This window comes from Ranitomeya imitator, chromosome 2, assembly GCF_032444005.1.
Source record: "Ranitomeya imitator isolate aRanImi1 chromosome 2, aRanImi1.pri, whole genome shotgun sequence".
Taxonomy (NCBI): Eukaryota; Metazoa; Chordata; class Amphibia; order Anura; family Dendrobatidae; genus Ranitomeya; species Ranitomeya imitator.
The window spans coordinates 298,626,658-298,698,746 of NC_091283.1; the positions used below are offsets into that span (position 1 = coordinate 298,626,658).

Genomic DNA, 72,089 nt, shown 5'->3' on the forward strand with positions numbered 1-72,089 from the left:
TTAGTCCATTCAGGACCGGAACAGACCGCTATGAAAGAATATCTTAATGAAAGTTTACGGAAGGGTCATATGCTTCCCTCCTCATTGCCTCGAGTGGCTGGATTCTTCTTTGTGAAAAAGGATGGGAGGAGCCGCCCTTGCCTCAATTTCTGTGACCTAAACAAAATTACTGTTAAAAATACTTACCCACTTCCACTCATCCCCGACCTATATAATCAGTTTACTGGGGCCAAATGGTTTTCTAAGCTTGGCCTTAGAGGGGCATATAATCTAATAGGGATCCTGGAGGTTGATGAGAGGAAGACAGCGTTTTTAACATCTGAGGGTTTATTCGAGAACCTGATCATGCCTTTTGGTTTAACCAACAGGGCCGCCATGAGGACATTACTGCCCTGATAGGAGTATGGGGCCCGGTGGGCAGAGGGGGCTGACATCGGGCCCCGTCTCTTCTGCTCATCAGGCCCAGGCCCCAGCGGTAGGGTTCTCCAGATGCAGTAACTGAACCTACTTCCGAGACTCTGGTTCAGTCACTCTATTGCCATGCAATGGCAATAGATAAAGCCGCCAGCCATTCGCCGTCGAGTGCGAGCTTGAAATGCCGGCAGGGATCTTTGCCGCAGAAGCGCGGCGAGGTAAGGAGAGATTTAATGGAGACACGGGCGCAGAATGGAGACAGGGGGAAGGATAGGAGACAAGGGGCAGAATGGAGACAATGGGCAGGATGGGAGACAAGGGGGAGGATGGGAGACGGGGGCAGAATGGAGACAAGGGGGCAGGATAGAGCCATGGGGAAGAATGGAGACAAAGGGGTAGGATGGAGACACGGGGGCAGAATGGAGACACAGGGGCAGAATGAAGACATGGGACAGGATGGAGACACGTGGGCAGGATGGAGACACAGGAGCAGGATTGAGACACTGGGTAAGAATGGAGACATGGGGAAGAATGGATACACGGGGTAGAATGGAGACATGGGGCAGAATGGAGACAAGGGGGCAGGATGGGAGACACGGGGGCAGGATTGGAGACACGGGGGCAGGATTGGAGACACGGGGGCAGGATTGGAGACACGGGGCAGGAATGGAGACATGGGACCGGACTGGAGAAACAGGGCAGGATGGAGACATGGTGCAGGATGGAGACAGATGGGGCAGGATGGATACAATGGAGACAGATGGGGCAGGAAGGATACGATGGAGACAGATGGGGCAGGATCATGTGGCAAGATCATGGAAAAGATGGGGCAGGATCATGGAGCAGGATGGGACATCACATGAGGGCAAAATGTATACTCATGAAGGCAGGATAGAAGAACATATGGCTGGAGCCAGGAATGAGACACAAAGGGGCCAGGATGGGAATATTATTACCATAGGGGCTAATTAAGGGATATTAGTACTGCAGTGATGTACTTATTTTATTTTTTGAGGATACTATTTTAAATAGGGGAGGCGGCCTGTTACTGTGCAGAGCGACACTGTCGCCTTTTTTTCTTCATCTGATGTAGTTTAGAATTTGGGAAAAAAAATAAGTAATGTGTTCTACAAGCGGAGCTCTAGATAACTGTGTTATTTCCTGCAGAAACTAGCCCTGGCTGGAAGAAGTGATGGTGGCTTGTGCTGGATGAAAATAAAAAGCAAAGATGAAGGACTTCACCTAGAGACATCACTTGTGAGTCAGTGTGTTACCTGTACACTGACATTATATACTGTATGCTATATACAGCGGTCCTGTGTATAATGTCACCAGTTGTCACTGTATTACCTTTACACTGAAACTATATACAGAGCTCCTGTGTATAATGTCATTGATCACTGTATAACATGTACAATATATACAATTCTCATGTGTATAATGTCACCGGTAATCACTGTATTAACTGTACACAGACACTGCATACCAAGTACAGATCTCCTGTACATAATTTCACTTATAGTGATATTAGTATTGTGTTTTTTTATTAATGATCAGTATTGTAGTATTCAGTCACTATGTGGTGGTAATATGTCGTCCGGCCATGGTGTGGCGGTATTTATTCCTTGTATGTGCTATTATTTGGTCTCTATGTGGTGGTAGTATGTGGTCTGGTCAGGGTGTGGTGATATTTGTTCCTTTTATGTGGTATTATTGATCACCATGTGGTGGTAATATGTGGTCTGGACATGGTGCGGTGGTATTTGTTCCTTGTATGTGGTATTATTCGGGCACTGTGGTGAAAGTACATGGTCTGGACATGATGTGGCGGTCTTTGTTACGTGTATGTGGTATTTATAGGTCTCTATGTGTTGGTAATATGGTGTCTGGTCATAGTGCGGTGGTATTTGTCATTTGTATGTGATATTATTGGTCATTTTAAAAATTAAAAAATAAATAAAAATATACCTAAACTGTATTGGACATTTTAACAAATGTTTAATAGGTTAGAGTAGGGCACGGCCAAAAGAGTCTCCCTTGTCATGGTGGCAGATTTAAAAAAATCTTTGGCTAAAACAAAAGCTGCTGGCTATATGTGTGATCTGGTGATGGGAACTGTTAGGGTATGTGTCTACGTGCAGGAAACGCTGCGTGTCTGACGCTGCATAGAGCCGCAGCGTCAGACACGCAGCGTCCAGATGTTACAGCATATTGGAGGGGATTTAATGAAATCCCGTCTCCACTATGCGTGGTAACACGGACGCGGCGGCCCTGCGACTCCGGACATGCTGCGCGTCTTTTCAGATCGCAGCATGTCCGTATATCTTGCGGTGACGCTGCGTCGCCGCAAGATATAGCACAGGGCCCTATGGTGGGGAGCGATGATGCCGGATGTGTGCTGTGAACACATCCGGCATCATCGCGTCCCAGAAAGGGGGCAGGGCTTACCGCAGAGCGGCTAAGCCGCTCCGGCGATACCGCCGGCCGTCCTGAAAGTGGACACATACCCTCAATGTGTGATTGGTGAGAAGTGGAGTTTTTCCAAAAGAGAGAGGTGGGACTGTGGACAGATCAAGGGGTGGAGTCGGGGCTGGGGTGGAGCCTGGGCGGAGTCTCAAGGGGGTCCTGAAAATTTAGCCAGTATGGGGCCGCGAAATTACATTTTTTCTGATATCATTGGATGGTTTATTGTGGTAATTTTTTCATCTGATCTGGATTCGCACTATGAGCATGTTTGTTATGCTTTACAAAGACTCAGTAAAAATTCTTTGTTTGCTAAATTAGAAAAACATACTTTCTGTGTTCAGGAAATATCATTTCTGCGGTTAATCATATCAGCTGGAGGGTTTAAGATGATCCTGGGAAGGTGCAAGCTATAATTGATTGGGTTCAACCTCACGATCTTAAAGCACTACAGCTTTTTTTAGGATTCACCAATTATTATAGAAAATGTATTAGGGTTTTTCACAGATCGTTAAACCTCTTACTGATCTCACATGTAAGGGGTGGATCTAAAGGTTTGGTTCTCAGATGCGATTGAGGTCTTTAATAGACTCAGGGCTCCTACTCACTTGCGCGAGACTCGGATGAGTCTCGCATGTTAAAACCCGGTGCTGCTGCCGGCACTCAGATCGGAGCGTGTGGCCGCTTAGGAATACATGCAGCCGCACACTCTGCTCCTCTGTGCCAGGTGCAGTGCCGGGTATTGCCGTGCGAGACTCATCCGAGTCTTGCACAAGTGAGTTGGAGCCCTTAAAGAGTGCTTCATGTCTGCTCCATTTTTGATTCAACCTGATCTTCAGAAACCGTTAATCATAGAGGTGGGTGCCTCGGAGGCTGGGGTGGGAGCTGTTTTGTCTCAAGGTCCTAAAACCCTGACAAACCTAAGGCCATGTGTTTTTTTTCCCAGGAAATTTTCATCTGCTGAGGGAAACTATGATGTTGTAAATCGTGAACTGCTTGCTGTCAAGTTTGCGTTTGAGGAGTGGAGGCATTTTTTGGAGGGAGCTACTCATCAGGTAATGGTTGTGACTGATCATAAAAATTTAGCTTATATTGAATCTGCTAAACGTTTAACTCCTAGACAGACCAGGTGGTCCTTGTTTTTTTTCTAGATTCAATTTTTTCTTCACGTTCAGGCTGGGGTCTAAGAATGTTAGGGCTAAGATAGGGCAGTTATAGAGGCGTTGGAGAGGGCAGAAATGGACATAGTGACAGACCCATAAGTAGAACATGATAAAAAGGCTTAGGGGAGCCCAGGAAGTAGTTAATAAGTCACATTTGAAAAATGCGGAGAGAAGGAGAGCTTTCCAGAAAGCACAATTTTATGAAGATGGGGAAAGAGTGTGTCATTTACTCTCGGTGGTGTCGGCGGCACAGAAAGACTCCTCATATGTGTACAAACTAAAGATGGAGAAGGGGTAGTGTTGGGAACTACAGAAGGCATTTTGTGGGAATTCTATAAGCAGTTGTATACATCTGGGTTGGAGGCTTATTCAGAAAATATAAAGGATTTTCTTTTTAGGGCGAAACTTCCTAGCATCAAGGATAGTGATAGAAATAGGTTGGAGGAGCCCATAACGGAAGAGGAGATTGAGACCACTATCATGTCAATTTCGAATAATAAGGCCCCTGGGGCGGATGGTCTCCGGGCAAAATTTATAAGCACTTAAGGAAGGGGAATTACCGATGTCCATGAGGGAGGAGGTGGTGCTTATTCTAAAGGAGGGTAAGGATCCAGAACTGGCAGAATCCTATAGGCCCATTTCGTTGCTTCCGGCGGATGTTAAGGTGCTTGCTAAGATTCTAGCTAACTGATTAACAAGTGTGGTTCAGGACCTTGTTCATCCTGATCAGTCTAGCTTTATGCGATAAATCTGCGTAGACTATTTTTGAATCTGCAGCTACCGTCAGACAACAGGGGTTGTAGGGTGGTGGTGTCGTTGGATGCGCGTAAAGCGTTTAATAGTGTTGAATGGGACTATCTTTGGGTAGTCTTTAGGAGTTTTGGGTTTGGGCCAACTTTTATATCATGGGTACAGTTACTGTATACATTCCCGACTGCTAGGATTAAGGTTAATGGGCAATTGTCTGACAGCTTTAGTCTTCACAGACGGACCAGACAGCGTTGACCACTGTTGCCGCTACTTTTTGCACTGGCTGTGGAACCCCTGGCACAGACAATCAGTAATGCAGCCTCGGTCAAAGGGTTCAGATATGGAATGATAGAGGAGAAAATAGCTCTTTGTGCGGATAACATGCTGCCTTTTTTGGAAGATTCTGGAGAGTCATTGTTGGGAGTGATGAATATCCTTAAGTTGTTCGGGAATCTATCGGGCCTAGTAATCAATTGGGAGAAATCCAATATTCTGGCAGTGGATGGTAAGGAGGATGAGCTCCTGCTAACGGGGGAGGGAAGTAGGCTAGCTGTGGTTCAACAGTTTAAATATTTGGGTATTCGGGTGTCACCTCCGCTCTCAAGCTACATAGATCTGAATTTAATCCCGCTGTTAGGTAAATTTAGGAATAAAATAGGGGCATGGGGTAGACTATGTCTCTCAGTGGTGGGGAGAATAAATCTGATCAAGATTATTCTGATGCCCCAATTACTGTATGTGTTGCACAATACCCCTGTATGGTTATCCAAAAGGTAGTTTTGAACCATCAGTTCTATTTTTAGAGCTCTTGTTTGGGGGAAAAAACAGTCGAGGCTTCGACTGGAAATGCTGCAGAGGCCTAAGGATGGGGGGGACTGGCACTTCCGAACCCTTGGATTTATTATTTAGCTGCGCAGGGTCAACATATGAGGGGTTGGAGTAAGTAGATTTAGGTTTATATTTTGGGCAGGGATCCAGTGGTTCAGGGTTTTGAAGCACATAATTTTAGGAAGTTTGGGTTGACTTACTAATAATAATAGTAATCTTTATTTTTATATAGCGCTAACATATTCCGCAGCACTTTACAGTTTTGCACACATTATCATCGCTGTCCCCGTTAGGGCTCACAATCTAAATTCCCTATCAGTATGTCTTTGGAATGTGTGAGAAAACTGGAGTACCCGGAGGGAACCCACGCAAACACACAGAGAACATACAAACTCTTTGCAGATGTTGTCCTTGGGGGGGGGGGGGGGGGGTTTGAACCCAAGAGTCCAGCGCTGCAAGGCTGAGGATTAGGGATGTGGAGCACTTGAATAATTTCTCCCCGATATTGCAGAATGATAATTTACCAGAGTTTGATAAATTGGGGGACTTTAAAACTTGAAAGAGATTGGGAATACATTACATTAGCCAGGTATGGGATGGGCAAGGTCTGTTAGCTTTTGAGAAATTACAGGAGACCTATGGGTTACCGGAGGTCTGTAGGTTTCAGTATAGACAGTTTCATCATGCTTACATGGCACAGAGTAGGATGGTTTAATATGTCGGTCCAGACAGATATCCTTGTGGAATATGTATGTGTAAAAGGGGGGACAAGAGGAGTTGTGTCAAATATTTACAGGGACCCACTGTATACCTTCTTATAAAGTTACCCAATCAAAGCAAAAGAGAAATGGGAAGTAGAGGTGGGAAGAATAGAGGAGGATAAATGGGAGGAAATATTTTAATATATACCCAAACTGTCACTAAGTGAGCCGGACAGACTTTCACAAATAAAGGTACTCCATAGAGTGTATAGGACGCCAGACAGATTGTACAAAGCTGGTTTGAAACAGACTTCGGAATATCCTAGGTGTCAGGCTGAGGGGGCAGGGATTCTACGTATGCTATGGCAATGTCCAAAACTGAATACCTTTTGGTTGGAAGTGGGTGCTGCAATTGGAAGGGTATATAACTGTAGAATTGAGAGGGATCCTGTGGTGTGTATTTTGGGATACGTGGAGGAGATCCGGCTACTTAATTGTCATAAGCTGGTAATAGCCAGGTTATTATATATTGCAAGAAAACTGATCGCTAAATACTGGATAAATAAAGAATCGCCGACGGTGCGGGAATTTTATAGACAGTCTGACATTATTGTAGGAATAGAAAAATGTATTTATGCCAAAAGTAAAAAATGTAATACTTTTGAAATATTGTGGAAATCCTGGGTGGAGAGATGATGAACCCAGAAAATCTGTGTTATATTAAAGTATATTACTGTTAAAATGCTGTTTGTGTACATTAATAGGGGTGTGGGGGAGGTGTAGGGAGATATTTGGGGCAGCACGGTGGCTCAATGGTTAGCACAGCAGCCTTACAGCGCTGGAGTCCTGGGTTCAAACAAGGACAACATCTGCAAAGAGTTTATATGTTCTCTCCGTGCTTGCGTGGGTTTCCTCCGGGTACTCCGGTTTCCTACCACATTCCAAAGACCTACTGATAGGGAATTCAGATTGTGAGCCCCATCGGGGACAGTAATGATAATGTGTGTAAAGCGCTGCGGAATATGTTAGCGCTATATAAAAATAAAGATTATTATTATATTTTGATCTGTACTTGTTCACTTTTGACAAATTGACTTAGTCTGATGTTTTGTATTTATTAATTAATAAAAATTTGATAAAAAAAAAAAAGAATGTTAGGGCTGACGCTTTGTCACGCAGCTTCAATTCAATTTCACCTCCAGAAAAGCCTTCCTCCATTCTTCCTCAGGGTATAGTAATTTCTATGGTATCCTCAGAATTAGAAGCTGAGAGTGGCCAAGTGCAGTCTTTGGCTCCTTCCGGTACTCCTGGAGCAAAATTATTGTGCTTGTGTATCTCAGATTGTCTGTTGCAAGAGATTCATTATTCTATCTTGACTGGTCACCTTGAGGGTCACGGTTGCACAGAAAGCTATATGTAGATTGTTTTGGTGGCCATCTGTGCTTAACGACATTATCCGCTTGTGAGGTTTGTGCACACGCTAAAGTTTGTCATAACCAGCCAGCTGAGGAATTGGCTCCATTGCCTATTCCAGAAAGACTGTGGACTCATTTGCCCATGGATTTCATCACTAATTTGCCTTTGTATATCGGGAAACCCGTTATTTGGGTAGTGATTGACCGATTCAGTAAACAAGCTCACTTTGTTCCGTTATCAGGTTTGCCTAATGCTGAGATGCTTTCCTGGTTATTCAGCAATCATGTGGTTTGATTGCATGGCATTCCTTTGGACATTGTATCTGATAGGGGGTGCAGTTTGTCTCTCAATTCTGGAGAGCATTTTGTAAGAGATTGGGGATTGACCTGTCGTTTTCCACTGCTTACCATCCTCAAACTAATGGTCATTGAAGCAAATTCTAAGGTGTTTTGTTACGACTCAGCAGGAGGACTGGTCCTCATTCTTACCTCTTTCTGAATTCGCCTTTAACAGTCGGGTTAACCAGTCTACTGGAACCTCGCCTTTTTTTGTAATTATGGTTTTCATCCTTATTTTGGTGAATTCTCGAGGATGATTTCTGATTGTCCGGGAGTAGAGATTGCTATACAAAAACTGGGGGATGTCTGGAGAGAGGCTTAGAGGAATATTGAGGTGGCCCAGTGTTGCCAGAAGCAGAAGGCCAATACGAAACATTCAGGGGGTCCCATATTCAAGGTTGATGATAAGGTCTGGCTTTTTTCCAAAAATATTAAATTGAAAGTGCCATCAGTCAAGTTGGGTCCTAAGTTTATTAGTCCATATGAGATTTTGGAGGTTGTTAACCCAGTGGCTTTCACATTAAAACTCCCTCCATCTTTTTGCATTCCAAATGTTTTCATAAATCACTGCTGAAAATGTTTATCCCTTCCGTTTTGGCTTCTTCATCTCCATCTCCATGGGTTTCTGTCAATGACAGTTTTGAGTTTGAAGTTCAAAGGATTGTTGATTCCCGGAAAGTCCGTAATTCCCTCAGTTCCTCATTCATTGGAGAGGTTACGGAAGAGTGTAATACTATTTTAGGAACTCTAGGATTCTGGTAGCGTTGGGCAATGAACAGACAGAGACGGGTTTCTTTAGTGAAAATAGTGTATTTGTACCACAGCAATAACACCCAAAACAATATACTGATAAACCGCAATGAAACAAGTCCCTTAACCATATACAGCAAATCGGAAGAGTTCTTAGGGCAGAGTCCTCGGCAAGGTGAGTGTGACAGGTGACGTGGTGCATATCCAAAACACTGTTGGTGCAGAAAGAGTCAAATCCAGGTATGTAGTAAGCACAGGGAAGTCGAGAACAAGACCTCAGGTTAATCCCAGGTGTGGCATAAACACGGGTAAGTCCAGAACAAGTTCACATTAAAGTAATATACTGGTGTAAATTCCAGTAACTCCCACCGGGGGGAGTAAATGAAAGATTAAGTAGCAAAAACACAGTCCAGCAACATAGTTCCAAAACAGAGTTCTTACCAGGAGGAGTGAACCAAGGGTTAAGTTCCAAAGCCAACAGACTGAGAGTGTAGCTTACATAGGCAGAGAATGTCCAGAGCCACGGGTAGAAGCACAATAGAACAAGCAGCTGAGCTGAAGGGGAAACGGAAGCAGAATACTCCAGCAAAGAGGCTGACACTTGACCCAGGTTTTAAACAAACGAACAGGACGTAGGGCAGACAAAAACAGCAAACTCCATCTTAACAAAGGCCAAAATTATTCACAAGGTGACTTGGCAACCCGGAATACTTGCAAAGAGAGATCTTGGGTCCCTGCTCGAGTTGTCAATGCCAATTGTCTGGTTAGGGCCTTCCATCATAGTTTTCCTGGGAAACCTGGGGGTCCGGTGGCCTCCATAGAAGAGGGGGTACTGTCACGATTTCTCTGCTCAGTGAATGATTGCTATGCTGTTCCTGGTGCTTTTATTCTGTGTGGTGCTTTGCAGCAGAGGAAATTGTAAAGCTAAGTTGAGTTATTACCGGTGGGGAGAATGACCCACTTTGGACGTTAGAGGAGTGCAAGGTCAGGCTCATGTTTGAGAAGGAGGTGACTAGTCCTCCCTCCTACCGTTGGGTTGCTATATATATATCATGACATTATCAACAACCAATACTTTTTTTTTTAAGTGAACCAATGGCTTAATCATAGGCTTTTACCCAGCTGATCCAGACTCTCACTGAGGAGGATAAGGAGCTGTGGGGTGTCAGGTGGTGCAGTAGCTTCAGCAGGTATCAAGGGTTCTGGGTCTCGACTCATGTGCAGGCTCTACCAGAACCCACGATATCGCTCCTTGACAGGTTCTCTGGAGGGAGAGATATATTTTTGTTTTTTCAAGAGGCCTGTATGTTATATTTCAGACCCTGCCCTCGTTCTTCGGGCAGTGAGGAACAGCGTGTGGGGATTATAGCCTTCCTATTCAAGGGTGATCCCCAATCCTGGGCCTTCTCCCTGCTGACCGATTCACCATCTCGGCGGTTAGTGGGCAAGTTTTTTGCAGCATTGGTGCTGGTGTATGGGGAACTTGATGGCGTCTCCATTACTGAGTCTAGACTCCGAAGATCAAGCCAGGGGGCCGGCCAGCTGAAGAGTACTACTCAGAGTTTAGGAGGAGGGCCACTGACACTGCACTTAGGAGTCATTTTTGTCAGGGTCTGTCACTTAGGCTGCAGGATACTCTGGTGCAGTATGCTACTCCTGGGTTGTTGAAGGCCGCCATGGACCTTGCCATCCAGGTGGATAGATTCCTCAGGGAGAAACATACACTGAATCTTCCGCATGTTGTTCCTTCTGGGGAGGAGGACACACCGGTGCAGATGGACAAACCTATGCAGGTGGGAGCAGTATCTTCTCAAACTGAACTGGGTTGCCTGCGGTTTCACTGTGGTGTGGGGGCATGTTTCTACTGTGGACTTACGGGTCACAACATCAATGTCTGCCCAGCTCTTGCCAAAGTATGTTCTCCATCTCATAAGCCGAGTCCCCCTGGTTGTGTGGAGGGAGGCAACCAGGGTGTGTATATTTCCTCCATCTTTATGTCTCAGTGTACCATTCATGTTGAAGTGGTAGTTGGCGGGGTTACTGAGACAGTTCCTGTGCTTATGGATATTGGAGCAGGAGTCAATTTGGTGAACTCTCGCTTTGTCCAGACACATGGTCTGTTGAGTAAGATGCTGGCAAGACCCCTAAGCGTTCAGGCAATTGACTCTGTACCACTTAGCCAGGGGAGGGTAACCCAAGTTGTAGATAATATTAACCTGCATATAGGGACTTATCACGAAGAGTCCCTGTCATGCTATATCTTGGAAAGTAGGCCAACTCCCATCATCTTAGGCCTCCCTTGGTTGAAGAAACACAACCCGGTCATAAATTGGCGGTCCCGGAAAGTAGTCAGCTGGGACGAGTTGTGCAAGGACTGATGCCTGGGAGCTACGATATCTGACGTCCTCCTTAAACCTACCCCTTCTTCTCCGGAGGCAGAGCAGAGATGCTGCCAGGGAGTATGGGCAAGACTCAACTCTAACCACAAGTAAACCCTGAGTCTCGGAATCCTTTTAGGAGGAGGGGTCAGGGGAGGATGGTGGTTCCCTCTGTATGTAGTGAGGGTAAGAGTTTGGCGACACAGGGGGATGGCTCTGCTGTCGGTTGGTCAAAGAGTTCACCATCTCTTGGCAAATGTATGCGTGGAAATAAACATTCAGATCCAGACCTGTGTGTGAATGAATACGTGTGGGTGTGCACCAAAAACATCAGGTGGAAGTATGCTTCTGGGACCTGGAGTTCTAGGGTGATCGGACCATATCGAGTATTGGCTATTCCCAGCATGGGGACTTTACAGCTGGAGTTACCCCCAGAAATGCATATACACAACGTATTCTACAGATCAGTGCTCTGGAGATTTGTGGTGCTTCCGGAGCCTACGTTATTGCCATCTTCACTGGCCTGCGTTTGGCATAAACCTGAGGTTCAGGTGACTGCAGAGGTGAACTCTGGTGGATCGAGGTGTCCTCACTGTACGTCATTTCCGATGTTGAAGGTCCAGGGGCCCCTCATTGAAAGAGGGGGTACTGTCATGATCCATTTTTGGATTCGTGGCAGCTCTGGTTCCACTCTGTTTTAAATGTAGGTTTTTCCTTTCAGGACCAGCGGGGGTGAATGTCAGTTTTCCCTCGCTGGCAATTTGCTGTAACTGCAGAGGTGCTAGGTCAGCTGATGTGGGTGATGACCACTCCCTCTGTCCTTTAAATGGTCACCTGATCCATTACCTGACTGTCGGAGATAGAGCAATCTACAGTGACCAAGCCTGGAGTAAGAAGCTTCCTGGCTGCTTAGGTGTATCAGCTGGTTTTGTGAGTTCAGGATCCTGGTGCCTTTATTCTGCTGTGCGGTGCTTTGCAGCAGAGGAAATTGTAAAGCTAAGTTGTGTTATTACCCCTGTCAGTCTCATGTTTGTCACTGTCCCCTGTGTTGTACTATCTGCAGTGGGGAGGCTAGCGCCCTTGCCGGCCAGTGTGCTAGACAGGACAGTGTAAGGTGACAGCGAGGAATGAGGTTCCCGACATCGGTGGGGGGAAGGACCCACTTAGGGTGTTGGGGAGTGCAGGGTCAGGCTCAGGTTTGAGCAGGAGGTAACCAGTCCTCATTTCCCTTCCTCACCCCTTTACCATCCCGTTGTGTGTCGTGCCATCCGCTGACCGAACCCCCCCCCCCTCCCCTTGGGTCGCTACATACATTGTGACACTCTTGTTATTGACCCTGGACTGTGGCCTGATTTATGCCTTTGTCTTTTCCCTTGGTTATCTACCTACTCTCTCGGTATTGACCCCGGAACATCTGACTCTTCTGCCTCATAGCCTGTCTGTGAGTAGTGACTAGCGTCACACTCTGGCAAAATATGTTTCTAGAGCCGCAGTAAAAGAAGATGTTGTCCTCATCATGAAGTAGTTATTTCTCATGTCATGTGTAATAAATATCTCCTGCAGTATTGCTAATGCTGATTCCAATGTCTGTAAATGAGACGACAATTAGCATTATGGAAGATGAGTCTATGAAGAACGTATTCAGCTGCCGACTCCGAGGAAGAAACTGCTTGTTGTCTGTGGCCTAAAATATATAGGTTTTATTAGTAGATGGAAAGAAGAAAACTACTGTAAAGTAATAAAAACACCTTTGCTGCTTGAGTCCCTGCCAATCTCTGTATTTCCTGGCCATTCCCAATGAACTCGGGATTCCTATAGCCAATCAGTTGCCTAAGCAGTGAGTAGCATAGCTAGTGATTGGGAGCATGGTGGAGATGTCTTAGCAATTTAGTTTCTTTGAGTCTATAGAAGACTAGAGAGTACAACATCTACACCTTCTAACTCCAGATATGTTTCCCCTTATTATCTCCAGTAATTGTATTATTACACTGAATTCTTTATAATGCTCAATCTGCTCATCTTCTCATTCAGATCTCTACAATATAAAATCCTCTCAGTGGACATCTAACTATCCATCAAGGAGAGATATGGACAGATACAAGATGGCAGAGAGAATATTACACCTCACCCTAGAGATCCTATTCTGGCTCACTGGAGAGGTGAGAGATTCTGATGACAGCATGTTACATTATTCTTATCTATGGGAATAACAGATGGACAGAACTGGAGAGGTGAGGAGTCTGGAAAGGTCTGCAGTGAGATTTATTAATGTGTTTCTCCATAACCAGGATTACACAGTAGTGAAGAAGACCACTAGTGGACGCTATCAGGACCCTGTGTCAGATGGATGGGGAAGACCTTTGAGCCCAATCAAAGGGCCTCCATCTCACCCCCTGATGCATGAGGACATCAATGACCAGAAGATACTAGAACTCATCTACAAGATGATTGAGCTGCTGACTGGAGAGGTGACACTGCTGGGAATGCTGGGACATTGTACAGTAACGTTATGAAGGGATTGGGGGATGATGGTATCATTGTATGTGTCAGGTTCCTATAAGGTGTCAGGATATCTCAGTCTATTTCTCCATGGATGAGTGGGAGTATTTAGAAGGACACAAAGATGTATACAAGGATGTCATGATGGAGGTTCCCCAGCCCCTCACATCACTAGGTAATAGACAGGACTAAATACACACGGCCTATAATTATCTGTATGTAAGGAATGAATTCAGTCCCTGTATGTGTTTCCTCCAGATCTATCCAGTAGGAGGACAACACCAGAGAGATGTCCCCATCCTCTTCTTCCACAGGACTGTAAAGAAGAAGATCCCAATGTTCCTCAGGAGCATCAGGTAGATGGAGAGAAGGTGTCATGAGATCTCTCCTATGATGTGTAGACAGCTGTGAAGGTCTGGTGCTCAGTATTGTTTTATCTACCAGTATTATATGTGTAGTGAGAACAGTGGAGATGGCAGGATTAAAGCTTATTATAGATGTGACTTCTTCTTCTATGACTTTTACAATATTTGTTTTAGGGTGAAGATCTAACCCAGGTTGATATTACAGAGACATATGTGAGGGATGATGGGCGGTGTAAAAAGAAGATTCTTACATATGACTACACAGGTGAGTAGTAACTATGCATGAGCTAATTTGTTTGGAAAACGATCACCAAACAAATTCAACATGAATATGGCACATTCGGATTCGTGATCAGAAATACGAGTATAGCATTCTAAATCTTATTTTTTTTCACTAGCTAAATGTGAAACAGAATGTCATATCCCACTTTGTCATTTAGTGCTGTGTTGACATTGTTCTTTGATTTGAGCAGTTGTGTATAAAGAAATATTTTAGGGGGGCAGTTGCTAGCCTGATTCACAATGCCATATCTCACCTTGTTATTTAGTGGCGGTGAAATTTAACAGTGTCCATAGCTCATGCACATTAAAAAAATATATAATTTCTCAGTCCCCCATGACAGCACCACGGAGAGAGGGGATCCGCCCTTCAGGGACAGGAAACCTACAGATAAAATTGCGGTACCTCTCCCTCGCATCAGTTGGTTTCCTGTCCCTGATGGGTAAACTTTCAGTGTGCGGTACCTGGGAAGAAGAGGCAGGAGCCGAAGATCTGGGGCCCGCCAGACCAGGTATTGGCAGCGGGGAGGCCCCTGCCATGGCTGGTGTAGTCCCCGAAGCCGCCTCCGCTAGGACCGACTTGTCTGTGGGGTGAGCAGGGGAAACGGGGGCTGCCGCTCCGTAGAGGAGGCAGGGGCTACCAGGGTCCGGTCAGAGGCACATGAGAACGGTGCCAGAGGATGCAGGTAGAGCAAGATGTCCGCCGATCTAGAAACTGAGTACTCCTTCCGGGTCCCCGGGCGGACACATGCGCAGAGACGCTCCCCAAGTAACACGGTGCAGGAGGTGACTGGAAGTGACGTCACACGCGTGGCAGATATAAAAACTGCTGCAATAGAATATTCCTGGCTGAAGGTAGTCCCTCTTAAAATGGAGGACAGCGATCAGCAGCAGCCACAGTCTAGGCAGCAGCAGCACCGCCGCCACAGACAGATGGGCAGAAGGATCGAGGGAAAAAGCCGGTCCAGTAGCCACTCTACGCAGCGCAGCAGATCTGCTGTGATGAGCAAGTCACCTTCCGTGGATGATCCCCTACAGGATCCTATCCCTCCTCCAGAACCGGTACCTGCGACCGCATCCACCTTCAAGATAGTTCACCATTGTAATGTGGGCTCCTTATCTTCCCCTTATTAGGGAAGGAAGAGACCGGGGAAAATGAAAAACAGGAGTTGTCCCACCTGTAACAGAGCGTTGCCGGAATCCTGGAACAAGAAGCTCTGCGACTCTTATACACAACAAATACTTTGTGAGGAAACACCGGATTTTGCTTCGTAACTTAGATCTGTAATCAGATCAGAGGTCCAGAGTGCCCGTTCATCCCCAAAACAAGGGAATAAAGCTTAAAAAAGGGATACTGTAATTTCCCTCCAATCTGACCCCTCTTCTTTGGGGGAAATAGACTCGGATATGTCAGACCCCTCCTCATCCTCGGATGAGGGAATGGGGGCAGCATTGTTTTCCCCTGGATGAGGTAGACATGCTAGTAAAGGCAGTTAGATCCACTATGGGGGTGATGGACCCTCGTCCTAATAAAACTGTCCCAGATATTATGTTTGGAGGATTGGGCCAAAAGAAACGCAGGGTGTTTCCACGCAATGAGAATATCCAGGCCTTAATTAAAAAAGAATGGGGGAGGCCAGATAGGAAGAATTCTTTGGTACCTTCCCTTAAAAGGAAATATCCCTTTGAAGAGGAAGCATCCACAACTTGGGACAAGGCCCCTAAACTGGACGTTGCTGTTGCTAAAGCCTCTAAGAAATTTGCCCTCCCCTTCGAGGACATGGGTAGACCTAAAGACCCCTTGGACAAAAAAGCCGATACCTTTCTTAAAGGTGCTTGGGAGTCAGCAGAGGGAAACCTTAGGCCAGCTATAGCGGCAACATGTACCTCCAGATCCCTATTGATATGGGTGGATCAGCTGGAGAAACAACTGAGGGAAGGGGCACCTAGGAATAAAATCTTAGAATCCATTCCCATGATAAGAGGTGCAGCGGCCTTTCTGGCAGATTCGTCGGCTGACTCTGTCCGATTAACATCCAAATCCGCAGCCCTCTCAAATGCAGACCGGAGAGCTTTATAGCTTATATGTTGGCCAAGGGACTTAACAAAACTTAAATTATACTCGATCCCATCTGAGGGTCAATATTTATTTGGAGAAACACTAGATGATATCCTCCAAAAAGCCAGGAATAAGAAAAAGGGATTCCTGAACCTAGGACCTGTGTCATTTAAATAGTCCTTTCGGAGCAAAAAGTTTTTTCATAAAAAAAACCCCCGAGAGAGCAAAACAGATGGGATGAGGAGGAGAAGAAAAAAAGAGGGTTCCTCATTGGCAATTCTTCCCAAGACAAAAAATCCTCAAAGTGAAAGTTTCCCCAAGGTTGGGGGAAAATTAACCCCTTTCCTTCTGGCCTGGGAAAAAATCTCTAACAGCCCTTGGATCTTAAATCTAATCAGGTCAGGCATGCGGATAGACTTTTACTCTCTCCCCCCTCAAAATTACGTGATGACTCACCTAAGATCTTCTATACGGGAACAAAAGGCCTTCGAAAGTGAGGTCATGAACCTGGTAGAAAAATCAGTTCTTCAGGAAGTCCTTCCTCAAGAGATGGGAAAGGTTTTCTACTCCCCATTATTTCTAGTCTCAAAACCAGATGGCACTTATCGGACAATAATAAACTTACAGAAACTGAATGGATACTTCAAAGATCAAAGATTCAAGATGGAATCAATAAACTCCATCAAAATACTATTCCCAAACTGTTTTATGACCGTCTTGGATCTTAGCGACACGTACTATCACGTCCCTATGCACGAACAGTCCTGGAAATTCCTCAGAATAGCAGTTCCCATATGAGAAGAAATAAGGGAATTCCAATACAGGGCCCTTCCCTTCGGAATATCTATAGCCCCCCGCGTATTCTCAAAGCTGATAGCAGAAATGATGGCGCATCTGAGGGAGCAGGACATTCTTATAATTCCCTATTTGGACTTTTTTTTAATAGCGAGCGACTTCGCCCAACAATGCAGAGAGCAGAGGGACAGAGTAATGAGAACCCTAGGGAACCTTGGCTGGCTTCTAAATTTGAAGAAATCAAGGCTAGAGCCCAGCAGAGTACAAAAATTCCGTTGGACTCCCAAAAACAAGAGAGTCGCCTCCCAGTTCACAAAAAAGAGAAAATTATCCATGTAGTTACAAAAGCCTTACGGAACCCCTCCATGACACTGAGGGAAGCCATGTCACTACTGGGATCCCTTTCTGCCTGTCTACCGGCAGTCCAGTGGGCACAACTACACACAAGGGATCTCCAATGGGATATATTGGAAAATCAGCGAGCACTAAAAGGTCACTTAGAGGGTCACATAACTTTAAATTCTTCTTCTATTCATTCCCTACTGTGGTGGAAGGATATCAACAACCTATCCAGAGGGATCCCTTGGGTAACAAGAGTGACCCACATAATTACTACCGATGCAAGCCCCACGGGTTACTCAGGGAGAGTGGGGGAGCCAGGAACTAGGAGCTTCCTTGAACCAGAAAGAACTCAGGGCTGTAGGTCACGCTCTGTCAACATTTCTACCTTTTCTGCAAGGACATCATGTCCGCATATTCTCGGACAATCAAGTAATGGTGTCTTCTATAAACCATCAGGGGGAACCCAGGTACCAAGATCTGATGGACACCTCCGCTGGGATGCTCAGATTCACGGAGGAAAACCTTCAGTCCCTTTCTGCATTACACATTCAGGGGGTAGCTTAATTTCCTTCTATGACAGAATCACTGACTAGGTGGCTCAGGGAAATGCTGTAGATATAATATATCTTGACTTCAGCAAAGCATTTGACAAAGTATCTCACACAATCTTGATTGAAAAAATGACTAAGTATGGAATGGACAAGGCAACTGTTAGGTGGATTCATAACTGGCTTAGTGATCGGACCCAAAGAGTGGTCGTAAATGGCTGCACATCCAGTTGGAAGAATGTCTCAAGTGGGGTACCACAGGGCTGTATCTTGGGCCCTGTATTGTACAACATCTTTATCAGTGATTTAGATGAAGGAATTGAGGGTAAACTGATTAAATTTGCTGATGACACAAAGCTAGGAGGGATAGCTAATACTCGAGAAGAGAGAGAGAGAATTCAAAAAGATATAAATAAACTGGAGCAGTGGGCAGCAACTAACAGAATGATTTTTAACAGGGAAAAATGCAAAGTACTACATCTGGGAAATAAAAATGAAAAAAGCATATACAGAATGGGAGGAATAGGGCTAAGCAACAGCACATGTGAAAAAGACTTGGGTATACTAATAGATCACAGACTGAACATGAGTTGACAGTGTGATGCAGCAGCAAAAAGGGCAAATACAATTCTGGGATATTATCCAAAAATAAGAAAAAACAGCCGCAGAACTCTAATCTTCCGTGGAAAAAAAAAATCTATGTCCTTTATTTCATTTGCACAATATGGACAAGGTTACAAAGGAGGGACGTTGACAGGACATGCAGAAAAACAGAAAAGGATTATGGCCGTTTTGCGTATTGCACGCTTCAACGGGTCCGTGGTCTTTTTCTGTCTTTCTGCATGTCCTGTCAACGTCCCTCCTTAGTAACCTTGTCCATATTGTGAAAATGAAACAAAGGACATAGGTTTTTTTTTTCCATGGAATATTAGAATTGTGCGGCTGTTTTTTCTTATTTTTGGATAACTTCGCATGTGTTTCTCAGTGAGCACCTCTATACACCGTGAACATACCGTGCAGGGTGTCGTTGACCCAGAGTCCATCATCTCCACCAGTAAGTCTATTTTTGTCTACAATCCTGGGATGTATTAACAGAAGCATACAGTCTAGATCACGTGAAGTCATTATTGCCCTCTACTCCTCTTTGGTCAGACCTCATCTGGAATAGTGTCCAGTTTTGGGCACCACATTTTAAAAAAGACATCAACAACCTGGAGCAAGTTCAGAGAAGAGCGACCAGAATGGTGACCGGTCTGCAGACCATGTCCTATGAGGAATGTTTCCAGGATTTGGGAATGTTTAGCTTGCAAAAAAGATGAATGAGAGGAGACTTAATAGATGTCTACAAATATCTCAAGGGCTGTCACATTGTAGAAGGATCATCTTTATTCTCATTTGCACAAGAAAGACTAGAAGCAATGGGATGAAACTGAATGGGAGGAGACACAGATTAGATATTAGAAATAATAATAATAATTTTTTATTTATATAGCGCCAACATATTCCGCAGCGCTTTACAAATTATAGAGGGGACTTGTACAGACAATAGACATTACAGCATAACAGAAATACAGTTCAAAACAGATACCAGGAGGAGTGAGGGCCCTGCTCGCAAGCTTACAAACTATAGAAAAAAACCTTTTGACAGTAAGGGTGATCAATGAGTGGAACAGGCTGCCGCGAGAGGTAGTGAGTTCTCCTTCAATGGAAGCCTTCAAACAGAGGCTGGGCAGACATGGGATGATTTAGTGAATCCTGCTTTGAGCAGGGGGTTGGATCAGATGACCCAGGAGGTCCCTTCTAACTCTAACATTCTATGATACTACAAAGGCTTACGGTAAAGTCTGGACAAAAATTCCTGTCCACCTCCAGGGTAAGAGTACAGGTTGGGGTCCCAATTACTGAATTCCTACAGAAGGGACTAGAAGGAGGCCTGGCAGTCAGTACTCTAAAGGTACAGGTCGCAGCTTTAGGGGCACTGTATAATCATGACATTGCAGGTAACCCATGGATAACACGGTTCATTAAAGCCGCAGCAAGATCCAGACCAATAGTTAGTTGAAAGCTACCATCTTGGGACCTAAATCTGGTACTATCCGCGATAACAGGTCCCCCATTCGAGCCCATAGATGCAGCCCCGCTCAAGATCTTATCCTTTAAAACCGTCCTGGTAGCTCTAACATCGGCACACAGAGTAAGCGATATTCATGCCCTATCTGCGGGTCCTCCTTTTACGAAAATTTTAGATGATAGAGTTATCCTAAAGCCTGACCCGGCCTATCTACCAAAGGTGGCATCTTGGTTCCATAGGTCTCAAGAGGTAGTCCTTCCTTCCTTTTGCTCAGATCCTAGGAATAGGGAAGAGGAAAAATTTCACACCTTAGACGTTATCCGAGAAGTCAAGAAGTATTGTTTCTCCTTGCGGAGATTGACATGCTAAGAATGCTGAGATGAGGAGACTAAGCTGCAATGATCCTCTGGGAAATATGCTAATTATGCAAGTTGTCTCTTCAGAGAGGAAGAGAACAAGAACTGTAGTGCCACCTATTGGAAGTAGCAATCCTACAAGTCAATGTTGACCCTTTAATGAGCCTTGTCATATGACTTAGGATAATAGCCAAACAAGAATCTCAATTTGCAGACCTAAAGTTCACCCAGAGTTGTAGGAAGGAAGGTTCTCACTTTGAGTTTTTCTAGGGCCTAGAAAGGGACTCAAGGCATCCAAAAGTACCTTAGCAAGGTGGATAAGAGATGTGATAGCCTTGGCCTACTCATCCAGCAGGAATATTGTTCCAGAGGGCTTGAAAGCTCATTCCACAAGGGCCATGGCAACCTCATGGGCAGAGAGGTCTGAGGTATCAATAGAACAAGTCTGTAAAGCGGCCATATGGTCATCACCTTCAACCTTTTTTTTTTTTTTTAAACACTTATCGCCTAGACCTAGCCTCCGCGTCTGACTTTACCTTCGGAAGAAGCATTCTTCAGGCTGTGGTCCCTCCCTAAAACTACAAATCTCTATAATTCTCTCCGTGGGGCGGTTATGGGGGACTGAGAAAAGCATAGTTACTTACCGATGACGATATTTCTCAGAGCCCATGACAGCACCCGCTTATTCACTCCCATCACGCATGTGGTGAGCAAGTTTTACTGTTGATAGTGTGTTGTTGTATAGGCACGGTGTTTCTTCTAATAAGCAGTATTATAATGTATATATATTTCTATTGTCATTAACCTGGAGGTCCTCTGATGCCCTGGAAAAAAACTGATGTGAGGGAGAGGTACCGCCCTTTTATCTGTAGGTTTGTGTCCCTGAAGGGCGGATCCCCTCTCTCCATGGTGCTGTCATGGGCTCTGAGAAATATTGTTATCGGTAAGTAACTATGCTTTTTTTCTGCTGCGAAATGTGATACAGACCACCATAGCCCACGTTGTCATTTTGTGGCGGTCATATTATTATTTATTTATATAGCACCATTAATTACATACAGAGTTATAGATATCGTTTACAGTGAACAAATTTACAGTGACTGACTGGTACAGAGGGGAGAGGTGTTATGGACCTGGTGGTTAGGAGCACCCGAAATGACCTGATGGTTAAACCGATACAGGACAAGCTCTGGGAAGTGGGAACTCTGCTGACCGCAACCCCTAATCCTATCACACCCACTAGAAATAGCCGTGGAGCGTACCTGACTCTGCCTAGACGCCTCGTCACAGCCAAAGAACTAGCTAGCCCTAGAGATAGAAAATAAAGCCTACCTTGCCTCAGAGAAATTCCCCAAAGGAAAAGGCAGCCCCCCACAAATATTAACTGTGAGTTAAGATGAAAGTCACAAACACAGAAATGAAACAGGTTTTAGCAAAGAGAGGCCAGACTAACTAAACAGACAGAGGATAGGAAAGGTATCTTTGCGGTCAGCACAAAAAACTACAAAAGACCACGCAGAGTGTGCAAAAAGACCCCCGCACCGACTCACGGTGCGGAGGTGCCACTCTGCATCCCAGAGCTTCCAGCTAGCAAGGCAAAATCACGAAAGCTAGCTGGACAAGAAAACATTGAACAGAAAATAACAATCAGGGACTTAGCTTCTTGCTGGAATAGACAGGTCACCAGAAAGATCCAAGAGCGAACTGAACCAGTACAAGAACATTGACAGCTGGCATGGAGTAATGATCTGAGTGGAGTTAAATAGAGAAGCCAGCCTAAGAATAAACTAGGTCACCTGTGGAAGGAACCTCAGAACCAGCAGCTCCACTCACAGCCACCAGAGGGAGTCCATGGACAGAACTGGCCGAAGTACCATTCATGACCACAGGAGGGAGTTCGATAACAGAATTCACAACAGTACCCCCCCATTGAGGAGGGGTCACCGAACCCTCACCAGAACCCCCAGGCCGATCAGGACAAGCCAAATGAAAGGCACGAACCAGATCGGCAGCATGAACATCAGAGGCAACAACCCAAGAATTATCTTCCTGACCATAACCCTTCCACTTGTCCAGGTACTGGAGTTTCCGTCTCGAAATACGAGAATCTAAAATTTTCTCCGCCACATACTCCAACTCCCCCTCGACCAACATCGGGGCAGGAGGGTCAACGGAGGGAACCATACGCGCCACATATCTCCGCAACAACGACCTATGGAACACATTATGGATGGCAAAAGAAGCTGGAAGGGCCAAACGAAATGACACAGGATTGAGAACTTCAGAAATCTTATCAGGGCCAATGAAACGAGGCTTAAACTTAGGAGAGGAAACCTTCATAGGAACATAACGAGACGACAACCAAACCAAATCCCCAACACGAAGTCGGGGACCAACACAGCGACGGCGGTTAGCGAAACGTTGAGCCTTCTCCTGGGACAATGTCAAATTGTCCACTACGTGAGTCCAAATTTGCTGCAACCTGTTCACCACAGAATCTACACCAGTACAGTCCGAAGGCTCAACCTGCCCTGAAGAAAAACGAGGATAGAAACCAGAATAACAGAAAAAAGGCGAAACCAAAGTAGCCGAGCTGGCCCGATTATTAAGGGCGAACTCAGCCAAAGGCAAGAAGGACACCCAATCATCCTGATCAGCAGAAACAAAGCATCTCAGATATGTTTCCAAAGTCTGATTGGTTCGTTCGGTTTGGCCATTTGTCTGAGGATGGAAAGCCGAAGAAAAAGACAAATCAATGTCCATCGTAGCACAAAAGGACTGCCAAAACCTCGAAACAAACTGGGAACCTCTGTCCGAGACGATGTTCTCCGGAATGCCATGCAAACGAACCACGTGCTGGAAAAATAATGGCACCAAATCGGAGGAGGAAGGCAATTTAGACAAGGGTACCAAATGGACCATCTTAGAGAAGCGATCACAAACCACCCAGATGACCGACATCCTTTGAGAGACAGGGAGATCTGAAATAAAATCCATGGAAATATGCGTCCAGGGCCTCTTCGGGACCGACAAGGGCAAAAGCAACCCACTGGCACGAGAACAGCAGGGCTTAGCCCGAGCACAAATCCCACAGGACTGCACAAAAGAACGCACATCCCGTGACAAGGAAGGCCACCAAAAGGATCTAGCCACCAAATCTCTGGTACCAAAGATTCCAGGATGACCAGCTAACACCGAACAATGAACCTCAGAGATAACTCTACTAGTCCATCTATCAGGGACAAACAGTTTCTCCGCTGGACAACGGTCAGGTCTATCAGCCTGAAACTTCTGCAGCACCCGCCGCAAATCAGGGGAGATGGCAGACAAAATTACCCCCTCTTTGAGAATACCAGCCGGCTCAGGAACATCCGGAGAGTCAGGCACAAAGCTCCTTGAAAGGGCATCAGCCTTCACATTCTTAGAGCCCGGAAGGTATGAAACCACAAAATCGAAACGGGAGAAAAGCAGCGACCATCGAGCCTGTCTAGGATTCAACCGTTTGGCAGACTCGAGATAAGTCAAATTCTTGTGATCCGTCAAAACCACCACGCGATGCTTGGCTCCTTCAAGCCAATGTCGCCACTCCTCGAATGCCCACTTCATAGCCAACAACTCTCGATTGCCAACATCATAATTGCGCTCAGCAGGCGAGAACTTTCTAGAAAAGAAAGCACATGGTTTCATCACCGAGCCATCAGAACTTCTTTGAGACAAAACAGCCCCTGCTCCAATCTCAGAAGCATCAACCTCGACCTGAAACGGGAGCGAAACATCTGGCTGACACAACACAGGGGCAGTAGAAAAACGACGCTTCAACTCCTGAAAAGCCTCAACGGCCGCAGAGGACCAATTGACCACATCAGCACCTTTCTTGGTCAAATCAGTCAATGGTTTAACAGCACTAGAAAAATTAGCGATGAAGCGACGGTAAAAATTAGCAAAGCCCAGGAACTTCTGCAGGCTCTTCACAGATGTAGGCTGAGTCCAATCATAAATGGCCTGAACTTTAACAGGGTCCATCTCGATAGTAGAAGGGGAAAAAATGAAACCCAAAAATGAAACCTTCTGAACCCCAAAGAGACATTTAGACCTCTTCACAAACAAGGAATTCGCACGAAGAACCTGGAACACCATTCTGACCTGCTTCACATGAGACTCCCAATCATCCGAAAAGACCAAAATATCATCCAAATATACAATCATGAATCTATCCAGGTACTTTCGGAAGATGTCATGTATAAAGGACTGAAACACAGATGGAGCATTAGAAAGCCCGAATGGCATCACCAGGTACTCAAAATGGCCCTCGGGCTTATTAAATGCTGTTTTCCATTCATCGCCCTGTTTAATACGCACAAGATTATACGCCCCTCGAAGATCTATCTTGGTGAACCAACTAGCCCCCTTAATCCGAGCAAACAAATCAGACAGTAGCGGCAAAGGGTACTGAAATTTGACCGTGATCTTATTAAGAAGGCGGTAATCAACACAAGGTCTCAAAGAACCATCCTTCTTGGCCACAAAAAAGAACCCTGCTCCCAACGGTGATGACGACGGGTCAATATGCCCTTTCTCCAAATACTCCTTTATATAACTCCGCATAGCGGCGTGTTCTGGCACAGATAAATTGAACAGTCGACCCTTAGGAAACTTACTACCAGGAATCAAATTAATAGCACAATCACAATCCCTATGAGGAGGTAGGGCACCGGATTTGGGCTCATCAAATACATCCCGGTAATCCGACAAAAACTCAGGGACTTCAGAAGGAGTGAAAGATGAAATTGACAGCAATGGAACATCACCATGTACCCCTTGACAACCCCAGCTGGACACAGACATTGATTTCCAATCCAATACTGGGTTGTGGACCTGTAGCCATGGCAACCCCAAAACGACCACTGTTATGACGGCAATCCAGTAACACAGTGTGCCAGTAATCAGAGCACATACAGTGATCTGAGAATAACCCAAAAACAATAGAACGAGCGCTGAGACGTGGAATCTCTGTAGACCGCAATACCTGAACCTATCCTAAACACAACTAAAGGCAGCTGTGGATTGCGCCTGACACTACCTATGCAACTCGGCACAGCCTGAGGAACTGACTAGCCTGAAGATAGAAATACAAGCCTGACTTGCCTCAGAGAAATACCCCAAAGGAAAAGGCAGCCCCCCACATATAATGACTGTTAGCAAGATGAAAAGACAAAACGTAGGGATGAAATAGATTCAGCAAAGTGAGGCCCGATATTCTAGATAGAGCGAGGATAGCAAAAAGAACTTTGCAGTCTACAAAAAACCCTAAAGCAAAAAACCACGCAAAGGGGGCAAAAAGACCCACCGTGCCGAACTAACGGCACGGCGGTACACCCTTTGCGTCTCAGAGCTTCCAGCAAAAACGAATAGACAAGCTGGACAGAAAAAACAGCAACAAAAGCAAAGAAGCACTTATCTAAGTAGAGCAGCAGGCCACAGGAAAGATCCAGAAGCTCAGATCCAACACTGGAACATTGACAAGGAGCAAGGAAGACAGAATCAGGTGGAGTTAAATAACAAGGCAGCCAACGAGCTCACCAGAACACCTGAGGGAGGAAGCCCAGAAGCTGCAGTACCACTTGTGACCACAGGAGTGAATTTAGCCACAGAATTCACAACAGTACCCCCCCCCCCCTTGAGGAGGGGTCACCGAACCCTCACCAGAGCCCCCAGGCCGACCAGGATGAGCCACATGAAAGGCACGAACAAGATCTGGAGCATGGACATCAGAGGCAAAAACCCAGGAATTATCTTCCTGAGCATAACCCTTCCACTTAACCAGATACTGGAGTTTCCGTCTAGAGACACGAGAATCCAAAATTTTCTCCACAATATACTCCAATTCCCCCTCCACCAAAACAGGGGCAGGAGGCTCAACAAATGGAACCATAGGTGCCACGTATCTCCGCAACAACGACCTATGGAATACATTATGTATGGAAAAGGAGTCCGGGAGGGTCAAACGAAAGGACACAGGATTGAGAATCTCAGAAATCCTATACGGACCAATAAAACGAGGTTTAAATTTAGGAGAGGAAACCTTCATAGGAATATGACGAGAAGATAACCAAACCAGATCCCCAACACGAAGTCGGGGACCCACACGGCGTCTGCGATTAGCGAAAAGTTGAGCCTTCTCCTGGGACAAGGTCAAATTGTCCACTACCTGAGTCCAGATCTGCTGCAACCTGTCCACCACAGAATCCACACCAGGACAGTCCGAAGACTCAACCTGTCCTGAAGAGAAACGAGGATGGAACCCAGAATTTCAGAAAAATGGAGAGACCAAGGTAGCCGAGCTGGCCCGATTATTAAGGGCGAACTCAGCCAACGGCAAAAAGGACACCAAATCATCCTGGTCTGCAGAAACAAAACATCTCAGATATGTTTCCAAGGTCTGATTGGTTCGTTCGGTCTGGCCATTAGTCTGAGGATGGAAAGCCGAGGAAAAAGATAGGTCAATGCCCATCCTACCACAAAAGGCTCGCCAGAACCTTGAAACAAACTGGGAACCTCTGTCAGAAACAATATTCTCAGGAATGCCATGCAAACGAACCACATGCTGGAAGAACAAAGGCACCAAATCAGAGGAGGAAGGCAATTTAACCAAGGGCACCAGATGGACCATTTTAGAAAAGCGATCACAGACCACCCAAATGACTGACATCTTTTGAGAAACGGGAAGGTCAGAAATGAAATCCATCGAAATATGTGTCCAAGGCCTCTTCGGGACCGGCAAGGGCAAAAGCAACCCACTGGCACGTGAACAGCAGGGCTTAGCCCTAGCACAAATCCCACAGGACTGCACAAAAGTACGTACATCCCGTGACAGAGATGGCCACCAGAAGGATCTAGCCACTAACTCTCTGGTACCAAAGATTCCTGGATGACCAGCCAACACCGAACAATGAAGTTCAGAGATAACTTTACTAGTCCACCTATCAGGGACAAACAGTTTCTCGGCCGGACAACGATCAGGTTTATTAGCCTGAAATTTTTGCAACACTCGCCGCAAATCAGGGGAGATGGCAGACACAATGACTCCTTCCTTGAGGATACTCGCCGGCTCAGATAAACCCGGAGAGTCGGGCACAAAACTCCTAGACAGAGCATCCGCCTTCACATTTTTAGAGCCCGGAAGGTACGAAATCACAAAATCGAAGCGAGCAAAAAATAACGACCAACGGGCCTGTCTAGGATTCAAGCGCTTGGCAGACTCGAGATAAGTAAGGTTCTTATGATCAGTCAATACCACCACGCGATGCTTAGCTCCTTCAAGCCAATGACGCCACTCCTCGAATGCCCACTTCATGGCCAGCAACTCTCGGTTGCCCACATCATAATTACTGTTGTGAGTTCTGTTTTTGGGCTCCCTCTGGTGGTTACTGATGGTACTGGGTGACTTGTCTTTCCTGGGTTTCTGGGTTCCACCTGTTCCATCAGCATATGGGAGTTTCCTATTTAACCTGGCTTTGCTGGCATTTCCTCGCCGGTTATCAATGTATCCAGTGTGTCTTGTTACCTCTGCTCCCTGCTCCTAGAACCTTCTGGACAAGCTAAGTTTGGATTTTCCTGTTTTGTGTTTTGCTTAATTTGGTTTTTAGTCCAGCCTGCAGATATGTGATTCTCTGCTGCTGGTTGCTCTAGTGGGCTGAAATTGCTTTTCATGTACCATGAGTTGGCACATGAGTTCAAGTAATTTCAGGATGGTTTTTTGAAGGGTTTTTCGCTGACCGCGCAGTTCACTTTTGTATCCTCTGCTATCTAGCTTTAGCGGGCCTCATTTTGCTGACACTGTTTTCATACTACGTATGTGCTTTCCTCTCATTTCACCGTCATTATATGTGGGGGGCTGCTATTTGCTGTGGGGTATTTCTCTGGAGGCAAGAGAGGTCTGTGTTTCTTCTGATAGGGGAAGTTAGATCTTCGGCTGGAGCGAGACGTCTAGGATCATCGTAGGCACGTTCCCCGGCTACTTTTATTTGTGTGTTAGGTTCAGGGTCGCGGTCAGCTCAGGTTCCATCGCCCTAGAGCTTGTTTGTATCTGTGCTTGTCATTTTTGTGATCCCCTGCCATTGGGATCATGACAGTATAACCGGCCCACAAAGTGTTAATTGTATTGGCTGAAGTAGGAGGATAAGTAGTCTGAGGAAGTTTTTTTTTTTTTTTTTTCTTTCCCCTTTCCCTCAGAGTTTGCTGCCTAGCCTTATTGCAGCCTGGCTACTTCCTCCTCCTCTTAATCTTTGAATGGCTCTGATCTCAGCTGTTTATCATGGACGTCCAGAGTTTGGCTTCCAGCTTGAATAATCTTGCCGCTAAGGTTCAAAATATACAGGATTTTGTTGTACATGCTCCTATGTCTGAACCTAGAATTCCTGTCCCAGAGTTTTTTTTCTGGAGATAGATCTCGTTTTCTGAATTTTAGGAACAATTGCAAGTTGTTTCTTTCTTTGAAATCTCGCTCCTCTGGAGACCCTGCTCAGCAAGTCAAGATAATTATATCTTTCCTGCGGGGTGACCCTCAGGATTGGGCATTTGCATTGGCACCAGGGGACCCTGCGTTGCTTAATGCGGATGCATTTTTTCTGGCATTGGGTTTGCTCTATGAGGAACCTAACCAAGAGATTCAGGCTGAAAAAGCTTTGTTGGCCCTCTCTCAGGGGCAAGATGAAGCAGAAATTTATTGTCAAAAATTTCGGAAGTCGTCGGTGCTTACTCAGTGGAATGAGTGCGCTCTGGCTGCAAAGTTTAGAGATGGCCTTTCTGAGGCCATTAAAGATGTTATGGTGGGGTTCCCTGCGCCTGCTGGTCTGAATGAGTCTATGACTATGGCTGTTCAGATTGATCGGCGTTTACGGGAGCGCAAACCTGTGCATCATTTGGCGGTGTCGTCTGAACCGTCACCTGAGATAATGCAATGTGATAGAATTCAGTCCAGAAGTGAACGGCAAAAGTATAGGCGGAAAAAAGGGTTGTGCTTTTATTGTGGTGATTCAGCTCATGTTATATCAGCATGCTCTAAACGCACAAAAAAGGTTGATAAGTCTGTTGCCATTAGTACTTTACAGTCTAAGTTCATTCTGTCTGTGACTCTGATTTGTTCATTATCATCCATTTCCGTCGATGCCTATGTGGATTCAGGCGCTGCCCTGAGTCTTATGGATTGGTCATTTGCCAATCGCTGTGGGTTTAGTCTGGAGCCTCTGGAAGTCCCTATTCCTTTGAAGGGAATTGACTCTACACCTTTGGCTATGAATAAACCTCAGTACTGGACACAAGTGACCATGCGTATGACTCCCGTTCATCAGGAGGTGATTCGCTTCCTGGTACTGTATAATTTGCATGATGTTCTAGTACTTGGTCTGCCATGGTTACAAACTCATAATCCAGTCCTTGACTGGAAATCAATGTCTGTGTTAAGCTGGGGTTGTCAGGGGGTTCATGATGATGCACCTCCGATTTCTATCGCTTCATCTACTCCTTCTGAGATTCCTGTGTTTTTGTCTGATTATCGGGATGTTTTTGAGGAGCCTAAGCTCAGTTCGCTTCCTCCTCACAGGGATTGCGATTGTGCTATAAATTTAATTCCAGGCAGTAAATTTCCTAAAGGTCGTTTGTTCAATCTGTCAGTGCCAGAGCATACTGCTATGCGGGATTATGTTAAGGAGTCCTTGGAAAAGGGACATATCCGTCCATCTTTGTCCCCTTTGGGAGCAGGTTTTTTTTTCGTGGCCAAAAAAGATGGTTCCTTGAGGCCTTGTATAGATTATCGTCTTTTGAATAAGATTACCGTAAAATATCAGTATCCTTTGCCATTGTTGACTGATTTGTTTGCTCGCATTAAGGGGGCTAAATGGTTCACTAAGATTGATCTTCGGGGTGCGTATAATCTTATACGAATAAAGCAAGGTGATGAGTGGAAAACCGCATTTAATACGCCTGAGGGCCATTTTAAGTATTTGGTAATGCCTTTTGGACTTTCTAATGCTCCTTCAGTCTTCCAGTCCTTTATGCACGATTTTTTCCGTGAATATCTGGATAAATTTATGATTGTGTATTTGGATGATATTTTGTTTTTTTCTGATGACTGGGAGTCTCATGTTCAGCAGGTCAGGAAGGTGTTTCAGGTCCTGCGGGCCAATTCCTTGTTTGTAAAAGGCTCAAAGTGTCTCTTTGGAGTCCAGAAGATTTCTTTCTTGGGGTATATTTTTTCCCCTTCTACTATTGAGATGGATCCCGTCAAGGTTCAGGCTATTTGTGACTGGACGCAGCCTACATCTCTTAAGAGTCTACAGAAGTTCTTGGGCTTTGCTAATTTCTATCGTCGTTTTATAACTAATTTTTCTAGTGTTGTTAAGCCTTTGACGGATTTGACTAAGAAGGGTGCTGATGTTGCTGACTGGTCTCCTGCGGCTGTGGAGGCCTTTCGGAAACTGAAGCGCCGGTTTTCTTCTGCTCCTGTGTTGCGTCAGCCAGATGTTTCGCTCCCTTTTCAGGTTGAGGTTGATGCTTCCGAGATTGGAGCGGGGGCGGTTTTGTCACAGAGAAGCTCCGATGGCTCAGTGATGAAGCCATGCGCGTTTTTTTCTAGAAAGTTTTCGCCGGCTGAGCGGAATTATGATGTTGATAATCGGGAACTTTTGGCCATGAAGTGGGCATTTGAGGAGTGGCGTCATTGGCTAGAGGGTGCTAGACATCGTGTGGTGGTCTTGACTGATCACAAAAATTTGATTTACCTTGAGTCTGCCAGGCGTCTGAATCCTAGACAGGCTCGTTGGTCACTGTTTTTCTCTCGTTTCAATTTTGTGGTTTCATACCTGCCAGGTTCAAAGAATGTGAAGGCGGATGCTCTTTCTAGGAGTTTTGTGCCTGACTCCCTTGGAAATTCTGAGCCCTCTGGTATCCTTAGGGATGGGGTGATTTTGTCTGCTGTCTCCCCAGACTTGCGACGTGCTTTGCAGGAGTTTCAGGCGGGTAAACCTGATCGTTGTCCGCCTGAGAGACTGTTTGTTCCGGATAATTGGACCAGTAGAGTCATCTCCGAGGTCCATTCTTCTGCGTTGGCAGGTCATCCTGGAATATTTGGTACTAGAGACTTGGTGGCCAGGTCTTTTTGGTGGCCTTCCTTGTCGAGGGATGTGCGTTCTTTTGTGCAGTCTTGTGAGGTTTGCGCTCGGGCTAAGCCTTGCTGTTCTCGGGCCAGTGGATTGTTGTCACCTTTGCCTATCCCGAAGAGGCCTTGGACGCACATTTCCATGGACTTTATTTCGGATCTCCCTGTCTCTCAAAAAATGTCCGTCATCTGGGTTGTGTGTGATCGCTTTTCTAAAATGGTTCATCTGGTACCCTTGCCTAAGTTGCCTTCCTCCTCTGAGTTGGTCCCTCTGTTTTTTCAGAATGTGGTTCGTTTGCATGGGATTCCTGAGAACATCGTTTCTGACAGGGGATCCCAGTTTGTGTCTAGATTTTGGCGGACGTTCTGTGCTAAGATGGGCATTGATTTGTCCTTTTCGTCTGCATTCCATCCTCAGACGAATGGCCAGACTGAACGAACTAATCAGACCTTGGAAACTTATTTAAGGTGTTTTGTTTCTGCTGATCAGGATGACTGGGTTACCTTTTTGCCGCTGGCCGAGTTTGCCCTTAATAATCGGGCTAGTTCTGCTACCTTGGTTTCTCCTTTCTTTTGTAATTCGGGGTTTCATCCTCGTTTTTCCTCTGGTCAGGTGGAACCTTCTGATTGTCCTGGAGTGGACATGGTGGTGGATAGGTTGCATCGGATTTGGAGTCATGTGGTGGACAATTTGAAGTTGTCCCAGGAGAAGGCTCAGCAGTTTGCTAATCGCCGTCGCCGCGTGGGTCCTCGACTTCTTGTTGGTGACTTGGTGTGGTTGTCTTCTCGTTTTGTTCCTATGAAGGTCTCTTCTCCTAAGTTCAAGCCTCGGTTCATCGGTCCCTATAGGATCTTGGAAATTCTTAACCCTGTGTCGTTTCGTTTGGATCTCCCGGCATCGTTTGCTATTCATAATGTGTTCCATCGGTCGTTGTTGCGGAAGTATGAGGTACCTGTTGTTCCTTCGCTTGAGCCTCCTGCTCCAGTGCTGGTGGAGGGAGAATTGGAGTATGTTGTGGAGAAGATCTTGGATTCTCGTGTTTCCAGACGGAAACTCCAGTATTTGGTCAAGTGGAAGGGTTATGGTCAGGAGGATAATTCTTGGGTGGTTGCCTCGGATGTTCATGCTGATGATTTGGTTCGCGCTTTTCATAGGGCTCATCCTGGTCGCCCTGGTGGTTCTAGTGAGGGTTCGGTGACCCCTCCTCAAGGGGGGGGTACTGTTGTGAGTTCTGTTTTTGGGCTCCCTCTGGTGGTTACTGATGGTACTGGGTGACTTGTCTTTCCTGGGTTTCTGGGTTCCACCTGTTCCATCAGCATATGGGAGTTTCCTATTTAACCTGGCTTTGCTGGCATTTCCTCGCCGGTTATCAATGTATCCAGTGTGTCTTGTTACCTCTGCTCCCTGCTCCTAGAACCTTCTGGACAAGCTAAGTTTGGATTTTCCTGTTTTGTGTTTTGCTTAATTTGGTTTTTAGTCCAGCCTGCAGATATGTGATTCTCTGCTGCTGGTTGCTCTAGTGGGCTGAAATTGCTTTTCATGTACCATGAGTTGGCACATGAGTTCAAGTAATTTCAGGATGGTTTTTTGAAGGGTTTTTCGCTGACCGCGCAGTTCACTTTTGTATCCTCTGCTATCTAGCTTTAGCGGGCCTCATTTTGCTGACACTGTTTTCATACTACGTATGTGCTTTCCTCTCATTTCACCGTCATTATATGTGGGGGGCTGCTATTTGCTGTGGGGTATTTCTCTGGAGGCAAGAGAGGTCTGTGTTTCTTCTGATAGGGGAAGTTAGATCTTCGGCTGGAGCGAGACGTCTAGGATCATCGTAGGCACGTTCCCCGGCTACTTTTATTTGTGTGTTAGGTTCAGGGTCGCAGTCAGCTCAGGTTCCATCGCCCTAGAGCTTGTTTGTATCTGTGCTTGTCATTTTTGTGATCCCCTGCCATTGGGATCATGACAAATTACGCTCAGCAGCAGAAAAGTTCCTGGAAAAGAAAGCACATGGTTTCAACATTGAGCAACCAGAACCTCTCTGTGACAAAACCGCCCCTGCTCCAATCTCAGAAGCATCAACCTCGACCTGGAACGGAAGAGAAACATCTGGTTGACACAACACAGGGGCAGAACAAAAACGACGCTTCAACTCCTGAAAAGCTTCCACGGCAGCAGAAGACCAATTAACCAAATCAGCACCCTTCTTGGTCAAATCGGTCAATGGTTTGGCAATGCTAGAAAAATTACAGATGAAGCGACGATAAAAATTAGCAAAGCCCAGGAACTTTTGCAGACTTTTCAGAGATGTCGGCTGAGTCCAATCCTGGATGGCTTGGACCTTAACCGGATCCATCTCGATAGTAGAAGGGGAAAAGATGAACCCCAAAAATGAAACTTTCTGCACACCGAAGAGACACTTTGATCCCTTCACGAACAAAGAATTAGCACGCAGGACCTGGAAAACCATTCTGACCTGCTTCACATGAGACTCCCAATCATCTGAGAAGATCAAAATGTCATCCAAGTAAACAATCAGGAATTTATCCAGATACTCACGGAAGATGTCATGCATAAAAGACTGAAAAACAGATGGAGCATTGGCAAGTCCGAACGGCATCACAAGATACTCAAAATGACCCTCGGGCGTATTAAATGCCGTTTTCCATTCATCTCCTTGCCTGATTCTCACCAGATTATGCGCACCACGAAGATCTATCTTTGTGAACCAACTAGCCCCCTTAATCCGAGCAAACAAGTCAGATAACAATGGCAAGGGATACTGAAACTTAACAGTGATCTTATTAAGAAGGCGGTAATCAATACACGGTCTCAGCGAACCATCCTTCTTGGCTACAAAAAAGAACCCTGCTCCCAGTGGTGATGACGATGGGCGAATATGTCCCTTCTCCAGGGATTCCTTCACATAACTGCGCATAGTGGTGTGTTCAGGCACGGATAAATTAAATAAACGACCTTTAGGGAATTTACTACCAGGAATCAAATTGATAGCACAATCACAATCCCTATGCGGAGGTAGGGCATCGGACTTGGGCTCTTCAAATACATCCTGATAATCAGACAAGAACTCTGGGACCTCAGAAGGAGTGGATGACGAAATAGACAAAAATGGAACATCACCATGTACCCCCTGACAACCCCAGCTGGATACCGACATAGAGTTCCAATCCAATACTGGATTATGGGTTTGTAGCCATGGCAACCCCAACACGACCACATCATGCAGATTATGTAGCACCAGAAAGCGAATAACTTCCTGATGTGCAGGAGCCATGCACATGGTCAGCTGGGCCCAGTACTGAGGTTTATTCTTGGCCAAAGGTGTAGCATCAATTCCTCTCAACGGAATAGGACACCGCAAAGGCTCCAAGAAAAACCCACAACGTTTAGCATAATCCAAATCCATCAGATTCAGGGCAGCGCCTGAATCCACAAACGCCATGACAGAATACGATGACAAAGAGCATATCAAGGTAATGGACAGAAGGAATTTGGACTGTACAGTACCAATGACGGCAGACCTATCGAACCGCTTAGTGCGCTTAGGACAATCAGAGATAGCATGAGTGGAATCACCACAGTAGAAACACAGCCCATTCAGACGTCTGTGTTCTTGCCGTTCAACTCTGGTCATAGTCCTATCGCACTGCATAGGCTCAGGTTTAATCTCAGACAATACCGCCAGATGGTGCACAGATTTACGGTCGCGCAAGCGACGACCAATCTGAATGGCCAAAGACATAGACTCATTCAAACCAGCAGTCATAGGAAAACCCACCATGACATCCTTAAGAGCCTCAGAGAGACCCTTTCTGAACAAAGCTGCCAGCGCAGATTCATTCCACAGAGTGAGCACTGACCACTTCCTAAATTTCTGACAATATACTTCTATATCATCCTGACCCTGGCACAAAGCCAGCAAATTTTTCTCAGCCTGATCCACTGAATTAGGCTCATCGTACAGCAATCCGAGCGCCAGGAAAAACGCATCGACACCACTCAATGCAGGGTCTCCTGGCGCAAGAGAAAATGCCCAGTCCTGAGGGTCGCCGCGCAAAAAAGAAATAATAATCAAAACCTGTTGAACTGAATTACCAGAAGAATGAGGTTTCAAGGCCAGAAATAGCTTACAATTATTTTTGAAGCTCAGAAACTTAGTTCTATCACCAAAAAACAAATCAGGAATAGGAATTCTTGGTTCTAGCATAGATTTCTGATCAATTGTATCTTGAATCTTTTGTACATTTATAACGAGATTATCCATTGAAGAGCACAGAGCCTGAATATCCATGTCCACAGCTGTGTCCTGAAGCACCCTAATGTCTAGGGGAAAAAAAAGACTGAACACAGAGCTGAGAAAAAAAAATGATGTCAAAACTTCTTTTTTCCCTCTATTGAGAATCATTAGTTTGGCTCCTTGTACTGTTATGACGGCAATCCAGTAACACAGTGTGCCAGTAATCAGAGCACATACAGTGATCTGAGAATAACCCAAAAACAATAGAACGAGCTCTGAGACGTGGAATCTCTGTAGACCGCAATACCTGAACCTATCCTAAACACAACTAAAGGCAGCTGTGGATTGCGCCTGACACTACCTATGCAACTCGGCACAGCCTGAGGAACTGACTAGCCTGAAGATAGAAATACAAGCCTGACTTGCCTCAGAGAAATACCCCAAAGGAAAAGGCAGCCCCCCACATATAATGACTGTTAGCAAGATGAAAAGACAAAACGTAGGGATGAAATAGATTCAGCAAAGTGAGGCCCGATATTCTAGATAGAGCGAGGATAGCAAAAAGAACTTTGCAGTCTACAAAAAACCCTAAAGCAAAAAACCACGCAAAGGGGGCAAAAAGACCCACCGTGCCGAACTAACGGCACGGCGGTACACCCTTTGCGTCTCAGAGCTTCCAGCAAAAACGAATAGACAAGCTGGACAGAAAAAACAGCAACAAAAGCAAAGAAGCACTTATCTAAGTAGAGCAGCAGGCCACAGGAAAGATCCAGAAGCTCAGATCCAACACTGGAACATTGACAAGGAGCAAGGAAGACAGAATCAGGTGGAGTTAAATAACAAGGCAGCCAACGAGCTCACCAGAACACCTGAGGGAGGAAGCCCAGAAGCTGCAGTACCACTTGTGACCACAGGAGTGAATTCAGCCACAGAATTCACAACAGACCACATCATGCAGATTATGCAACACCAAAAAGCGAATATCCTCCTGATGTGCAGGAGCCATGCACATGGTCAAATGAGTCCAGTACTGAGGCTTATTCTTGGCCAAAGGCGTAGCATCAATTCCTCTCAATGGAATAGGATACTGCAAGGGCTCCAAGAAAAAACCACAGCGCCTGGCAAACTCCAAGTCCATCAAATTCAGGGCAGCACCTGAATCCACAAATGCCATAACAGAATAGGACGACAAAGAGCAAATCAGAGTAACGGACAAAAGAAATTTAGACTGTACCGTACCAATGGTGGCAGACCTAGCGAACCGCTTAGTGCGCTTAGGACAATTGGAAATAGCATGAGTGGAGTCACCACAGTAAAAACACAGCCCATTCTGACGTCTGTGTTCCTGCCGTTCAGCTCTGGTCAAAGTCCTATCGCATTGCATGGGCTCAGGCCTATGCTCAGAGAGTGCCGCCAAATGGTGCACAGCTTTACGCTCACGCAAGCGCCGATCGATCTGAATGGCCAAGGACATAGACTCATTCAGACCAGCAGGCGTGGGAAATCCCACCATAGCATCCTTAAGGGCTTCCGAAAGACCCTTTCTGAAAATTGCCGCCAGGGCACACTCATTTCACTGAGTAAGCACAGACCACTTTCTAAACTTCTGACAATATACCTCCGCTTCATCCTGACCCTGACACAAAGCCAGCACGATTTTCTCTGCCTGATCCACCGAATTTGGTTCATCATAAAGCAATCCAAGCGCCAGAAAAAAACGCATCAACATCACGCAATGCAGGATCTCCTGGCGCAAGGGAAAATGCCCAGTCTTGAGGGTCGCCACGCAAGAAAGAAATAATAATTTTCACTTGTTGAACGGGGTCACCAGAGGAGCGGGGTTTCAAAGCAAGAAACAGTTTACAATTATTTTTGAAATTCAGGAACATAGATCTATCCCCAGAAAACAAACCAGGAATTGGAATTCTAGGCTCTAACATCGGATTCTGAACTACAAAATCTTGAATGCTTTGTACCCTTTTAGTCAGATGATCCACACAAGAGGACAGACCTTGAATGTCCATATCTACACCTGTGTCCTGAACCACCCAGAGGTTAAGGGGAAAAGAAAGACAAAACACACTGCAGAGAAAAAAAATGGTCTCAGAACTTCTCTTATCCCTCTATTGAGATGCATTAACACTTTGGGCCAGCTGTACTGCTATGGACCTGGTGGTTAGGAGCACCCGAAATGACCTGATGGTTAAACCGATACAGGACAAGCTCTGGGAAGTGGGAACTCTGCTGACCGCAACCCCTAATCCTATCACACCCACTAGAAATAGCCGTGGAGCGTACCTGACTCTGCCTAGACGCCTCGTCACAGCCAAAGAACTAGCTAGCCCTAGAGATAGAAAATAAAGCCTACCTTGCCTCAGAGAAATTCCCCAAAGGAAAAGGCAGCCCCCCACAAATATTAACTGTGAGTTAAGATGAAAGTCACAAACACAGAAATGAAACAGGTTTTAGCAAAGGGAGGCCAGACTAACTAAACAGACAGAGGATAGGAAAGGTATCTTTGCGGTCAGCACAAAAAACTACGCAGAGTGTGCAAAAAGACCCCCGCACCGACTCACGGTGCGGAGGTGCCACTCTGCATCCCAGAGCTTCCAGCTAGCAAGGCAAAATCACGAAAGCTAGCTGGACAAGAAAACAATGAACAGAAAATAACAAACAGGGACTTAGCTTCTTGCTGGAATAGACAGGTCACCAGAAAGATCCAAGAGCGAACTGAACCAGTACAAGAACATTGACAGCTGGCATGGAGTAACGATCTGAGTGGAGTTAAATAGAGAAGCCAGCCTAAGAATAAACTAGGTCACCTGTGGAAGGAACCTCAGAACCAGCAGCTCCACTCACAGCCACCAGAGGGAGTCCATGGACAGAACTCGCCGAAGTACCATTCATGACCACAGGAGGGAGTTCGATAACAGAATTCACAACAGAGAGGACCCTGTCCTTGTGGACTTACATTCTATCGGATAATGGCGAAGACACAGAAGGTTGGGGGTGCAGCAGCTCTGGTGGTGGTGAGGCGGCAACTCGGGGGGTGGTGGGAGTTGGCAGAATGGTTATTGCAGGCTGTAGGCTTTCCTGAAGAGATGGGTTTTCAGGTTCCGCCTGAAAGATGTGAGGATGGTGGATAATTGGACGCGTGGAATTCCAGAGGATAGGGGACTTTCGGGAGAAATCTTGGAGGCGAACGAATAAATGTGGAGGAGAGAAGAAGGTCTTGGGAGGATCACAGATTACGTGAGGGAAGATATTGGGAGATTAGTTCAGAGATATAGGGAGGGGACAGGTTGTGGATGGCTTTGTAGATCAGTGTTAGTAGTTTGAACTAGATTTGTTTGGGAATTGGAAGCCTGTGGAGGGATTTGCAGAGGGGAGAAACAGAGGAGTAATGAGGAGAGAGGTGGATTAGCCAGGCAGCAGAGTTGAGGACAGACTGGAGTGGTGCAAGAGATTTAGCGGTGAGGCTACAGACGAGGAAGTTGCTGTAATCGAGGCGGGAGATGATGAGGGCATGCAAAAGAGTTCTAGTAGACTGAGGTCTGAGGAAGGGATGGATTCTGGCAGAATTTAAGGTGGAGGCGACAGGAGATGGCAATAGTTTGGATGTGTGGTTTGAAGGATAGTGCAAAGTCCAGAGTTGCTCCAAGGCAGCGGATTTCAGGTGCGGGAGTGTGATGCCGTTTACCATAATAGATAGATCGGGTCGGGGAGGTACGCGAGATGGAGGAAAATGATGAATTCGATTTTGTCTACATTGAGTTTTAAGAAGCGAGAGGTGAAGGAGGATATGGCTTATAGACTCTCGGGGATTCTGGACAGCAGAGAGGTGACATCTGGGCCAGAGAGGTAGATCTGAGTGTCGTCCGCATACAGGTGGTACTGGAAGCCATGGGACTTTGAGTTGTCCTAGGCCAAGTGTATAGATGGAAAAAAGTAGGGGCCTCAGGACAGAGCTTTGAGGGACACCCAATAGAGAGAGGGCGGGATGAGGAGGTAGTGTGGAAGTAGGAAATGCTAAATGTGCCAAATGAATGAGGCAATCCAGGACAGGTCAAGGTTCTTGATGCCAAGGGAAGAAAGAATCTGTAGCAGTAGGCTTCATCTGAAGCTGTCTGCAGAACTAACGTACATTTAAAAAAAATGTAATTTTTTCTGTTGCTGAATGTGATACAGCCTGCCGTATCCCGCATTGTCATTTTGTGGCGGTGATTTTCTGTTCCTCAGCCGGTCCAATCTGCACCCGTGGTTCCAGAGTCACTACAGTGCTTGCCTGCATTCTTCATCCCTCCTTCAGGCCGTAGCAGCTTACCCGCTTTAGTGGGTCAGCTGCCACCTTCTGTAGGTCAGCCATGGAGTAGCATCTTGTGCCACCTCTTTGTCCCTCCTTGGGTAGCAGTTTTCGCCTGATGCCACTTGTCTGAGTTGGGATTTGGTAGGCCACCTAGTTATGCCCCTCCAGGCTTTCAGAGCGATACGGCACAGTGGTTCCACCACCTTGCCCATTACAGTCTCCATCTGCTGGGTTGGCTGTAGTGGAAGAGGTGTCAGTTCCCTCTATACTAGTTCTTCCCTATTGCATTGGATGCCACTTTGTTGGTGTCTACCACTAATTTTTGTAAATGTGTAGACTCCTGGTTGGGTCTCCTTCATGCGTATTGCCTGGAGCAGAAGGCCTCAAAGACCGTCAGGCCTCCACTTCCTTGGAGTCAACTACCCGTGTTACTATCCTTAGATTTTTCTGACAATAGTAGTCTATGAAATTAATGATACTCGTGCCACCTGAGTGTGGCTGAGAGTGAAAGCAGACTGAGCTGTTGCATGTGGTATCAGGGCTCCCAGCACAGGAGTCTTACACTGATCCCACACCCACCTCGTCTTACTGTGATGTTCAATTGAAAGCTGTAAATTCTGTCCCAGACCCCAATACTTTGTGCCTGGCTGAGTGCCATGCTTCAGTTTGTACTGTGGGTGAATTGAGGCCACTTTCCTGGTGTCTGCCCCTGATTTGATGTGTTTTGGCAGCATTTGAGGCAGTTATAATGTGTTGTGCATGCGTTTGTTTTTGCTTCCCATTGACATGAATGGCGTTCGGTTATGTTTGATGAATATTCGAAGAAATTAGTCGGCGAATATTACAAATGTGGCAATCATTATCCGAAACTAGCATTGAAATATTTGCTGATTTCTAGTAGTAACCACTAAAGTCACAGATTCTTCGCAGTCTCAGCTGTGGCTGCTTTATCCATGGTGTAGTTCGGAGGTATCACAATTGGCGTGATCACTATTTTGCCTCTAGACCACAACATTCTCCTCCATCCAAAACTGTTCAAATGACTTTGGGCATTCAAAGCCCTTTTTTATAGAACTTACAACCTGGAGGATCCACCTACCACCTGGGATTAATAATAATAATAATAATAATAATTTTTATTTATATAGCGCCAACATTTTCCGCAGCGCTTTACAAATTATAGAGGGGACTTGCACAGACAATAGACATTACAGCATAACAGAAATACAGTTCAAAACAGATACCAGGAGGTATGAGGGCCCTGCTCGCAAGCTTACAAACTATGAGAAAAAGGGGAGACACGAGAGGTGGATTGTAACAATTGCTTTAGTTATTCGGACCAGCCATAGTGTAAGGCTCGGGTGTTCATGTAAAGCTGCATGAACCAGTTAACTGCCTAAGTATGTAACAGTACTACAGACACAGAGGGCTATTAGCTGCAGAAAGTTAATAAGAACATTCATTTTTTTTTTTTTAAATAGGCCACACAGGAATCGTTACGTTAATGCATTGAGGCGGTAGGCCAGTCTGAACAAATAAGTTTTTAGGGCACGCTTAAAACTGTGGGGATTGGGGATTAATCGTATTAACCTAGGTAGTGCATTCCAAAGAATCGGCGCAGCACGTGTAAAGTCTTGGATTAGGAGATGACCCTTACCTGCCCAGATCTGTAAACTACAAAACCAAATGACAGCGTACATAGAATGTGCTGATAAGTTTTAAAATCACTGATATGATGGGCCTGTAAGAGAAAGCTGTTGGCTTCCTAGAACCCTGATATCTTATTGGATGAATCTACCTTCTCCCCTTCTAAAAAAAGACAAAAAAACTCTAAGCAACGAACAATGCACCAATCAGAACCAGGTAATAGAAATATGAAACTTTATTAAAGAAAAAAAAAAGTATAAAAGCATATAGCAGAACATGACTAGGGATATGACTGTAGTTTAACCAAAGGGTGGAACCACATTTAAAAACACGGAAAAACAATAGGCATACAAATGTAATCTAAGAATCTGGTATGCTCAAAGTGCTTGTGCAAAAGGTGCAATTTAATAGCCCTAAAGTAGATATATGTGTACAATTATTAGAAAAACAGAAGGTCCATACAATCAAATGCAAACTGGAAAGGCTGTGTACCAGGACCGGACAAAAAAGTGCAGAGCAACCAGAGTAACCATAAATAATTACATGCCATGTAGTTACCTGTGCAAATGACAGCGTACATAGAATGTGTTAGAAAATCACCTCAAGAAAAATATTATTATGGGCTTGTAAGAGAAAGCGGAGGGTAATGATGCTGTTGGCTTCCTAGATCCCTGATATCTTATTGGATGAATCTCCCTTCTCTCCCTTCTGTGCTGCTGATTATTCTCATATGGTCCCTACAAGACCAGGTCCAGTCTTTATGGACAAACTTCACTTTTATAATCGACAACATTAAATGTGCAGTGAGGCCAAGTGTGAATTTCTGGACAATAACAGCAGAGTTTCCCTTTATCCCGACTTTTCAATTTCTTTTAAAACCGACTAACTTCAAACAGGGTTGCTATAAACTATGCAAAACACATTACACCTGTGCCATGCTATATCTCTAAGCTGTGCGTAGTTCATGGCTGTAATATACATTTATTCACCCCTGCAGGAGATGTGTTGGCTCGAGCCCTGGTTTATGGATTCACTCCACGTCATAAATAACATTATGTTTTCAATACTAAGGAATTCAGATTACTGCACAATCTCTCCTGAAATGGGAGGTGGGATGCTAATACTTTCTCTACTCTTCTGGTCAGGACTCATATTAGCTCCAATGGTCTCCTCTGATACATACGCTCTTGTTGGGGATGTAACACATTTTTTTTTAAATTTTATGTCTACTGGTTTACAGTTTTTCATTTTGTATGATTTGTTGTGGGATCGGCCTGCCTCACTTTAAAAAGAGGTCTCTATTGCCACTTTCAAATGCCTGAGATTAGTGATGAGCGAGTATACTCGTTGCTCGGGTTTTCCCGAGCATGATCTGGTGGTCTCCGAGTATTTGTGACTGCTCGGCGATTTACTTTTCCTCGCCACAGCTGGATGATTTGCGGCTACTAGACAGTTTGATTACATGTGGGGATTTCCTAGCAACCAGGCAACCCCCACATGTAATCAAGCTGTCTAGCAGCCGTAAAACATCAAGCTGTGGCAAGGAAAACTAAATCTCCGAGCAGTCACAAATACTCGGAGACCACCCGAGCAATGAGTATACTCGCTCATCACTACTTGAGATCTAAATTTAGTCAACTTTACATCAGCAAAATTTTGAAAACCTATTTTTTTATTAGGATGTTATAAGGGTTAAGTTAACCAGCGATTTCTCATTTTTCCAACAAAATCATTTTTTTTAGGGATCACCTCACATTTGAAGTGAGTTTGGGGCATCAATATAACAGAAAACACCCAAAAGTGACACTATTCTAAAAACTGCAAAACCACGTGGGGGAATCCGGGAACCCCATTTCTCTCTCCTCTGATGTGTGATCACATCAGAGGAGAGAGAAATTAACTCATTTACCCCCAAGGGTAGTTTGCATGTTAATGACCTGGTCAATTTTTACAATTCTGACCACTGTCCTTTTAGGAGGTTATTATTCTGGAATGCTTCAACAGATCCTGGTGATTCTGACTTTTTCTCGTGACATACTGTACTTCATGATAGTGGTAAAATGTCTTTGCTATGATTTGCATTTATTTGTGAAAAAAACGGAAATTTGGCGAAAATTTGGGAAATTTCGCAATTTTCATGCCCTTAAATCACAGAGATATGTCACACAAAATAATTAATAAGTAACATTTCCCACATTTACTTTACATCAGCACAATTTTGGAACCAAATTTTATTTTTATTTTTTTAGGGAGTTATAAGGGTTAAAAGTTGGCAATTTTTTTTTTTTTTTAGGGACCACATCACATTTGAAGTCACTTTGAGGGGTCTATATGATAGAAAATACACAAAATTGACACCATTCTAAAAACTTCACAAAAACCTCTCAAGGTGCTCAAAACCACATTCAAGAAGTTTATTAACCCTTTAGGTGCTTCACAGGAATTTTTGGAATGTTTCAAAGAAAATGAGCATTTCACTTTTTTTTTCACAAAAAAATTACTTTGACAGATGTTTATAATACAGAGTCGTGAAAATAAAAAATATTTTTTTTTCCACAAAAAAGATTTTTTTAGCCCCCAAGTTTTTATTCTAAAGAGTAGAAACCCCACACAAGAGACCCTATTTTGGAAACTAGACCCCCCCAAGGAACTTATCTGGATGTGTGGTGAGAACTTTGAATGCCCAAGTGCTTCACAGAAGTTTATAATGCAGAGTCGTGAAAATAAAAAAAAAAAATTTCCACAAAAAAGATTTTGTAGCCCCCAAGTTTTTATTTTCATAAGGGTAACATGAAAGCATGACAGGAAGTCTCTCAGCTCATCATGACGACATCGGTTTACCATGGGAGCGATCGGGATGCCGCGGGGTCTCCAATCCAAAGGCAGACCGTGATCGCTCCTGGCACTTAGTGTCGGGTAACTAATCAAATCCCCCCATGTATATACTAGAGAGAAAATAGAGGAAAAAAACAATAACATATCTTTAAAATCAAATGATTTATTTCACATATAAATATTAAAATTTAAAACAAGGGAATATCACAAAATTATTTAGGGTCATACAGAGACCAGGAATTATGAACAATTGGACATATATAATAGTGATAAATGCCAAAGAACACCTAATCCATTTTAAATATCCCACCATCAACACTCCTTAGTGCACAAATCTTTGTTACGGTAACCAGATAATTAGAATTATAAAGTGCTTAGTGCAAATAGGTGCATTACTAAAGGCTCATGCCCATGTATAATCTATGTCACATTACTTACATAAAGTATTATCCTGGTGTCCGGGTCCTAAAATACCCTGACAGCGCTGTTTCGCCGTAATGGCTTCCTCAGCAGGGGGTATGTGTGTTGCTAATAGAACTGCCCATCTATAAATACCCCCGTACACAGCTTATGGTAATGTCGGCATCACCGGTGATGTACTGCGCATGCGCCGATCCCTGGACTTCCTCCCTTGTAAATAGTGACTTCCTGCTCAGAGTGTCTGGAACGCAAGCGTGGAACGCTATGCATCGCCATGGTGAGCAAGGCAGGAAGACACAGGGAAGTTTCTGACCTGCGCATGCGCCAACCGGGCGCCGCGAGTCACAAAGAGCATAATGGAGCTGTGATGAGAATAAAGGGAATCCAGGCAGGCAACAAGGTGCCGTTATTGAAAAAGGGGGAATTTTAGTGAATAAGAGCTTATATATATATATATATATATATATATATATATCTCTATTTATGAACAAAATATAAAAGGCAAAAAGTGCATAATTATTAAATCTAATAAGAATTACATATGTTTATAAATCATGTGTGAAGTGCAATCAACGAAGAAACCTAGTGCACAAATACAGTGGGGCAAAAAAGTATTTAGTCAGTCAGCAATAGTGCAAGTTCCACCACTTAAAAAGATGAGAGGCGTCTGTAATTTACATCATAGGTAGACCTCAACTATGGGAGACAAACTGAGAAAAAAAAATCCAGAAAATCACATTGTCTGTTTTTTTAACATTTTATTTGCATATTATGGTGGAAAATAAGTATTTGGTCAGAAACAAACAATCAAGATTTCTGGCTCTCACAGACCTGTAACTTCTTCTTTAAGAGTCTCCTCTTTCCTCCACTCATTACCTGTAGTAATGGTACCTGTTTAAACTTGTTATCAGTATAAAAAGACACCTGTGCACACCCTCAAACAGTCTGACTCCAAACTCCACTATGGTGAAGACCAAAGAGCTGTCAAAGGACACCAGAAACAAAATTGTAGCCCTGCACCAGGCTGGGAAGACTGAATCTGCAATAGCCAACCAGCTTGGAGTGAAGAAATCAACAGTGGGAGCAATAATTAGAAAATGGAAGACATACAAGACCACTGATAATCTCCCTCGATCTGGGGCTCCACGCAAAATCCCACCCCGTGGGGTCAGAATGATCACAAGAACGGTGAGCAAAAATCCCAGAACCACGCTGGGGGACCTAGTGAATGAACTGCAGAGAGCTGGGACCAATGTAACAAGGCCTACCATAAGTAACACACTACGCCACCATGGACTCAGATCCTGCAGTGCCAGACGTGTCCCACTGCTTAAGCCAGTACATGTCCGGGCCCATCTGAAGTTTGCTAGAGAGCATTTGGATGATCCAGAGAAGTTTTGGGAGAATGTCCTATGGTCTGATGAAACCAAACTGGAACTGTTTGGTAGAAACACAACTTGTCGTGTTTGGAGGAAAAAGAATACTGAGTTGCATCCATCAAACACCATACCTACTGTAAAGCATGGTGGTGGAAACATCATGCTTTGGGGCTGTTTCTCTGCAAAGGGGCCAGGACGACTGATCCGGGTACATGAAAGAATGAATGGGGCCATGTATCGTGAGATTTTGAGTGCAAACCTCCTTCCATCAGCAAGGGCATTGAAGATGAAACGTGGCTGGGTCTTTCAACATGACAATGATCCAAAGCACACCTCCAGGGCAACGAAGGAGTGGCTTCGTAAGAAGCATTTCAAGGTCCCGGAGTGGCCTAGCCAGTCTTCAGATCTCAACCCTATAGAAAACCTTTGGAGGAAGTTGAAAGTCCGTGTTGCAAAGCGAAAAGCCAAAAACATCAGTGCTCTAGAGGAGATCTGCATGGAGGAATGGGCCAACATACCAACAACAGTGTGTGGCAACCTTGTGAAGACTTACAGAAAACATTTGACCTCTGTCATTGCCAACAAAGGATATATTACAAAGTATTGAGATGAAATTTTGTTTCTGACCAAATACTTATTTTCCACCATAATATGCAAATAAAATGTTAAAAAATCAGACAGTGATTTTCTGGATTTTTTTTTCTCAGTTTGGCTCCCATAGTTGAGGTCTACTTATGATGTAAATTACAGACGCCTCTCATCTTTTTAAGTGGTGGAACTTGCACTATTGCTGACTGACTAAATACTTTTTTGCCCCACTGTATATGAATCATGTAAATTAATCACAAAATTAATAATTATATTTACAATAAATTATACAAATTAAATATATTCAAATAAAAACAACAATAATAAATATTACCTGATATAGTGTCCTATCAAAATATACAAATAATAAAGCTAGATATATTAAAGGGACTCTGTCATCTGATTTTGGAGGGAACAATCTTCAGCCATAGGGGCGGGGTTTTCGGGTGTTTGATTCACCCTTTCCTTACCCGCTGGCTGCAATATTGGATTGAAGTTCATTCTCTGTCCTCCGTAGTACATGCCTGCACAAGGCGATCTTGGCACACATTGGATGTTGGAGAGTGAAAATTGCACATTTGCCATTTTATTGCCCAAGACATAGTGTCTAGATTGTGCTCCTTGAAGGCACCGTAAATTAAGTGAGTTCTTCTCATTATAGTAATGCCAAATACATGGATGCTAAGTGTGGTTTGGGTGCATTGCAAGGGTCAGAAGCGAGGGTAGATTTGACTTTGGGAAGGTGGATATTGCTGGATTCGTTTATGGAAGCCATGTTGCTTTTCAACAGCGGTTGAACCACTAATAATGTGGAAACCTCTGTTTTTCCATTGGCAAATGATGGACCTGAGTGGGGACAGTTTTTTTGGGAGATGAGTAGATGTTTTTATTGGTATCATTTTTACCTACATAACATTGTTTGGCGGCTTTTTATTCCATATTTGGGAGGCAGAATGAGCAAACAGTTGAACACTACACTACTGGTTCATGCTATTATATTTTCTATTAGACTTTGAACTGTCATTGTCTTGGTGAATAATTCAATATTTTTACATAACATTTTACAGATAATTTAAGTAGAAATGTTAAAAAAAAAATTTCAAATATAAATTTTATTCAAAAATATATTTTTTCTTAGCAGAAGACTGTATCAGGAGATCAGAGGGACAGCTGAGATCTTCACTTTTTAAATCAGATGATCCAATTGAAATGAATGTCATAACTCCGGATATACCATCATCCCTTCACAGCAAAGACCTATCATTTGATTTTTTGAAACAGGTCCTTTCTTCTGATTCATTACCAACTACTAAGGAAAATCAAAGTCACAAAATAAGCATTAAAAAACTAACTGTTCCTGAAGCAAAGAAGCCATTTTCACTTTCAGAATATGGAAATGGTTTTCCTCTCGAAAAGTCTTTTCTTAAACAACAAAAAATTCCTGTAGAAGAGAATATATTTTTTTGTTCCAAGTGTGGGAAATGTTTTAATCAGAAATCATCTTTTCTTAGTCATCAGAGTGGTCACACCGCGGAGAAGCCATTTTTATGTTCAGAATGTGGTAAATATTTTACACGGAAATCAAATTTTGTTAAGCATCAGAGAACTCACACAGGGGATAAGCCTTTTTCCTGTTCGGAATGTGGGAAATGTTTTATCCAGAAATGGGAGCTTGCTAGACACCAAGGAACTCACACAGGGGAGAAGCCTGTTTCATGTTCAGAATGTGGCAAATGTTTTAAGCGGAAAGATCATCTATATGGCCACCTGAGAACCCACACAGGGGAGAAGCCTTTTTCATGTTCAGAATGTGGGAAATGTTTTAACCGTAAATCAGATTTTGTTATACATCAGAGAACTCACACAGGGGAGAAGCCTTTTTCATGTTCAGAATGTAACAAATGTTTTGTGAAAAAATCATATCTTCTTAGTCACCAGAGAACTCACACAGGGGAGAAGCCTTTTTCTTGTTCAGAATGTGGGAAATGTTTTAACCAGAAATCAAATCTTAATAGCCATCAGAGAACCCACAAAGGAGAGAACCCTTTTTCATGTTCTTAATGTGGGAAATGTTTTACACAGAAATCAACTCTTAATAAACATCAGAGAACTTACACAGGGGAGAAGCCTTTTTCATGTTTAAAATGTTGGAATGTTTTAACCGAACATTTTTTTTTTCCTAATGGGTTTGTCCATTACTTAGGGCAACCCCTTGTCATTCCTCATGTTTGGCATCGTTAAAATAAAAACAGTCATACTCTCCTTCCATGCCAGCGATATTCAAGCGGTGTCTGCATTCACGTTCCCGGGGCTCATGTGAGGTTGTTACATAACACGAGCCCTGAGCCCAATTAGGGCCAGCTTCACTGTTTCCACTTTCGGATGTATTTAACATGATCAGGAAGCTAGGGCTGTGGCTGCTGTATAACTTCTTATCGTTCAATTTGCCTGAAGGTGGAGACATTGACGCCAGATCTGAATGGGCACAGGGCTCACATGATGTAACAACTAATGATGAGCAAGGGTGCTTGTATAAGGCAATAATGCTCGAAAAATAGGTTTAAACAGACGCAACACACGTATGGACTGACTAAGAAACAGACACTCTATGCATGTGTTGCGGCTGTCAAACTGCTGCAAGACATTCATACACGGCGAATGAAACCTATTTTTCATAGACGCCGAAAACACTCGGTTAGCACACAAGCATTGTCAGATAACATCTTATTTGAGCACGCTATCTCATCAATAGTAATAACCTCACATGAGCCCCAGGAACGTAAGCGCAGACACTGCTGGAACCACATCAGCATGGAACGCATGGGCGGACATACCATCGATTCAACCTGTGCAGCTACATCAGGGCCCAAAGGCTCCGGGGGGGGCCCTGCAGGCAGCACTGGCGTTAGGGGCAGGCAGCTGTTTAGGGCCCCCGATCCCCCAGGGGTCCACATCTAGCGGCACATCACGCAGCCTATGGTTTGCATTATACTATGGGAAGTGAATTGTACTACATGGATGACTATGGCGGTACATTATACTATATGGAGCACTATGAGGAGTGTATAATACTATATGGAGGACTATTGGGGGTGTATTATACTATATGGAGGACTATGCGGTGTGCATTTTACAATATGGAGAACAGTGGTGCACATTATAATATATGGAGGACTATGGGGTGTATTATACAAAACAAGCAAAATGCAGCATATTCATCGAGTGATTGGATTTTTTGTGTGTGTATATATATATATATATATATATATATATATATATATATATTTGGACACAACGAGCGGAAGAGACTTGTTTGGGCTAAATAACACAAGCAATGGACATTAGACCAGTGGAAATCTGTGCTTTGATCTGATGAGTCCAAATTTGAGATATTTGGTTCCAACCACCGTGTCTTTGTGCGACGCAGAAAAGGTGAACGGATGGACTCTACATGCCTGGTTCCCACCGTGAAGCATGGAGGAGGAGGTGTGATGGTGCTTTGCTGGTGACACTGTTGGGGATTTATTCAAAATTAAAGGCATACTGAACCAGCATGGCTACCACAGCATCTTGCAGCGGCATGCTATTCCATCCGGTTTCCGTTTAGTTGGACCATCATTTATTTTTCAAACAGGGCAATGACCTCAAACACACCTCCAGGCTGTGTAAGGGCTAATTGACCAAGAAGGAGAGTGATGGGGTGCTACACCAGATGACCTGGCCTCCACAGTCACCAGACCTGAACTCAGTCGAGATGGTTTGGGGTGAGCTGGACTGCAGAGTGAAGGCAAAAGGGCCAACAAGTGCTAAACATCTCTGGGAACTCCTTCAAGATTGTTGGAAGACCATTCCCGGTGACTACCTCTTGAAGCTCATCAAGAGAATGCCAAGAGTGTGCAAAATCAGTCATCAAAGCAAAAGATGGCTACTTTGAAGAACCTAGAATATAAGACATAATTTCGGTTGTTTCACACTTTTTTGTTAAGTATATAATTCCACATGTGTTAATTCATAGTTTTGATGCCTTCAGTGTGAATTTACAATTTTCATAGTCATGAAAATACAGAAAAATCTTTGAATGAGAAGGTGTGTCCAAACTTTTGGTCTTTACTGTGTATATATATATATTTTATTTAGCTTTGTCGCCTTAAAAGGAGGAGGGCCCAGACAGATTTCCTGCACAGGGGCCAAGCTGTCTGTGTCCGCTCCTGATGGAATGGTCATATAAGTGGTTTTATTTTAACAGTAAAAAACATGTGGAATGAGAAGGGTCTGGCCAAGTAGTGGACAATCCCTTTAAACATCAGATTTCCCACACAAAGATAAATTATCATATTTAGAATGTGAAAAATGAATTACAGGAAAATTGTATTTTGTTGACCATCAAAAATAACTCAGATGGGGAGAAACTATATATTTTATTGACAACTACCGTATTTTCCGGCGTATAAGACGACTTTTTGACCCCAAAAATTGTCCCAAAAGTCGGGGGTCGTCTTATACGCCGGGTACGGCGTGTGAAGGGAGCGATCCTGCATTTCGGCGTGTGGTTCCCAGGGTTTGGAGGAGAGGAGACTCTCCTTCAGGCCCTGGGATCCATATTCATGTAAAAAATAAAGAATAAAAAACATGGATATACTCACCCTTGGACGGGCCCTGGCTGTCACCGCTGCTAGCATCTCCCTCCGTTCCTTAGAATGCGGTGAGTGAAGGACCTTCAATGACGTCGCGGTCACATGAGCGGTCAGGTGACCGGTCACCTGACCGCGATGTCATCGAAGGTCCTACACTCACTGCATTCCTTAGGAACGGAGGGAGACGCTTGCAGCGCTGTGAGCCAGGGCCCGTCCGAGGGTGAGTATATCCATGTTTTTTATTTTTATTCTTTATTTTTTACATGAATATGGATCCCAGGGCCTGAAGGAGAGTCTCCTCTCCTCCCGACCCTGGGAACCACACGCCGTATAAGGTGACTGGGCGTATAAGATGACCCCCGTCTTATACGGCGGGCATATCCCAAACACCATATTTTATATGGAAAAGTTGGGGGTCGTCTTATATGCCCAGTCGTCTTATACGCCAGAAAATACGGTAGTAAAAAAAACAGACCGGTGTATAGTTAAATGAGAAAAGGAAATTAATTTAGCACTTACTGTAATTTTTTGACTATAAGACATTTTTATCAAGAAAAAAAATCTTGCTAATAAGTGAGTGCATCTTACACACTGGAGGAAGGTTCCTGTGACAGAAGAGAATGCTGAGAAAGTGCTTCCTAATCAAAGAGAACTGCTCTCTCCTCCAGTCCCACACTTATCTAACGGATTGGTGCAAAGCACGAGAGGAAGGTACCGAGACCTCCACAGAGGCTGCACGTCCTGAGCGAGCAGCTGAAGAACCTTTCACCCGACTAGGTCAAGGACCTTTCAGATCATGTAATCATATGACTTGGAAGGAACCACAAAATGAAGTAAAGATGGGGGCAGGAATGGGTGCAGCTAGATGAAAGCCCCCCATGACTTCGTTGGCAAGGGAGGTTTTCTTTCAAATAAAGTAGAGCTGGTTTGGGATTGGCTAAATGGTATGGGGGAGGAGTAGTGGGATTTTGGGCTAGAAAAGTGCGGGAAGATTCTTCAGTTCTCTTCAGGAAGCCGGAGTGAAAAGCCCACCCACTCTCCCCTTTTTTGGATCGGTTATGTGTGGGGGTTATGGCTACGTTTGTGAGGATACAAAGTCATTGAGGGTTTTTTTGTGTTGTGCTTACATTGTCACAGTGGCAAGTTTGGCGGGGGGTGGGGTTCTTGGAGTTGACGATGTTTATTGGGGTAAGGAATTGTATGTTAAATTACGATAAGTTAATTGGCTGGGGGTTGATCTGGCTTTTGGTTATGGGCTCTGGACGGGGATTTACCTCGGGAGCTTTGATGTTTTTTCTGTCCGGAAAGGGTTACATGGTGCCCTCAAGCTGGTGGTTACAGCTGAGGGTAAAAAGTGTTGATTCCATTTTGTTGTGGTTTTGCCGATAGTACGCCTTTTAGCTCCAAGATCCCTCCCTCAAGTTTTTGTATATGTATTGTTACAAATGTTATTTATGTCATTGTTTGTTAATAGAAATAAATAACTTGGCACTCAACTTGGTGAATAGTGGTAGTCAAGAAAAACAAAATTTATTACTTTTAGAGTGGCAGTCCAGAAAATTAGACGTTTCGGTCAAGTAAAACAGACCTTCTTCAGTAAACCGACTGCTTTAAAGGTGAGGTATATATAGCACTTGTGTGTGTATATATGGAAGGCTGAGGGGTCCTATGTAAGAATCCAATAGGACCTAAATGTTAACGGCCAGTAGCCGAATTATAGGTCATCAGTATTCATCCACAACAGGATAGGAAAGAGTATAATTGGGAACACGGAGCTAATAAAGAAGTATATGACCATGAGAATAGTGTCACTTGTATGGCAGAACGATATATCCAGCGATTAACTGAAGGAACAGAATAGTTGATACTCCAAAATAGTGGAGGACATAAGTCAAGAAAGGTCCAAAAGAAAAAATGGGAGCGAGAAACACCCTCTTGTAGGTGAAGCTAATAGACACAGTCAGCTCCGATGTGCTGTGAGTCGTGGGCGTACATCAATGCGGTGTCTATTAGCTTCACCTACAAGAGGGTGTTTCTCGCTCCCATTTTTTCTTTTGGACCTTTCTTGACTTATGTCCTCCACTATTTTGGAGTATCAACTATTCTGTTCCTTCAGTTAATCGCTGGATATATCGTTCTGCCATACAAGTGACACTATTCTCATGGTCATATACTTCTTTATTAGCTCCGTGTTCCCAATTATACTCTTTCCTATCCTGTTGTGGATGAATACTGATGACCTATAATTCGGCTACTGGCCGTTAACATTTAGGTCCTATTGGATTCTTACATAGGACCCCTCAGCCTTCCATATATACACACACAAGTGCTATATATACCTCACCTTTAAAGCAGTCGGTTTACTGAAGAAGGTCTGTTTTACTTGACCGAAACGTCTAATTTTCTGGACTGCCACTCTAAAAGTAATAAATTTTGTTTTTCTTGACTACCACTATTCACCAAGTTGAGTGCCAAGTTATTTATTTCTATTTTCTGGTGTGGGAAACCTCTCTTGAGCACCGACACAGCTGTGCCGCGCTATACTTCACTATTGTTTGTTAATAAACTGGCCGTTGTGGCCGAATTATCCAAAGAACTTAACGTGTTATGTTTTTATTGATTAATAAGAACAGGGGGATGATTTCGAGGTACCGGATGGTGGGGAGAGGGGTTAATACGTGGGAAAACCCATATTGGCCATACGCGGTCATGTGTATGCATACGGCATATGTAGCAGAGCTGTGTTTATGTAGATATGCTTATGTAAGCAGAGCTGTGAGTATATAAATATGCGTATGTAGAAGAGCTGAGTGTGCGCGCACTGTCCATGCTGCAGTGTTGTGTGTATATGTGCACTTTAGTGTTCATTTAGAGTGTTCATTAATGCTCGTGCAGTGAAACGATATGTACGGTAAGTAAAATGCATGGTGCAGAGAAACACTAACAAAAGATGTATTATTTCGCTATTATACACTAGTTCTTAAAATTTGCAGTATTCACACTGTGGAGACACGAAGGTCAGTGGGTGCTCCCATCCGCTGGCCTAGCTGTCTGTAGAAAGACGGATGGGGGCGCATCCCACTGAACGCTCTACTTCTTCCCTGTGGGCAGAACACTACTCAAACAACACAGGGTGAGAGTACCACACTGCAGGAAGACTTTACTGGGTCACCAACACTTAACAGCATATATTATATTCCCAGCAAGGACAAAAGTTGGTGAAAGTGACAGTCTCATTTTTTCACTGGCTCATGTCATCCAGGGCCAACTATCCTAACGAGCAGCACCCCGCTTTTAGCGGACACCCAAAGAAAGGAGGTAGCGGTAAGCTTAGGAAGCTGACTGAGAACAGCGAAGTACGGGGTCAGGTGACCGAATTGTCCCAACCTGGATTATCAAATGTATTAGTTGTCAACGAGGCTGAAATTGGTTTCTTATTAGTCAATTCCTTAGGCTACTTTCACACTAGCGTTTTTCTGCGGACGTCGAAAAGCGTCGTTTTGGTAGAAAAACGCATCCTGCAAAATCTCCCGCAGGATGCGTTTTTTTCCCACAGACTTGCATTAGCGACGCATCGAGACGGATTGTCATGCGCTGTGTACGTTTTGCGACGGATGTGTCGGAATGTGCCGACACGTCGTCTGGAAAAAACGTTGATTGCAACGTTTTTTGTTTGCGCAGGAAAAACGTGTCACGACGCTTCCTTATTAATGTGTCGTTGGCTACAATGGCAGTCTATGAGCGCAGGATGCGACGGGACACGTTTTTTGACGGAATGCAGCGCTGCAATCCGTTTATTTTACACTGAGCATGCTCAGAAGCAGGATCGTGTTGCCAATTTCACCAGACAACCCCCAATCTATATAAACCAGGCCTGAGCCTTCAACCCCAGATATGCCAGAAAGAAGCCTGCCTGCCAGCATCTGCCCAGCATCTGCCAGCCTGTGCCCAGCCTGCCATCAACTGCCAAGCCCGCCAGCATCTGCCAAGCCAGCCAGTGTCTAGAGGCCTGTCAGCTTCAGAATCTAAAGCTGCAGCATTCCAGCCAGTGTGAGTATATACACTGCCATTTTTGCGTGCGTCTGTGTGCGTGCGTGTCTGTGTGTGTCCTGTGCTTTTGGCCGGCTGTGTTATTTTGTGTGTGTGCATGTGTGTGTGTTTGCGTATGGCTGTGTGCTTTTGTGTGTGTTCGTGCGTTTTAAGCCTGCACCTGTGTGCTTTCGTGCATGTGTCTGTGTGTCTGTGATGTATTGACCAAGTTGTGCGATTTGTGCAGCCTGTGGTTTAGTGTGTGAGCGTGTGTCAGCATGAGTCTTGCGTGTGTGTTCTTTGTTTCTCAACATATATTTTTGGTGTTTTATTGCTGAATTAATTTCCATTTGATGTACTTGTATTTCAAATAAAGAGCATTTTTGCTCCTATTGTGATGTAAAAAAAAAAAAAAAATTAAAAAATAATTAATAAAAAGTTTATGAAAAATCTCCGTAGTATCATTTCACAAAGGTAAATTTTTAACTGGTGTATGTACAAATGTCCACACATGCAAAACTGTGTTGGTGCAGGGTTTATTTATTAAAGATAAAAGGTAATCTATTTTTTTTTTAGAAGGGAAATGAAAGGTGGTACAGTTTGTTTTAAATGGATCTTTTCAAATCACATATATGATCAATACATTTTGAACTGGTGTGTAGGCCTTTCAAGTTTCCAAGAGTGTTTTTTTTTTTTTTGGGGGGGGGGGTTGGAGGTAAATGGTTTTACAGCTAGCACATACAATACCATTAGGGAATCCAGCTCAGACTGGTGTGCCTTGGGTAATTTTTTGGGTGGTTTATCTCCGAACTTTCGCAGTTGGCCTGCATGAACATTGGTCTGATAATTTCAGCAGGGTGGTTATTACATCTTTTACATTCGTGACTTTTGGGGGGTTGTTTCTAACAATATAAACTTGTCATACTTGCAGAGCCACCAGGGACCACAGCCGACTACCTGAAGGCCCAGGAACATCTCCCACCAGGGACCACAGCCGCCCGGACCAAGTAAAGGACCCAGGGACCACAGCTGCTTTGCTGATGTAAGTATTAAAAACCCTACAGCTTCAATTTCAATGTGTATAGTAGATTACAAGGGTTTTTATACTTGCAGAGCCAACAGGGACAAGTGCCGAGGCCCACCCAGGAACACCGCCCACCAGGGACCACAGCCACCCGGAAGGGACCCAGTGACCACAGCCGCTTTGCTGATGTAAGTATTAAAGACCCTACAGCTTCAATTTCAATGTGTATAGTAGATTACAAGGGTTTTTATACTTGCAGAGCCACCAGGGACCAAAGTGGAAAGCCAGGGACTACAAAACAGAACGATGTCTTCTTCTGAGAGCCCTTCTCCACAGCGGCAGCGTGTTGCGGTAATTATCGATGTTTACATATGTTGTAGCTGCACGTAAAATGTTTTTTATCACTATATGCCTTTATTCTTTTTCACAGGAAGCTGAAGCAGCCGAGGGACTCTTAGAAGGAGACGAGAGGGGTGGAGAAAGACAAGGAGAGGGCTCACAGAGTGTAAGTTGTGTCGAAACAGCTTCACGCATCACTAAGCACCCAACACATTAAAACCACTACATCATACATAACAGTACACATACAACATATGCATAACTTTAACGTAATTCTTTTTAATGTTTTCCAGTCTGCTGCACAGAGAGATCCTCCCAGCCGCTCCCGGAGCCGACGTACTCGTAGCCGCGGTTGCCGAGAGGTGAGATTTTTTTTTTTTTTTTGGCCTCTATTAATCATTTTTTGTTTCTGTGTTGTAATGTTCTTTTTATTTTTTTTATAAATATAAACAGCGTGCTCCTGAGTCAGATGCTGATGACATGATCGGGATCGATGTGGACCGACTCATTGAGGAGGTCCGCAAGCGGCAGCCGCTCTGGCATATGGGTGACCGCCGCCATGCAGACACATATGTGACCCATCGGCTCTGGGAGGAAGTATGCCGTAACGTTTTGCCAAGGTGGGAGGACCTTGATCCAAGCCAGCAGACTCAAGAATGTAAGTATAAACTTTACAGTTATGTTTTGAACAGAATGAAATGCGTTATAATTAACACTTGATTCTATTGTCTTTACAGGTGAAAGGGTTAGGAAGTGGTGGCGGTCACTCAGAGATCGCTACAAGAGGGAGTTAATCGAGGACATGCAGGCCCCGAGTGGCTCAGCACGAAGACGAAGGACTCCATATAAATATGGCCGGGCCCTGTCCTTCCTCCGGGAGAGTATGCTGCAAAGAGTGTAAGTATTCAACAGGCCATTGAATGACCAATTGTACCTACCTTGTTTGGTTTCAGTCAGGGCTTTTCCCCTATCAATATATTAATTGTTATTTGTTCTCTATTTACAGCACCTTCTCCAGCCATCAGGCGCCTGCACCTACCTCGGACCCCTCTGGAGCGATCTGTCAGGAGTCCGTCACCGAGGGCCACGTCGGTAGGCCACATCCCTCTGACCCCCATCTGGCCCTTCCGGTTCATCTGTCCCATCCACTTCTACTGCCGACAGCGGTGGAGCAGCATCGCAGCCCTCGTTACTGGAATCTGCTGGTCAAGACGTAGCGTTCCCTTTACCACACCCCTCTGATCCTGCCACCTCTAGACCACCGTTAGGTTCGTGGCGGCAGCGACAGAGGGGTCTGGAAAGGAGCTATGCTCCTGAGTTTTTGCATCTGAATGCATCTTTCCAAAGCTCTTTCAAAATTTAGGGAGAGCAAGTGACTGCTGGTTTCAGCATGGTGCAAGCACGCATCAGTGAAACCTACACTGAAACCAGCAGTCGCTTGGATAGGCTGCATTCAGATGTAAGTCAATGTCCGGCCAACCTTTTTTTCCAATCAATGCTCAGGAGCATGGAAAAGCTTTCTCTTGACCAGCAGATGCAGGTAATGCACGACTGCCGTGCTGCTCTACTGCGGGTCATGAGCCAAACTCCCACACCTCCCCACACTGCCACTACAAATTTCCCAGCCCAGTCACAATTCCCACCACAGTCCCAATACCAGCCCCAATACCAACCCCAGCCCCAATACCAACCCCAGCCCCAATACCAACCCCAGCCCCAATACCAACCCCAGCCCCAATACCAACCCCAGTCTCAATACCAACCCCAGCCCCAATACCAACCCCAGTCTCAATACCAACCCCAGTCCCAATATCAAAGCCAGTCCCAATACCAACCCCAGTTCCAAAACCAAACCCAGTCCCAATTCCCATCCCGGCCACAAATCACAGTGTCTTCCCTAATGTTTTCCTCGTCAAGCTTTCCTTCCCCGTTTACTATTCCACCTACCCCTACAACACCCTCCCCTGTTCAGCGTCCTGCTTTTTCTCCCCATCCTACTACACCACAACACAGTAAGCTTTCCCCACCTATCGACGTGGTCCAACCTTCCAGCCCCTCCGCTAGTATCTCCACCCCACACTTTACGGATTTGTAACATATTTGTTGAAAAATTGTTCTTTTATGTTATGTAATTTTTTTTTTAATTTTTTTTTTAAAAGGGTAACAAAAAATAAAAGGGTAAAAAATAAAATTGTTACCGAAAAAAAAAAAAAAGAAAAAATGAGGTTTAAACAACCCTTTAAAAAAGGTACCCAAAAAAGGTTAAAGAAAAAAAAAAATGGTGGACACAAATTTGGTGTTTCAACAAATTGTTCTTGAAACATTTACAATGTTTGTTTGTAAAATAACTTTTCAATAAATTTTGTTTTGGTTTGAAAAATTTTTTGTTGTGAAGTGGATTCATATGATATGTTAATAATTGGAAATTAAATACACACCACATGTTTGAAGGTATAACATTTGGTTTATTACACCACATATACCAAAGTGTATTCAACTAATTATGAAGTTGGTGGCAATAAAAAAAACTTTATACATTTATCACCAAGACCTGAAATAAAAGTTCACACAATGTTATCTTGCCATGGCACCCTACCCACAGGTGAAACAAAATACTCAGCAAAGTTGTCCCTCATTCTGGTAACAGAACCGGCAGAACGTACAGAGCTGCTGTGGTAATCCCACAGGGTGGTCTCCAAATCCTCATTATCCACGGAAACGGGCTCCTTGGAAAGTACATAGTTATGGAGGACCACGCAGACCTTCACAACCTCATCCACAGTTCGTATGTGCAGAGTTATGGCAGTGAGCAGTACGCGTCACTTTGCAGTGAGAATGCCGAATGCACACTCCACCACTCTTCTTGCTCTCGTTAAGCGGTAATTGAACACTTTTTTTGTTCTGGTCAAGTCTCGGATTGAGTACGGTTTGAGGAGATGTGGGGACAACTGAAAGGCCTCACCACCCACACAGACATATGGCATAGGTGGTCCAGTTGTTCCCGGGAGTGGTCTGGCTGGTGGAAAGTCATATGTATCGCCATACAAACAACGGCCCATCGGTGAAGTTTTGAAGACTTGGGAGTCGTTGGACCGTCCATAGGCTCCAATGTCCACAGCCATAAATTTACAGTTGGCATCTGCTATGGCCATGAGTACGATAGAAAAGTACTTCTTATAGTTGTAGTACTCCGAGCCTGTTCCTGCCGGTTTTGCTATACGGATGTGTTTCCCATCGACTGCCCCCAAGCAATTTGGGAAATGGCACACTTTCTCAAACTGTTCTGCATTCTGCAGCCAGATGTCCCTTGTTGGTTGTGGAATGTACTCCGTGTGCAAGGTATTCCATATCGCCAGGCAGGTCCCTTTCACAATTCCGGAAATTGTTGATATTCCAAGGCGAAACTGGTAGTGTAGTGACATTAGGGATTCTCCTGTAGCCAAGAAGCTGTGAAAAAGCAAAACAAAAGTTATAAAAGATTGTAAAGACAGCTAAATGACATTTGTAAGCAATTTCCATAAATGTAGTTAATTTTTTTTTTTACCATTTTAAAAATGCCACTTCTTTTTTTGTTTTGGCTGTTGCAGTGCACATTAACAACAACATTTTTACATCTGTGCATACATGGGCCCAAGTAGTGTAGCATCGTAATGATTCGTCAAACTCAATCTGACAGGTGCCCCGCCACTATCAAAGTGTATCAAAGTGTGTATCTCCTCCCCGCCCCTGTCAGCCAGCTGTCCCTGTGTCTGGCTGATTTCCCCTTTTGATATAGTTTGATATTGTTAATTTGATCCATCGATTATTATCCCAGTATTTGTTTGACTGATTTCCCCTTTTGATATAGTTTGATATTGTTAATTTGATCCATCGATTATTATCCCAGTATTTGTTTGACTGATTTTCCCTTTTATCCTGGTATATTATGTATGTCTCTATCAAAATGTTAAATGTCACTATCAAAATGCGACTACTTGGTTGTATTAATTGTTGTATTAAGTTTACTCTTATTTGATAACCCGATGACAGGAAAAATGAGTCTGTGTTTCTGCACCATTATTTTATACTGGTATTCTCATTTTATGTGTTTTATAACACACCATGATCAGAGGAGCCTGTGTTTCTGCACCATTGTTTGATACTGGTATTCTCATTTTATGTGTTTTATAACACAGTTTCTCATTTTCAACATCACGCCTACATTATATGCAATGCTTAATAGTGTGATAATTCTCAATATTATGAAAAATGACAGTCATTGTATGAGTTTAAAAGACTTTATTAAAGTGTGTATCAGACACAATACATTGTATGTGGATTACAAATTTTACAGCGTGTCCAGGGGTTGTGTTAGTTGTGATATCCAGCTACGTGACCACTGTTTTATATTGAATTACTAATGTTTTTCTATAGGCATACTTTACTATGAAATTTTGCAAAAAAATCTTCTTGGTTATCCCAAGACACGTAAGAAACAAATGTATAACTTTTAGCTCTGCCACATCCGCATATATTATTCCATCTTTCTTTAATTCTACATTATTTTATCACATATTAATTTCACAGCTGTCTGTGCCGTCTATTTGCACACAACCTTCTCGAATTCAATGTTTTGTAGATTTTTCTGTAATGCAAAAATAAAAACCTTGTACAAAGTTAAAACATACCGTAATTAAAATAAAGAATAATGACCTAACTGGCGGTTTGGGTGATATTGTAAAATCATTTATTGTTTCTACTACTTGGCAATTGTTACATTCAGTTATTTTTATTTTTTCCTTGGATTCTTCACAGTGAATAATGAGTTCAGGAGGCAAGGGTGGAAGAGACGTGACCATGAGTGCAGAAGTATTATTTCTATAAAAATATGTTGCAAGGTTTCTTATGTATGACCAGTTATTTATTCAAAGTTTATTAAAACATCAGTGAGCCCTTAACCAAGAAAAATCAGGAAAAACACATCTGTTATACAAAATGTTTAAGGTCAACAAAACATGGATTCAAAATGGTTCTATAATGGAGAATTCATTTACCTATATTTTTATAGAAAAGGTAAGAATCACAACTGAAGAAGAAGCCAGTAATACATGAACAAAAGTAACACCAGGAAAATAAAATACTGTAACATACGTAAAACATTATATTCAATAATATTCATATTTTTAAAGGAAAACTGTCCATGGGTGAGAATAGTGTACATTCAGAAGCAGCAAAGAGAAATGAGTACAGTGGTAACGCTCAGCGAGCTGCGGGAGAAAAATCAGGAGAAACACATCTGTTATACAAAATGTTTAAGGTCAACAAAACATGGATTCAAAATGGTTGTGTGCAAATAGATGGCACAGACAGCTGTGAAATTAATATGTGATAAAATAATGTAGAATTAAAGAAAGCTGGAATAATATATGTGGATGTGGCAGAGCTAAAAGTTATACATTTGTTTCTTACGTGTCTTGGAATAACCAAGAAGATTTTTATGCAAAATTTCATCGTAAAGTATGCCTATAGAAAAACATTAGTAATTCAATATAAAATGTCTATTTTCAGAATTTGGCATTGTCATTTGATAGAGTCCTGCCTTGATAGATCCCCCTTAGACCCCATTAAAATCAATGGTGTATGTCCGTATTTGAAAGTAGCTATTTGGCTCTATTTTAAGCTCCAGATATTACAATAGTCTGAACAGTGCCTAAGATGTAACTTCATATGAAATTACTGTGATACATTATAAATTACAAAATAGTTTTGAAGCTTTGTGTAGAAATATATCAGACAAAGAATATAAAACTACTAGACACTCTAAAAGGATAGTTAAAAGTAACTATTAATATGAATACTAGTGATTATAAAAAACACTTGATTTTTTAGATTTCTGTACAATATTGATGTTTAGCGAGCATTGCTGCATAACTAACACTGGTCATTATCTGTACAGGCCGATGCGTCTCTGTACTTGTGGCTATTTTATCTGTTAGCCACACCGGGCACGTAGCAGGATATCACAACTAACACAGCCCCTGGACACACTGGAAAATTATGCTGACAGTGCTACATTCTAAATGTGTACTGTCAGCGCACCCGGTCTTTTAAAACTCATACAATGACTGTCATTTTCATAATATTGCTTAAATCACTACAAGATCACATGTATTTATGTTACACAGCATGGTGTAGTGTTATGATGCGGTGGTTTAGGAGCAACATGGAACGAGCTCTGAAGGAAGTGGTAACTGTACTGACCGCAGTCCCTAAGCTCAACACAACACTAGAAGTAGCCGTGGGATGCTCCTAACTCTCCCTAGGCACCTCGTCACTGCCTAAGAGCTAACTACCCCTAAAGATAGAAGCAGGAAAACTATCTTGCCTCAGAGAAAATCCCCAAAGGATAGATTAGCCCCCCACAAATAATGACTGTGAGTGGAGAGGGAAAAGACATATACAGAATGAAGCCAGGATGAGCACAGGAGGCCAGTCTAACTTGATAGAAAGGACAGGATGGAATACTGTGCGGTCAGTATAAAACACTACAAAAATCCACGCAGAGTTTACTAAAAATCTCCACACCTGACTAAAGGTGTGGAGGGTAAATCTGCTTCCCAGAGCTTCCAGCAAGACAGAATTAATTCATACTGATAACGCTGGACAAACATAGAAGCACAGAACGGATAAGTCCACAATCTGTGAACAGAAAAGAGCAAGCAAAAACTTAGCTTTGCTGAACTGGTCAGGATAACAGGGAACTCCAAAGAGATGTGAATCCAATCAGGAACCATTTACAAGTGGCACTGGCTGAAGGACAGAGCCAGGCATAAATAGCCGAGCAGAAAAGACAATCAGTGGAAGCAGCTGAAGACAGCTAACTCCAAGGAGCAGCCATACCACTTGAAACCACAAGAGGGAGCCCAAGAGCAGAACTCACAAAAGTGCCACTTACAACCACCGGAGGGAGCCCAAGAGCGGAATTCACAACAGTGTAGACTGGATAGAAATGTAACAAAGCTTTAAAAGTATACATAAGTTAGATGTCTTTGAATAAAAAGGAAGCAAAATTATAGACAGCTCAGACAGCTGTGAAATTAATATGTGATAAAATAATGTAGAATTAAAGAAAGCTGGAATAATATATGTGGATGTGGCAGAGCTAAAAGTTATACATTTGTTTCTTACGTGTCTTGGGATAACCAAGAAGATTTTTATGCAAAATTTCATAGTAAAGTATGCCTATAGAAAAACATTAGTAATTCAATATAAAACACCGGTTACGTAGCTGGATATCACAACTAACACAACCCCTGGACACGCTGTAAAATTTGTAATCCACATACAATGTATTGTGTCTGATACACACTTTAATAAAGTCTTTTAAACTCATACAATGACTGTCATTTTTCATAATATTGAGAATTATCACACTATTAAACATTGCATATAATGTAGGCGTGATGTTGAAAATGAGAAACTGTGTTATAAAACACATAAAATGAGAATACCAGTATCAAATAATGGTGCAGAAACACAGGCTCGTCTGATCTTGGTGTGTTATAAAACACATAAAATGAGAATACCAGTATCAAATAATGGTGCAGAAACAGGTTCATTTTTCCTGTCATCGGGTTATCAAACAAGAGTAAACTTAATACAACATATAATGACCAAGTAGTCGCATTTTGATAGTGACATTTAAGATTTTGATAGAGACATACATAATATACCAGGATAAAAGGGAAAATCAGTCAAACAAATACTGGGATAATAATCGATGGATCAAATTAACAATATCAAACTATATCAAAAGGGGAAATCAGTCAAACAAATACTGGGATAATAATCGATGGATCAAATTAACAATATCAAACTATATCAAAAGGGGAAATCAGCCAGACACAGGGACAGCTGGCTGACAGGGGCGGGGAGGAGTTACACACTTTGATACACTTTGATATGGGCGGGGCACCTGTCAGATTGAGTTTGACGAATCATTACGATGTTAAACTACTGGCCCATACATGGAAAATATTAACATGGTCTAGAAAATGCAACGCTGTGTACAGCGCTGTATTTTGGGGACCATGTTCACTGCTGATGTTGTTTTCCATACATTAAAATATGCTAGCATGGCATTAAATATGAACAATGAGATAAAAAAAAAATTAACTTACTGCAGGGTCACCATCAGCCGCTCCGCCGGTGTAATGGAAGACCTCATGCATGTGTCCTGCCTTTGGATGACATCCCCAACTTGTTCCAGCAACACATCAAAGTGCTCCTGCCTCATCCGAAGATAATTATAAAATTTCTCCGGGTTCTGCCGTAACTCCATGTACAGGGTAGAATAGAAGCCCCGGGTCATCCGCAGTGCGTTAATGGGATGAATCCATAGTCTGCGACGTCGACGGTGAAGCATCCTCCGTCTTTCTGCTGCCGCCTCCAGGTCCCGAACCATGATATCCAGGCGATTGGTCTCAAAAATCACATCGGTAACCACGTTTGCAATGCTCACAAGCACTCCCTCCATCTCTGCCACTTTCTCTAAACCCTTTCAAAGATGGGCTGTAAAAACAGTCTGTATATAGTTTTCCATATTTTCCAGTAGCCAATCACATAAGGAGACTCCCACTTTTAGGCGTGGAAAACGGATCCGTCATGAAAACGGATGGAAAAAACGGATACAATGGATCCAGTTTTTCTACGGAACCATCTAGCGAATTGATGACGGATCCATCAAAATAATGGAAGCGTTGTATCTGTTTTCCGGTCATTGCGACGCATCCATCGATGCGTCGCAACGACGCTTTTCGACGTCCGCAGAAAAACGCTAGTGTGAAAGTAGCCTAAGAAAGCAAAACTCTCTCAAACTGCTGACACACGTGAACAATGCGAATCCTGGCTTGAAAGGAAACAGATGAGACAGGATGAATCAAGGAAACCTGAAACATCTGAGCAACGTGAATGTCGTCTTTAGGAAAAACGGATGAGACAGGCTGAATCAGGGGTTGTGGAAACATCTGAACAAAAGGATGAATGTCGTCAAAATGACATATGCATGTAGAAAAGCCGTGGAGACACCATCACGTGTTTCTCAACGCAAGCAATAAATAGCCAGGTCTTTCACAGGAAGGGCAGCATCCAAAAAGGAAAACCACCTATGCCAAAACATGGTATCCATCCACAGACAGCTGTTTTGGGGTATTTGCCCCTCATCAGTGTGGAGTAGGAAACTGGCTATTAGGAGCAGTGCCTAGTAAAATGACTATAAACATAAGGATGAATGACCTCGGGGAGATCAAAACATCCAACACCGCGGAGACACATTACATGTTTCTCAACGCAGTGATCCAGAACACAGCTCCCATCCCTTATGGGAAATATGCAAATGCATGTAGAAAAGCCGCGGAGACACATCATGTGTTTCTCAACGCAAGCAATAAATAGCCAGGTCTTTCACTGGGAAGGAACAACCACGGGAAGGGCAGCATCCAAAAAGGAAAACCACCATGGTATCCATCTGTGGATGGATACCATGTTTTGGCATAGGTGGTTTTCCTTTTTGGATGCTGCCCTTCCCGTGGCTGTTCCTTCCCGGTGAAAGACCTGGCTATTTATTGCTTGCGTTGAGAAACACGTGATGGTGTCTCCGTGGCTTTTCTACATTTCCCATAAGGGATGGGAGAAGTGTTCTGGATAACTGCGTTGAGAAACACGTGATGGTGTCTCCGCAGTGTTGGATGTCTTGATCTCCCCGAGGTCATTCATCCTTATGTTTATAGTCCTTTTACTAGGCACTGCTCCTAATAGCCAGTTTCCTACTCCCCACTGATGAGGGGCAAATAGCCCAAAACAGCTGTCTGTGGATGGATACCATGTTTTGGCATAGGTGGTTTTCCTTTTTGGATGCTGCCCTTCCCATGGTTGTTCCTTCCCGGTGAAAGACCTGGCTATTTATTGCTTGCGTTGAGAAACACGTGATGGTGTCTCCGCGGCTTTTCTACATGCATTTGCATATTTCCCATAAGGGAAGGGAGCAGTGTTCTGGATCACTGCATTGAGAAACACGTGATGGTTTCTCCGCGGTGTTGGATATTTTGATCTCCCCAAGGTCATTCATCCTTATGTTTGTAGTCAAAATAACATAGGCAGGCTGACTTTAGTTTGGAAGTGTTTCACTATGACCCAATTCAGGACTATAGGTCACATCTGAAAGTCATAATAAGCAAAATGTACATAATATGAGAACATTGACCAGCAAAAAGCTTTAAATCGCCTGGTATGTGGTGGTCAAATGGTAATGTCAGTTTGCCACCTTTAAGTCTACCTCCCAAACCACTTCTTGTAAACATGTCGGGAACAACGCATGAGTCTAAGCATTTCCTGCAAAGTATTAGTAGATACAATTCATCTTTCCAGATGACATCCTTTGGTACGACAGCTGGACTTAAGGAAGCCGCATTTATGCCGACTTTTAAAGTCCAAGGACAAATATATCACAAAATAGGTCTGATGCTTCCTGTAGCAAATCAAGACCCAACATTTTTACAAATTTGCTGTTTGGGAGATGAACTGATGCAAGTTGATCGACATTGCGAAGCTATGCCTGAGACACAAAAAGACATTGTTTTGAATTTTCAAAGACTTTTCCACTAACACAATCAGTTAGTAAACCTTTATAATACAGCCTTTTAAAGAATGCCAAGTGCAGAATATCAGGCTGTAATAGGAGCAGACAAGACACAAAAGGATTTAAGGTTGGTGGCACAAAAGGATTTAATTCTCCCAGTCTTAGCGAAGTAGCTATTGTAATGGTTGGTCAAGACTTTCTAGGCCGAGATGTAATTATTCAGCGATGAGGTGAAAATCTTCAACGTATTTGTCACGATTTACTTTTGGATTTGTGACCGCTCTAGCTCTGCTTTAATTTAAACGTTTTTTTTTTTTAATTTCTTGCCAGCAAGAGTTAATGTCAGTTTTCTTGCTGGAAGCTGCTTTGTTGCTAGATCAGCTGATGTGGGTGGTGACCACTCCCACCATCCTTTAAATAGCCACATTACGCATAAGCTGACTGTTGGTAATAGTTATTCTATGAAGACCAGCCTAGGAGTTTGGAGCTCTCTGGTGCCAGCGGTTTATCTGCTACTGCTGTGGAGTTTGGTTTCCTGATTCCATGTCCTCTGCTGTGTGGAGCTCGACAGCGGTTGCTGGAACTAAGTTTTTTGTTCTCTTTGCCACTACCCCCTGTGATTTCACAATCTGCAGTGGGGAGGCTAGCCATTCTTGCCGGCCAAAGCACTAGCCAGCGTATAGTAAGGTGACAGCTAGGGACTAGGCACGTGACGGCGGCGGGAAGGACCCGCATAGTTTGTTAGGGGAGCTTAGGGATAGGCACAGGCTGTGTTAGGAGGTGCCCCATCCCTCATTCCCTACTGTTAGGGCATTCCTCTCCCCTTTTTCCATCCCGTTGTTGGTGTCATCCGCTGGACTTACCTGTGTCGGTTGTGACAGTATTGCAGAAACACATAGATCATATGATGCTCTGCAATATCCTATAATATTGTGGAATGGCCAAGATGGCTATCACTATAATCTAACACAGACTGATCCCAACACTGCTAGGTCAACCAATAAACCAACCAATAAAATATCAGCTATGGACTTCTACACCTACCAAATAACGACCAGACAACAATGGAGGGAACTTTCTCATCAATGTATAGTAGATCTGTATGCCAAGGTGGAAAGTGAGCGTCTTTTGTACATACAGCTGAACCAACAAACACTTACAGGGAGGCCATGCCAAAAGCGTGGTCTGATGGAGGATGGTCCACACTGGGACATGACATTGCAGGAGGCGTCCCTCACTCGCTTTCCACCTCATCTTCTAAACCTGCTCCCTATAATGACTACAACCTGTGCACCTTCCAATCCCCAGCCTCTGTGGGACAAATACACAGAATATCCTAGAGAAGATATTCATAGAGAGCACAGGAGAGGTAATCCAGACTTAGACATAAATGTCACTGCCGACAGATTCACCAAAGTCCTCCTGACTCTAGAAGAAAGGAGCCAATGTATCAGTAGTGACCCTCTAATAGCATCAGGTTACCGCCACCAGCTCCACCAGCCTTTGTGTTATGGGGAGAGACACTCTGCGAGAAAGCCAGGATTTGGGAAAGATGAGAGGAATTGTTCCAGTAAATAAGCCTCTTCTGGTTGATGACCACAGATCGGCTTATTTGGCAATTATGGCTCAGATTCCAGGTGGAATTGGGAGATTGTTTTTCTTTGATGCCCCAGGAGGTTCCGGTAAAACATTCTTATTAATTTGCTGCTCTCAGAAATTCCCACAATCAATGACATTGCTCCGGCCGCTGCATCGTCTGGGGTTGTGGCCGCTCTCTTAGGCCGGCGTCACACTGGCGAGTTTTACGGACGTATGAGCGCAGAAAATACATCCGCAAAATACGCATAACACACGGCCCAATGATTCTCTATGCCCCTGCTCCTATCAGCCGTATTTAACGGATCCGTATTATACGGTCTTCTACGGCCGTAGAAAATCGTAGCATGCTGCGTTTGTCACCGTATTGTGCAAAAAATACGCCAATGAAAGCCTATGGGGGCCAGAAAAATACGGATTACACACGGACCAGCAGTGTGACTTGCGAGAAATACGCAGCGGTGTTAGAGAGAAAAGCCGGCAATTCAGTGCGGTGTACAGTAAAATCACACTGACAGCTTACAATAGAATAGGTAGAATAAATGTGTACACATAGAATAGGTATATATATATATATATATATAGTGAATGTATATGGAAATAGAGCGCACTCGCCGATCATCCAGTGCAGGAATCTTTATTCAAACATCGTGCTGTACATCTTCACGACCGGGGGTGCTGTCCTTCCTGGCGGTGGTGCTGTCTGGCTGTTCCTTTTGCATTTGATATATATATATATGTCACTGAGACACATATGTATATATATTAATATTTCATACAGCGCTAGATAGCTTTAAAGCCGGTAATTCAATTGCCGGCTTTTGCTATCTCCTTCCTAAAGCTGACATGATATGAGACATGGTTTACGTACAGTTAACCAGCTCATATCCCAATTTTTTTTTGCATATTCCACACTACTAATGTTAGTAGTATGTATGTGCAAAATTTGGGCGCTCTAGCTATTAATTTAAAGAGTTAAATCGCGGAAAAAATTGGTGTGGGCTCCCGCGCAATTTTCTCAGCCAGAGTAGTAAAGCCAGTGACTGAGGGCAGATATTAATAGACTGGAGAGGGTCCATGGTTATTGGCCCCCCCTGGCTAAAAACATCTGCCCCCAGCCACCCCAGAAAAGGCACATCTGGAAGATGCGCCTATTCTGGCACTTGGCCACTCTCTTCCCATTCCCGTGTAGCAGTGGGATATGGGGTAACGAAGGGTTAATGTCACCTTGCTATTGTAAGATGACATTAAGCCAGATTAATAATGTAGAGGCGTCAATTATGACACCTATCCATTATTAACCCCTTCATGACCCAGCCTATTTTGACCTTAATGACCTGGCCGTTTTTTGCAATTCTGACCAGTGTCCCTTTAAGAGGTAATAACTCATGAACGCTTCAATGGATCCTAGCGGTTCTGAGATTGTTTTTTCGTGACATATTGGGCTTCATGTTAGTGGTAAATTTAGGTCAATAAATTCTGTGTTTATTTGTGATAATAACGGAAATTTGGTGAAAATTTTGAAAATTTCGCAATTTTCACATTTTTAATTTTTATTCTGTTAAACCAGAGTTATGTGACACAAAATAGTTAATAAATAACATTTCCCACATGTCTAATTTACATCAGCACAATTTTGGAAACAAAATTTGTTTTTGCTAGGAAGTTATAAGGGTTAAAAATTTGACCAGCGATTTCTCATTTTTACAACGAAATTTACAAAACCATTTTTTTAGGGACCACCTCACATTTGAAGTCAGTTTGAGGGGTGTTATGAAAGGCAATTCAGTACCACAATGGACATAGCGGTCAGAGCACATACAGTGATCTGACAATAATCCAAAATCATAGAACGAGCTCTGAGACGTGGGAACTCTGCAGACCGCAATCCCTAATCCTCTCCAAACAACACTAGAGGCAGCCGTGGATTGCGCCTAACTCTGCCTATGCAACTCGGCACAGCCTGAGAAACTAACTAGCCTGAAGATAGAAAATAAGCCTACCTTGCCTCAGAGAAATACCCCAAAGGAAAAGGCAGCCCCCCACATATAATGACTGTGAGTTAAGATGAAAAGACAAACGTAGAGATGAAATAGATTCAGCAAAGTGAGGCCCGACTTTCTTAACAGAGCGAGGATAGAAAAGGTAACTTTGCGGTCTACACAAAACCCTAAAGAAAACCACGCAAAGGGGGCAAAAAGACCCTCCGTACCGAACTAACGGCACGGAGGTACACCCTTTGCGTCCCAGAGCTTCCAGCAACAAAATAGACAAGCTGGACAGAAAAAATAGCAAACAAATAGCAAAGAAGAACTTAGCTATGCAGAGCAGCAGGCCACAGGAATGATCCAGGGAAAAGCAAGTCCAACACTGGAACATTGACAGGAAGCCAGGATCAAAGCATTAGGTGGAGTTAAGTAGAGAAGCACCTAACAACCTCACCAGATCACCTGAGGGAGGAAACTCAGAAGCCGCAGTACCACTTCCCTCCACCAACAGAAGCTCACAGAGAGAATCAGCCGAAGTACCACTTGTGTCCACAGGAGGGAGCTCTGCCACAGAATTCACAACAGTACCCCCCCCTTGAGGAGGGGTCACCGAACCCTCACCAGAGCCCCCAGGCCGACCAGGATGAGCCATATGAAAGGCACGAACAAGATTGGGAGCATGGACATCAGAGGCAAAAACCCAGGAATTATCTTCCTGAGCATAACCCTTCAATTTAACCAGATACTGGAGTTTCCGTCTAGAAAC

General features: G+C 43.9%; 1 protein-coding gene across 2 annotated transcripts; it reads left to right on the plus strand.

Annotated features, from left to right (window-relative positions):
• The first annotated feature begins 3,821 nt into the window (after positions 1-3,821).
• On the plus strand, positions 3,822-49,212 carry LOC138663327 (oocyte zinc finger protein XlCOF8.4-like). Of its 2 annotated transcripts, none has more exons than XM_069749506.1 (7): positions 3,822-3,932; positions 13,233-13,360; positions 13,490-13,669; positions 13,752-13,875; positions 13,959-14,056; positions 14,240-14,330; positions 48,237-49,212. In XM_069749506.1, the coding sequence occupies exons 2-7, from the start codon at positions 13,289-13,291 to the stop codon at positions 49,157-49,159; spliced, it is 1,488 nt and encodes a 495-aa protein (XP_069605607.1). In that variant the 5' UTR covers positions 3,822-3,932; positions 13,233-13,288; the 3' UTR covers positions 49,160-49,212. The 2 variants fall into 2 exon arrangements, with proteins under 2 accessions (XP_069605607.1, XP_069605609.1); XM_069749508.1 differs by having other exon boundaries at positions 48,240-49,212.
• The last annotated feature ends 22,877 nt before the right edge of the window (positions 49,213-72,089 follow it).

Excerpts from the sequence above, each read along its gene's own strand:
- LOC138663327 (XM_069749506.1), top strand. The coding sequence starts at position 13,289 with ATGGACAGATACAAGATGGCAGAGAGAATATTACACCTCACCCTAGAG. Across the intron at positions 13,670-13,751 it reads TTGAGCTGCTGACTGGAGAG|GTTCCTATAAGGTGTCAGGA; the intron begins GTGACACTGCTG and ends TGTATGTGTCAG. Across the intron at positions 14,331-48,236 it reads TCTTACATATGACTACACAG|CAGAAGACTGTATCAGGAGA; the intron begins GTGAGTAGTAAC and ends ATTTTTTCTTAG.